General features: G+C 48.3%; 1 protein-coding gene across 2 annotated transcripts; it reads left to right on the top strand.

Annotated features, from left to right (window-relative positions):
• Window positions 1-29,983: 29,983 nt before the first annotated feature.
• On the top strand, window positions 29,984-60,849 carry ST8SIA2 (ST8 alpha-N-acetyl-neuraminide alpha-2,8-sialyltransferase 2). Of its 2 annotated transcripts, XM_086471638.1 has the most exons (6): window positions 29,984-30,081; window positions 45,126-45,188; window positions 47,173-47,301; window positions 47,839-48,096; window positions 50,400-50,693; window positions 60,564-60,849. In XM_086471638.1, the coding sequence occupies exons 1-6, from the start codon at window positions 29,984-29,986 to the stop codon at window positions 60,847-60,849; spliced, it is 1,128 nt and encodes a 375-aa protein (XP_086327764.1). The 2 variants fall into 2 exon arrangements, with proteins under 2 accessions (XP_086327764.1, XP_086327765.1); XM_086471639.1 differs by lacking the exon at window positions 45,126-45,188.
• Window positions 60,850-70,938: the final 10,089 nt, after the last annotated feature.

Genomic DNA, 70,938 nt, shown 5'->3' with positions numbered 1-70,938 from the left:
TCTCCATTGCTGAACCGAGGTAGAAAGAAAGGAGAGAGGGGTTTTCTCTTCCCATTCAGCAGCAGATGATGGAAGAGGCAAAAGCGAACATCAGTCCCTTGTCCACAGCAATAAGAAGTGATGGACGGTGGACCCTTGGTATCCCGGTGGAGAGCTGGAGTTTCACAGAGGTTTATCCCCACCTGAAATCCTGAGTTTTGCTGTGCAAAAGGGGGTTTGCGAGAGCTCTGCCGCTGTTGCTGCAGGGGCTGTGACAATGCAGGAGTGTTGGTTTTCATTGTACACTAGTAAATGAATGAATAGATCGATAGCAAAATAGGGCAGATATTTTATTGATTGACATCCCAAGGCAAACACTACATTTATTGCCAGAAGTAAAACATACTCCACCATATACCCCAATAACCACAAAGCTATAATTTGATACCATTAATATATGACATGGTAAATCATGGCAGTGCCTCCTCCCATAATCCAGCTCCATGCACGGCAACACAGACTCTCTGAGATGACATTTGTCTATCTGAACACAGCAGCTGGAAGCGCTGTATGAAGCTCCTCAGGGACTTTCCCAGAGGCCAAAACATTTCATTAGGTGATTGATTAGGGTTTTTCAGTACAAGATTTTGCAGAGGAACTTGCTCTTCCCTTTCACCCTTGCAAATAGTTCCCTCTTCCCCGCCTGCTGGCAGTCACCCTTTCTTTCGCTATTGTGGTACAGGATTTTGTTCCCGTTCCCTTCATCTTCCCTTTCCACTGGTTTCACAGTTCCTGGTTTTCAGTCATCAGTTTGTTTGGACAATTCTCATCTCTGTTTCTCCATTCCTCCTTTATTCCCCTCAAAAGCAAACACTCAGAGCTGTTGCTTCTTTGCTATAGCCTCTAGTGTGTCCCTCTGACACCTCACATTCAGTGCATGCTGTCTTTTCTCCTTCTGCCCGCTATCTTTCTTCACTGTCTGTTCTGCTTAGCAGAAGATATCCGCTTGGCAAGAAAACAGAGTGTTAACTTGGGTTTGTTAACTGGAATTAGCCAACCTTGGGTTCAGTTCAGGTAAGCAAGCAGTTTTCAACTCCAGGTTTCTCTGCAGGTATCTCTACCACTCTTTCATAGTTTTTTTTCTTCATTTTTTATTAAAGCAAATCCTGGCTTTTTTTGCTTCTTACTGCAACTTCCCTTCTATTTAGCGAAACCCCCTTTTTCTGCCTGTCAATATCCTTCACTTCCCACAGATACCATTCCTCAATCTGTTTTTCCACTGTCCTGCATCTTCCTTGTATTCCTTGTCCTGATTTCTGTCTTTCTCCATGGGTGGAAGCTTTGTAGCAGGACACTCCTTGGAGGTTTGCACCATCCTACGTCTGAGCAAGCTGCTCTAGAAGCGGTCAGTGTATAGCTGGAGCAAACACCAGCTCTTCTTGGCAGAGACAAGGTGAAGGCTTTTGGACGCCGCAGTCCGCGGGGTTATCTTTGCTAGGATCGTTCGCAATACTTGTCAGGGAATTAATTTGTTTTAACTCAGGTTTCAGCAGGGCTGTGGTGGGAGCACAGGACGTGTGCCAGCTGCTCGGCATGGATCGGCAGAGGAAGGCTCTTCTTGCCAAGCCCAGGAACCTCCTGCCCGGGTCAGATACCAACTAATTGCTCTGTGACCGACAGAAGAAATGCAAGAGCATCAGCATTTTGCAGCGCTGTATCTCCCAGGGTGAGCCAGGGCTTTGCACTGCTGCTTTAACTCTTCGGCTACTCCTCCCAAGCCAGGGAGTGGAGGACACAAAGCAACAGAAATAAAGAGAAGGAGTTGGGAACCTGATCAGAAAAGGAGCAACAAAAGGTGGTCTCTGAGAGAGAACTCCATCACCTCATTGTAAAAACACACCCTCCACCTTCCCTGCAAAAGGGCTCATCCGAGAGCCACAGTGCCTTTACCATGTTGAAGCAGTAGGTTGGGGTTATTTTTAATTAATTTTTAGGGGACACAGTTTGTTTCTAATTTACTTCTATAGCCTGGTGACTCAAAGATTTTTTAGTAATGTCTTTCATTGAAGCCCCATAGCCATGTGCTTGAGATGGGCCTTATTGGATGTATATGAGGTCATTTGCGGTCCCACAGCAACTCACAGACGTATTGCAAAGACTCTTATTTAAGTAAGGTGCCAGCAAAGAACAGATGTAACATGCACACCAGTGAAACTCAGTGCTCCCTGTCCATCTCTCTCCTATATGGGTATCCCAAGCTCATCTGCTCCTCGCTATATTTTGGTCTACAGTCCCAGCTCAGGTCAGGGGTCCTCCTTACCTTCCCATTTCAGCAACAGAAATCTAGAATAAACATCTGCAGCATCTAATCCTGTGTAATTCGCTTAGCTAGTTCTTGCTCAGAGCCACGGTGAGAAAAAGAAGGAAAAAAAAGTGCATTTCATAAGCTTAATGCCAGGTTTGATGTGCTCCAGCAGCAAGCAAACCCCCACCTTGAAAGTTAATTCCAGCCTCCGTCCAAGGTATCCTTTCATGTCTTGGTTGAACAACTCCAGCTGTGAATTTGACTCCACTTCTCCAACTCAGACTGACTTTTGAGCGCTTTAAGTTATTTTAGATCAAAATATCAAGTTACTCATCCTACCCTTATGTCTAAACATTGATCAGGTTGTAAACAGATATTCTGGGAGTGTTCAAAAACCCTGGAATAGAAACAGGCCACTGCAGTAGAAAACCAGTCATACACGAACTACCAGCACAATGCCGTAGCTAAGAGCACAAATGTGAGCCACAAATGTACAAGGAAAGAGATTATAAGTAGCGCAGATATGTTATCTCTAATGCAAAGACAGTAAGATCAGTTTTGGTATTTTCTTTGGTTTGGGCATCTAAAACTCAAAGAAAGATGCTGGGGAAAATGGAGACAATCCCAGGAATGATTTAAGATCTAAAAAATCTGCTTATTCTGAGAGGCTTAAACCCTAATCTATTCAGCTTTTCCACCAGAATGCAAAGAGCTCACTCAGTCACCGTCTGCAGCTTCTCACTTGGGTTAGAGATTGCTCACATTTACGGCTCTTTAATCTTCTTGCAGTGAAAACTGATCCTGGATACAGTCAGACTAGCAATATGGTATACTTTAGCCATGCAGGTAAATAAGCCTTTCAACAGCTGACCTACAGATGTGATGAAGTCTCTGTCACTTGAGATCTTTAAATCAAGACTTAACATCTCTTTAGAGGGTGTGCTGTAGCACAGACAGAACTTACAGGCATGCCTGCAGTGTAGATGCTGCTGGAAAAGGTTCTGCGCTCTGGTTAACAAATGCTGTATAAATAAATTAGCACAGTCATTGCTTCGGGCCTTAAATGTCTATTAATACTTTCAATACCTCATTTTTAAATAATCATGCCTTCCTCTTACAAACCACACACCTGAAACTGCGGTCAGATTATGAGTTAATTATGCTTGCGAGCAGCTCTGGATTGTGCAACTGAGAAATCTGAGACAACAGAAACTTAATTGGCTTTTCCAAGGACATCCAGCAAATCACTGGCAGGGCCAGGCACTGAACCCAGGGGAGATGGTGCTTTCTCACTGCACCTCACACTTCCAGCTGCTAATAAAAACGATAGGATTGGGTAAGAAGTGAGGGCCTTTGAAATCTTCTGAAGGGCACGGTTTTGACTCAGCGTTATCTGATTCTGTGCCAAGGGGAATATCTCCCCAGTGACAGTCCATCAATGGTAATTGATGAGCCTGGCTCCTGACACAGGCGTGCCATATCTGATCACCCCCACCCCTGAACTCATGTTCTGATGGACAGCCTTTGATTTGGATGGAGGAGAGAGGGTCATGTTCCGGCCCCTTGCACCTCAATTTTAGCAGCTGAATGGACCTGCCATCTCATTCTGCTTCTTTTTGGCCATATAATTTGTTGTGTTCAAGATATTGTTCGATTTATTTCCCAGATCCTCTCTGTCATCAAAGGTTAAACATCTGTTTGTTTATCTAGCAAAGAAGGCAGCAATTAGTTCCCCCATGCTGACTCTAAGTGAGAGTTGGGAGGGGACGAGGTAACCTTGGCCCCAAAACCGCTGTGAGGGGATGGCACAAACACCCCAATGCCTTTGTACAGCTCCACAATGATCGCCCACCTTGGAGGAAGGGTCTTCTTTTTGCCATGCAAGCAGTTGAGTGAACGTCCCCAAGCAGCCCAGCTAAACATCTGCTCTGAATAAAAGCTGGGGGAAAAGCTGCAAGGTTGGCAAGCATCGCTGCAGCCCAGGCAGGTGCCCGGGGGTTCCTTTGTGGAAGGGCAGTGCTGGGAGCTCGACTGGTGAATGTCGCCTCTGCCTGGCAAACCCAGCGGAGGAGAAAATGTCATAGAATTGGCCTGTCAAAATGACGAAGCTGAAAAAGGTTCCACGAAGCCAGAGCGGTGCAGAAATTCAAGCTGTTGACAAAATGCTTGAAGGAGCCTGCTGGGACCAGAGCCCACAAGTGCACTGAGACCTGGGGAGGGAAAACACCAGTCTCATCACACAGCAATTCTCCCAGTCTGGCCAGGAAAGTTTCTTCCATACATTTGTTTTTGTGTTTGTTGGTTTGTTTCCAGACTGGTCATTAAAGTGAAAGTCACACGTTAGCTCCTCTGACCCCTACAGACACCATTCCTCAGCTTACCACAGCCTCCCTGCTGAGAAGGTGATTTTGCCAGCAGGCCCACACTTTTCCCGGGCACACTGCCATGCACCCAACTGAAATGCTCGATCTTTGCCCTTGATATTTTATACTTTTTTTGAGAGACTTCCCATTAGTACCTTCTTGCTTAGTCATCATTTAGCCAACACAGGTAGCTCTGCCTCCTCTGTCACCATAAATCACCCTTTCCAGACCCGAATATTTTTCACTCCCCTTCTGTGACCTTTCCTTAGTTTATCAATATCTTCTGAGACTGAACTTTTAACCCGGTTCTAGTCACCACTGCAGCCTCTGGGGATTACTTCAAACTGGTTTGGAAAAACACAAACAAACTAAATTTGTGGCTGTTACAAACAGCCCCTACATTGACTGAGTCCCTTAGGATTGTGAAAATCTTTGAAACTAAACCCTCAAAGAGCTCTTCTTGATGGTAGGAAAGGGGAGCTCAGTGTGGCATTTCTGACCCAGAAGCCCTGGTCTGATTCATTAGGATTTCAGAGGGTTTTCAGGTCCTCAAAAATTTGAGGTGCTTAAAGCCCACTGAATCCTAAAGTAAAAGGAAGAGCCTAGTTGCTTTTGAAGATGCATGGCCATGCAGCTTGGAGGTAAAACAAGATATGCATCACTCTGAGATTAAACAGAGTTTTCCAGGAGGTTACCCAAAAGCAACAAACACTCCAAGGAGTCTCCATCACTTGGCGGCAGGATGTGGTACCATGGGGAAGTAGCACATCAGCCACAAAGAACTGAGGTGAGTGACGAAATGTCCCGATCTGTGTTAGGCTGGATGATGCAAAGTTCCATTCTGGCTTTAAGCACTACGCTGCGAATCTGTAAAATGGAGCTAGCAACCAGCCCTTCCCCACAGGGCGATTTGAAGAAGAAAGACTGACAGGCAATGGAAGGTAAAGTAATCAGGGCTTCTCTAGATATGTGAGATAGTTAGATTGACTGTGCCCCCGCGAAAGCAGCAGAATCATTTTGTGCAAGACTGGTGATAAATTGGATGAGAAGGCTCATGCAGCCCAGCTATTAACAGCTGGCCTCTGCAAAGGCTCCAGCAAACAAATGCTGCGAATGAAGTAGTGAGATGATCTCTTTTCACAGAAAAAGAACTTCTTTCTTTCCCTTTTCTCTCTCTTTTAGACTGAGGTTTATCAAAAAGCAAATATACCAGCAGCTTTTTTTTAAGGGGTTGTTTTTCAGAAATGCTAGCTCACTCACCTGTTGGCTCTTCAGCTTGTTGGAAATAGGGTTAAATCTAGGAGGTGAAAAACAGAAAAACAACCTGAAAGTGCTCTGAATGTGTACCAGGATGAATGAGGAGCATCAGATGGCAAAACAGATGACATCCGATGTCGGCTCTCCCCTCCATCCTCTTTCTGAGCCAACCAATTCCCTCCAAATGACAAAAATGCATGCTATTTTTGCCTTCCTGATTAGTTTGTTTCAGTAAATCCCACTTCACAGATAGACCCAGCTCACTTTAATTAGCTTTGGCACATTGACAATGAGAGGGAAGAAAACACCACAGAACAGTGCTGTCCAGACACACATCGCCAAGCAGTGACAAAAAAATAAACCATTTTGCTACATAACAGCTAAGTGCTTCCTGACTGCCTGCTTTTATCCCTGTAAGCCTTCTACCTAGCTGGTGAAATTAGTCTGACCAATCCAACACTTTGCTGAACAAAATCCGCTTTTCATCCCTTACTAGTAAAATGTTCTAAGCCCAGCAAAGTCAGTGGCCATTTGGAGTTGGTTTTTCTTTGATTTTTTTTCTTCCCCTTCACTGTCTCTCCCTGGTTCCCACATCCCGTAGTGTATTTTACCTCCTGCCTGTTCAGGGCAATCTGGTCATTGCTAGGCAACATGTCATTATAAATATTTCATCATCAGAGGATCATTCAGAGCTGTGACCGAAACCCTTTACCTGGAGTCACCTCCCTGGTCCCTTTTGCTCCCGTACCCTCAGGGGTGCACGTGTGCAGCAGCATGCACCAGCGCTGGACACCACGTGGCGAAGGGATGACCAGGACTAAGGCAAGCCAGGAGCATCGCTGGGAAGAGCTGTGGGCTTCTCACCCAGCATCGTGCCCAGCTCAGCACACAGGAGTTGTCACAGGCTGGAGAAAGCTGGTGCACCCGGCCCTGTGCAACATCCAGGGGTTTGGACTAGATATTGGCCCTCAGAAGCAGGTTTTGGCAATTTGACGCCAATTTTGTGCGTGCATAGAGGGAGAGCTGGGGTGGGAAGACAGAGCATGGGTGCTTGTAGATGAACACTAGGTTCCTGACCTCACTGAGAGAGCGCTCAGCATCTTGCAACAAAGCAAAACGCAAACCCAAACCAGACTGTGCAGCGGCATGGACAGGTTAATCTTTGCTTCCAGGGCTTCCAGAGCTCCTTATCCCAAAACAGCCACATCTCTCGTAACTTTCACTCCCTCTCCCCTTCTCCTTGGAGAAGACTCCCACCTGGAAGGTGTCATCTGAGAAACACCAGCAGCTGAAGTTCTGGAGCTGACTGAGCAGCTCTTGCTGGGAAGTTGCATCACTTTGTCAGCAGAGCCTTAACTGTGGAGGGAGTTCTCCCTCATGCAGCTGCCTGTCACACTGTCACTTTTTTCATGGTTACCTTATCTAAAATGAACCTGGCCTGCCCGTCTTTCCGTGGCTCTGTGGCTGATTATTGCTGCTGTAAGAACTACCGGATCAGCGTTAGGAGCCTGGCACTGAAGTGGGACTGCTTTAACTGGTGGGCTGCACGTTTCTCAACCATGCACACAGAATGGGAGGTCCAGAATCCTTGGTGACCCCCAAAAGGGTTTGTGTTGGCTGGTTTCTGTTCAGAGGCTGTCTGGGACGATGGCAACGGATTGTATCACAAGAAAGCAGCCACGTGGTGACCTTTTTATGGCAGAGGTTACCTACATGTGCCAAAGAAGATGCACTAAGGTGGTGCCTTTGGGTGGCGAAGAGCCACCTGGGGCGGTGAGTATTACAACATCTTGGAAGACACATCAACAAGATGCAGCTGTTTCCAGTTACTGCTGGTTTTTGCAAGGAGCAAAGGCATCCAGCTTGGGTCCCAGCAGGGTTCAAACTCAGGATGAGGTAGGACCCAGTGCTTTACATGGAAATATCCTTTGTACTGTATGTAAAGAAAAGTCTTGCTGCCCTAAGAAGCAACCTATCTGTTCATTCACGCTGGCCTTAGCAGCTTATCCACTGCTCCTTTAACTCATGATTTGGAAAAAGGTTTTGTGGTCATGGCACCCTGAAAGGTCTCAGCCCTGCTCCAGAGGAAGATGAGCACCTTTCTGCCCTGCCTCCAGCAGAGACCTGGCATGGTCCATGGCGTTTCCTCCAGGCTGCTCTGCAGTAAAGCCCCTACCTCAGCCTCCCTGCAGGACCGAGCCATGCCTTTGAGGCACCAGCTTGTCCAAGATTTTCTTGATGCATGGAAGAGCAATGGAAACTTGTCAGATTAACGGAGCACTCTTCTGTCTAGACTCTCTGTCGAGCCAAATAAAATCTCAAATGACCTACTGCAACAGTCTAATGCTCATGCCTGGATATTAACAGAAGACAAGGGGAGGGAGATATTTTGAGTTTATCTATTTGCTTTCTTCTTGCCCTGTGAAGTGAACTTGCAGCTGTTTATGTAGATCTGATGGTGCAGAATTTTGCCTGCTAGAAGAGCAAGCTCAGCACTTCATACGTGCTGCCTCCCGTGGGGGTGGGAAAACCATTACTCAGGCAACAGTGTTGTACCTCTGATTGGGATGCTTTCATCACATCTGCCTGCGATCATCAATCAAGATTTTTATCTCTTTGCAAGACAAGAAATAGGTGAGGTTGGAAGAACTCTGGAGTTACTGTTAGCTGAAAAGTAGCAAACAAGAAGGGTATGAATATATTTTTAAGCATGTAGGAATCATAAGGATTTCTGATCAAAACCTCAGCATTTTGTAGCTCTGTGATTTTTTTATTTTAAATGCTTTAAGGGAATTTTATTGCCAGATGGAAGTGCCCAATACTTAGGCATATGGAAGGGGTCTGATACAAAGCCATGTTTTCATTAAGTGAAAGATACAGGGACAGGGAATTCACCCCTTCCTAGTCTTTCTCCTAAGCTCTCAAGGACAGTGATATCTGCTGGATGTCCCTAGCTAAATGGCACCAGCTGATCTCAGTCTAGCTAAGAGCCAGCTCGTAAGTGAGAGTATTTCCCCCTTGCTCACAAGATGTCAAGCTCTTGAAATGGCAATGAACATAAGGAGAGACCTGAGGATGTCCCAAGAAAAGACTGTACTTATACTGCAGACAAAGCATCTCCAAGTGTGGGCTTCTGATGTGACCAGAAAGGGCCCACTGCACGACCTGGGACCTGCATAGCACCAGGTGGGCTGGCAGGACTCTTGTAGTGCCTGCAGAAGCCATGAGGTACGTGCTGCTTGCCTTGCTAAGCTTCACCCCTGAATTTGATGGTGCTCTGCTAACAACTGAAGCTGTAAGTCTGTACTTCTGGTGCGTTGTTAATCCTGCCAGTCTTCCTCCTCGCCTCCCCAAGGCTGGCAGGGAGCGCAGCAAGACGTGTCAAGGCGGAGCAGCCTGACATGGTTGTTCTTTGCAGCCTTTTGTCTTTACTGTTTCAGCAATGAGCAAAGGGGATGTCAGACCTCATCACCATGTGCTTAAAATTAAGCCAACGTGTAAAGGTGCAAGAGACACCAAAGTAGCCCTGTGGGTGAGAAATAATATGCGTTAACTTCCAGGGAGCTCCATGTGCATGCAGCTCAGATGCCAATAGTGCAGATGCTGCCTGACTCAGAGCTGGCTGATACAGCTCTGCAGAGCACTGAATTATGCTGTATAGACACTGCCACGGTGACAGCAGTAAAATGTTGGAGACCTGGGCAACAGCAAAGCTGAGACAGGCTCCTCTCAGTCTGCTGGCTCACGCTGAGGGACAGAGGAACCGAGACCCTGAGCGCAAGGAAAGGAGACGCATGCTGCACCATCCTGACTGCGTAAGCACAGGGATGGTATTGCTAACGTGGGGTTCATCTATACTAGGAGTGCTCTGGTGGTAGGAAATTACTTTTAGGAGTCATGGTAATCCGTTAGGCTATGGAGGGACTCTTGGGATTAATTGCAACCAGCCAGCTAGATGGTGCTTGTCCAGCATCAAAGGCATGTTTGACTATCTGATTAATTTCCAAAATTTATCAAAATGATATCTGGAGATCCTGAACTTCTCTGGAAAAGACAAGCCCATGAACAGAATGGGTTTTGTATATGGCTGTAAGAATGGTTGTACTCAGCTGAACCAAGCATCCACTTCGCTCTGGCATCTGTCTGTGACAGTGATCAGCAGGAAGAGAGGAAACATCTCTCTGTGTCTTTTCACCTTTAGGCGGTAGTAGTGCATGCACTTCTTTAGGCAATATTTAAGACTTTCTTTTTAATGGCTCCTGACAGTTTTTTCTGGCCATGAATATTTTTGGCCTCCATGTAATCCTGTGGCAGTATATTCCGGTTTAACTATGTGTGCAAAATGCTTATTTGCTTAACTCTGCAATTTGAGAATTTCATTTGATGAAATTGAATTCTTCTGCTGCAAGAACAGTGAATAATTTTTTCCTACTCACCTTCCCTCTGGCACACTTTGCTACCACTCCAGTTCTGCCCTGATTTTTCTGTGTAGCTGTACTGTCATATGGGCAGGTTGATCCAGGCACACTCAATCTACCTAGTGCAGGTACCAGCCAGCAGGAACAGAGGAGGGATGTGGATTTTGCCATGGGTCAGTAGACCGTGAGTTTATATAGCTTACAGAACTGTCTATTCCATCGGACCTCCACTATCATTGTTGTCCATGCTGGATACATCAAACCTGGCATAGATATGCCTCCCAAGATTACAGTTTATTTCCATTAGATAGGAATGGACTCCAGTTCAAAGAGTCACTCTTTTAGTGGTGGTGGCTGAGATGTGAATGTCTATTAGTGTGACAGAAAGGTATGCTGGATATTTGGGGATTCAGACTGGATATTGACTGCTAACAGCATCTCAACATGGGAATTGTATGCTTTGAAAACCCCTAATTTTCAGAAGTCCCTGACGACTCTGTGCTAACCTTTTGCTGACTTTAAAAATTAATCCAGCCTGGAAGTACTCTGCAAGCACACAGCCTATTATTGCCACCACTTTTTTCCCCTGTACAATACCAAGAAGAATTAGAGACATTGGTAGTTTTTTGCCCTAAGCAATCATATATAATATATAGTGCAGGGCTGAATCCCTGCTTGTCTACTTTTGTATTGTCAGAAACTCAGCTGAAGTTAACTTTGCAGAGCAGAGTCAGCCTCAAAATACCCACAGCAATCTGTATGTTGTCACCACTGGCGTTAAATGCCTTCAGATAGAGAGGGCAATTCAGGGCTGAACCCATCCTGTGTCTCAGCTGGAGAAGCCAGTCATGAATCACCACGGCTTAATGAACGCTGTGCTGAGGATTATGCATGGATGCAGGAGGTAGCATCCAAATTCTCCGCCAGAAATGAACTGATTGCTTTGATTATTGTTTTTTTTGAAAGATGCAAATGCAGGGAGTTATCCCTGGCCCTGGAGTTCAGAGGAATATTTTTGTGTCAGGATTTCAGTTATGTTACAGCATTTGATTTGGGAGGGCAGTCTCACCTACTGCTAACTTTTGTAACGGAGAAATACAGACTTACAATGAGGTCACTATCCACTAATTTTCGGTTTAAATTGTCACCTCTAATTATATCATTTCATGTATTTGGAGGACTAGCCAGTTCCAGTACAGTCTCTTTGAAGGGATTTTTTTCCAAATATTAGACCATTAGACAAACAGTTTCATTTTATGCCAGCTGAGCTCATCTCTCGGAAGAAACACAAGAGAGCTTTTTGTTTCCCCTAATTATGGGGCACAGGAAGGCACTGGGAATGACGTGGTACTGCTGAGCAAGGCATGGCATGTGATGCAGGCACCTCGGGAGATGGTGTTGGAGAAGGACATGGTCTCTAGTCATCCAGCACATTTTCCCTTTGAATAGGGGAGAGCAGAGAAACTCTGGATGAAAAGTGCCCATTGGTTCTGTAGTCCATCTTTATTCTGTCTGGTCTGGAGTCATCCTGATACAATCTCCAGCAGTTTTGTCCCTTCCAGTTGCAGGGTTATGTCCGTTTCCATAGGTTATAAGAATATTCCTTCATTGACTTCTCCCATTTAGCTCAGATTCATTTGATTTCATCTCCCCCCAGCAGTGATTCTCTTCCTTTCTCTAAAGAAAAATCCAGGAAGGTAAGTTTAGGAGCCTATATTGACAGAGAAGAGATGGGATAAGGGTGGCATTAAAGCACTGGAGTAACTGAGGAGAGAGCTCAAAGCTAATATCAGGGGAGTAGAGAGCTTATTCCTGTGACCTTCTCTCAGGCCATGTTTGTCTTCAGTATTTCCAAGCTCCTCTCAGCTGTGGTGGCAGAGTCCCTCATCACTGCCTCAGCAGACCAGCCACGCTTACCAGGGACCAGTGGCTCAGATGGCTGACAAAAGGCAGAAGGTCTTGGATGCAAACCAACTGCTGTCTCTTGCTGCAGCATCGTGGAGGAGGGGTGGCATCCTTGCTGCTAAGGTGAAGCCGAACAACGCTTGGAAAGCAAACTGACTTCCACCAGGAGAAAAACATCCTTATTTGTTACAAGAAAGGAAAAACCTCTTTAGCCACATCAGTGAAGGATGTCCAAGTGTTCTCTTTAATCCTCCTTAATCATAGTGTTGCTGATTAGCATCTGAATAGAGCTTCTAATTAGAAAGAAGAGACACACACAACCTCACCCTGCTGAGGAGGTGAATTCTCAGCTCCTACCACTCATTCCTGCATATGCTGCCCTGATTAGGGCTTGAATGGGACAATGATTAAAGAGACCACTACCACTTTGCAACCTCTCAATAGCATAGCTACATTCAAGGATTTATTTTCAACCAAGACTTGAATAAATGTTTTGCAAATGTGAGCCACTCCTGCGGAAAAGGAAAAGCTTTTAAACACTTCTGAAGCACTATTCTATCTTGTTCCTTGCTTTATCACACTGATCTCTGCCTGTGTAGAACATGCCCTGTTTGACCATAATGTATTTCAATTAGGATTGTGGTTTAACCATATGTATTTCACTTGTTCTTCTATTTTATTATTCAAAAAGCAGCTGAAGCCTGGTGAAAAGCTGAAAAGTGTGCTATTGAAAAATCACTTCTACCTTCTTGGTCAGAAGTGTTTTGTTTAAGTTCTTCCATCCATTATATAATTTATTACACTTATTAATTTGCAGCAGGCCTAACCAAAGTCAGGGCTCTGTTGTGCTAGGAACTATCCACATTCAAAGACCATACTCCTAATCTTCTAGGAGTTTTTGATCTCTGCTTGAGTCAATTATATCAAACCACTTTGAAAGACAGCTTTTCTATGCCTATCCCCTTTACAGAGCTGGGGAACAAAATGAGCATGAGTGACCTAAGCCTTGTTGGAAATGGGTGTATACAGCCACATGCTCACTAGGACCTCCTGGTTACCGAGCACTGGCAGATTAATTCCTGCTCCAACAGCTTAAGAAATTACAGCATCCAGTCGTTTTGCTGCCTGTCTGCCAAAGCTTCTCTCCCCTCAGCTTAGCTCCTCAGCCCCTTCTGTTGTATCTTGCAACACATGGTGATGATGGCTTTGAAGAAGGATGCCAGAACCCACTTGGGTGCAACTGGGGTCCAGGTTCCCCTCTGAGGAGGAGGCAACACCTTAAACCACTCAGCACCATTCACATAAACCATCTTTCAGGTACCTTTCTCTCCCAAAGATGCTGACTTAGGACACTGTGAGACCTCCTTCAGTGCAATGCATTGTGGGTCTATTTTTTCCTGTAGACATTAAGTTAAGAGAGACAGAAAGCGTTTTGTGGCCTGCAGCATGTGGAACAGATGCTTTGTAGACCCTTCTGCACTAAATTCCCTTCATTGTCCTCATTTTCCTAAATAGAACTGCAAAATAATCCTTCTCGCAGAACTAAAGACTTTTTCATAAATGGGACCTTTCCATCCAGGTACCCAAAAGTAGGCTTTGTGATACAAGTGGACTCATTACGAGCAGGCGCTGAGCTCTTGTAGCTTGATATCATTACCAGACTATGTGGAGCAGCGGCAGAAGCAAGTGAAAAGGGAGAGGCAAAGCTTGCAGTGTAAGATCAATGGTTCTGATTCTACAATGGGGGAGAAGTGGAGAGATTTTACATAGAGCTATGGAAAGAAATAATCTCTAGCGATACTTCACTTCAGAAGTGTCTTTGCTGTACTCCTGGGCCATAGACATCTAAATAGGCAAAAAGGCAACTATCCAGCTTTTTGTTTGTTGGTTTTCAGCCCACCACAAGAGGAACTTTGTAATAAGTGTTTGGTGCGTGAATTGCGACTGGTAGCACTTGGGAATGAATATTCAGCTTTTGCTGTGCTGGAACTACCAGCTGTGCCCACTCCGTGTGAAAGCACAGCAAAACCACAGTCAGCTCCACATCCCACCTTCTCCCCGTTCGCAGGCAGATGCCAGCAGTAGATACACCTCTGAGGTATGTCTTGGGGTGCACTAACCCCTGAGCCTGCTATGAAAAACTCATCTGCAGCTGCACATCCAGTGCTTTTCTCTCGGTTCTGCAATGAGGTTTGGTCTTGAAGGACCCACCAGACAGCAAAGACCTCGACAGTAAATAATGGTGGTTTATCTCTTTGCCATTTATTTTGTCTGGCACCTAGAGTGGTTTACTGAGTATCACTCTATTTCTGAAAGCAGGAAAGTGAATGTTGTCAGGGTCTGAGAGTCTGTATCACCCAGACCAAGCTAAATTCACAGCCACAGCCTTCAGCTACAAATCCCTCCGAGGAAATGTCCTCAGCTGACTAGGAGGTGACCTCTATAGCAGAGAGATTCCTCTGCTGCAGCGCTCATCAGGACCTGCCAGCTGCACCGCTGAGGGTCATTAGAGAGGGAGACGGCGCTCCCGTGGTCTGGTCCATCACTTGGTGCCACAAGAGCTCCAGGTGGCCTTAAATGTCTGCAACTGTCAGAACAAAATGGGAAATTGTTCAATTGACTTGACATTTAACTTCCTACAGCAGCAACACGGGAGGAGGGAGAAGAAAGAAGGAGAGAAAAGAAAGGCAGGGGAGGAAGGGCACAATTTGTTGAAAGGCACTTTTTTGAAGGAAGAAACAAAAAGCAAAATGGGGTGGCACCCACCCACATATAGAGCTTATCTGCAGAAGCCTGAGTTCACACACTCCAGTAATGATTGTCGTATAAATGCAAAAACATCTCTGCCATTTAGCAGCTGTTTCCAGGATTTCAAGATAGCTTGTTCTTATGGGCTAGACAGTGACAAGCTCCTGCACAAGTGCAGCAGAAACACATGCAAAAAAGGCCTCTCCTCAGCCTCTATTTTTCCCCTGAGATCTTCCCAGCCCTTCCGGGACTGCTTATGCTCAACGGCCAAGTCAAAAAAGGAGTCTGGAGAGACCACAAGGCACTAGAAACACATTAACCTCTTCCAGTTCTGCTCTTGGGAAGCTACCACCCATCAGCACCCCAGAGAGGTCCTGATGACCTGCTACAGGCAGGTGAATCCCCACTGTGATGTCTTGTGCGAAGGCAAGAGCCTGCTGAGTCCTGTGCTCGGTACATCTCCTCTCTCCATATGTGTGGCTCTGTGGGTTCTGGTGTCCCTGACTGACATTCAAAATTCCCAGTGACTTCTTTCCCCTTCCATCGACTTCCTAATGTCCCAGCTATTCTGGGATTATGCCCTGTCAGGACCAAGGGCTATTCTTAGACCCCTCTGCTTACCACACCCAGCAGTAGTAGCCTTCACTGGCAGCTCCTGCTGTGGCAAAGCAAGGAGGGGCAGCCAGGAATAACTTCCCAAGCCAAGGCAGTGTGAGGAGAGCTGCGGTTCCCTCTATTCAGATGATCTAGCTCCAGAGAGCAGCAGCTGAGATACAGAAGCAAAGTAGGGAAAGAGAGTTTGGAGTTTAATGTCTCTGAAGGCAAAATCACCAGCAGGTGAAAAATTGATGGAGCAGTGAAAAGTTGCTTGCTTCCAACTAGAAATAAGGAGAGTTTCAGGTGTGTAATGAGGTGGAAGGTCTCTGTCTTAACCATTCTGTGCCCACCATGCACGCAAGGATGCTTTTAGTGACAAACTTGCTTTCTTTAAGAAGGAACGTGTTTCCAGCCCAGGCTAACAGGGGACCAAATTACTGCCCACTGGCACCAGGAAGAGGTATGAAATAAATTGGTCAGGGCAACCCTTACTTTTAAAAGTCAAAAATAACGTGGCATATAATGTAAAGGTCAAAGTTGGACATTGAAGGCTAGTGACTCATACGCAATATAAATTCAAGTGTCATAACAGAGCAATAGTGGAACAAATTGCTGCAAAATGCAGGACCTGGTAGGTAGCAGCAGGATATTGAAAACAAAGCTCACATAGTGATTTTAACAGGTTTTGAAATCTGCTGCCATAGCTTGTTTTTGATTGCTGCAATTTTATTTGGGCTCGTTACGAGTGTCAGATGCTTGGGCTCTCGGTGGAGGTGAGGGGTGTATTCACCTTATGCTCATTGTACAACCAAATCAACAATAACCTAATAAATAATAACTAATAAAACCAAGGTTTAATTATGTGAAACCCTAGGCATGCTATGAGCAGAGCAATCCTCCAAGGAGCAGAGGCAGCCAAAGGAAGGATGAAAGAGGAGGATGTGCAACAAACTAGTGTTCAAATAGCTGCTTTGCTGCCATTTCATTCAGCTCCTTAGGTACGTGTGCGCCACGGTCAACTTGGCAAATCGCTCAGTACAAGACATTAAAAACCCAACAAAATGCCTTAAAACGTGTGGAACAGGATTACAGGTGCCCTGTAAACGAGCGCACGTCAACACTAGGGAGCATTTTTGGTTAAATCCGAGTGCAGCTGGTCAGAAATCCCTGCGTAAAGGTTTTTCTCTTGTCTCCTAGCCCTAAGCAGGCCTGGATGCATAGGGGAAGGATATGTTTATCTTGCTGGAGGCATGCTCCAGGATGGAGAAGGGCATGAGAGATCATGCCTCCAAGTCCTGGCCTCGGAAAATGCAATTCCCAGGCTTTGGCATTTTGATATAGCCTGTTACGAAGAGAAAAGTGATTAGAGAAAGCACAGTGGGTCCTCCCTGTCATTAAAGCTGGATCTAATGGCAGGAGAAGACGGAGCCAAAGTTATTTGGGTGATCCTGTTGCACATGGGATCAGGTTTTTCTCTCCCACCCCACTCATGCCATCTTGCATGAGCAAGAAGTTGCAGCTCTAGCTCTTGTGTCATCGCAGCCAGGACAGCTGAGTGGTCCAGGCTCTGCCCAGCCCCACTGCTCGGCTTCGATGCAGGAAGGTAACGTTTTTATTCCACACCACTTTACCAGGCACGCTTTCAAACCTAATTAAGCTTAGCGTTATCATTGTTTTTATCACATTAAGATCCCACTTGGCTCTCGGCAGCACAGACCACAAAGTCAACACTGCATCTTTAAACAGAAACAACAGATTTTGGTTCAATTAAAAATTCATTAAAATGTAAATTAGTTTGTAGTGGTTTTTTCTTCTAATGCCTATTCAGTGTGGCACACTAATGGCACAAAGCATTAAGGGGAGGTTAACTCAAAGCACAGAGACAAATTGCTCTCCATATACTCACCTGCTTAAGTGATCTTGGAAAAGAATTTAACCCTTTATCCCTCATTCACCGGGGTTTCCACCTTATTCCAATTGTTTGTTATGATCTTTCTTTGTCATGCTTTCTTAAGTCTAAATTGAATAATTCATAGAATCACAGAATACCAGGTTGGAAGGGACTTCAAGGATCATCTAGCCCAACCTTCAAGGTAAAAATATAGTTTAAATGACATGGCCCTGTCAAGCTGAGTCTTAAAACTGTCCAGTGTAGAGGAATCCACCACTTCCCTTGGGAGATTATTCCAATGTCTAACTGTCCTCATGGTGAAAAAGTTTCTTCTGGAGTCCAATCGGAATCTCCCCAGGAGCGGCTTGTATCCATTACCCCTCGTCTTTTCCATGTGACTCCTCATAAAAAGGGAGACTCCATCTTCTCGGTAGCCACCCTGTATGTACTGGTACATGGTAATAAGGTCTCCCCTAAGCCTTCTCTTCTCAAGGCTGAACAAACCCAGTTTTCTCAGCCTTTCTTCATATGGCAGGTCTTCCAGTCCTCTGATCATCTTCGTGGCCCTTCTCTGGACCCTTTCCAGCTTGTCCACATCTTTTTTGTATAGCGGGGACCAAAACTGAACGCAGTACTCAAGGTGTGGTCTGACCAGCGCTGAGTAGAGCAGGATAATGACTTCTTTATCTCTGCTGGTGATGCCCTTGTTAATACAACCCAGCATCTGTTGGTTTTCTTTGCTGCCGCAGCACACTGTTCACTCATGCAGCTTTGTTTTCCCTTCTCCTTTGCAATTCTCCTACAGCTCTCAGGGAGCTCTTTTTCCCAACAAGACCTATCCTGAAAGCCAATTGTTTCCTCCCAGACCCTGTTAGATGTGCCAGAATAAATTTCCTGGACATTTCCCTTCCAGTGGCTGCACAAGATATGGTGATTTAACCACATACTTATTAAATCATTTGTTGCTTCTAATGCACTATGAAATCATGTGTGAGCATTATTATTATTTTCCTTATCATTGTAAACTCAGTCGCTATTGCGAGTTCATTAGGTGTTGTTAATTGCTAACAACATATTCAGAACGTATAGTAAACACAATTTAATTGAGAACTAATTAACTTGTTATAGTTATCTCATTACATGCCAATTAAACTTTTTAACATTCCTTTTCAGTAGATAAAGGAACAGTTAAAATCCCAGGGACCAAATTCAGAGCTGGTGTAAGGGGGGGCAGCTTTGCTGCCTTCATCTGTAATGTGTTTGCTGACACGGGGTTTGCTTTGCATCTTGCATTTTTGTAAGATTAAGGGAAGCCAAGGGAGTTCAGGTTAATTTAGTGTGTCTCTGAAGAGGCTGAGAACTTGGAAAAAAAAATGCTTCTGATGGTGGTTTTATGTTTCACGAGAGGAACTGAAGGACCAGGGCCAGGAATTTCTGCTTTGCAGCTGAATCAATCTACAGGTTTTGGTAAACGAACCTCCAGCTTTTCCCACATCTGCAAATTCTACAGAGAAATATTTACATGCTACACCCAATCCAGAGCCCGTGCAAAGGCATCCCTTGATCATGGGCTTTGGATCGGCATCTTTGTGCTACATAATTTCAGGGGACTCTCTCCAAACAAACTCCAGCTGATCGCACACAAGAGAGTTCAAGGCAGCGTGATTGACTATACCTGCCCCCTACCAGCTCTGTGATCAAATCACATTTGCCTAGTTTATGTTTCTTCCCTTTCTCTGCATGAAAGTGTCAGGCAAACAAAGGAGAGAGAGACGTAATGGAGAAAAAAAGCAAAGCCATGTGAGTATAAAGTGCTTCCCAAAGACACAAAAGCAGCTGGAAAAAAATTGGAACAATATTGCCTTTAATCTCTAAGATAACCAAGTTCAGTCATCTTAGATGGTACTAGTAACATCTATGGCTTTAAAAAAATACAAAAATCAGCCTGTGGCTGAGCCATTAAGTTCACAGTGTCACTGTAATGTTGGCTTCAAACCCAACCCAAAATCTCTGAAAGTGAGAAGAATTCGAGAGGCTCTTATTAAAGTGAGCAGTAACCGTCCTGGCACTATTGAAGTGAAAGATAAAGTTGCTGAAGGGATTGATGATTAATTTCTTTTTTATTCGCTCACTGAAGTAACTGTGTAAGAAATTTGGGAAACATGTGAAGGGACAAGCAGGCAGGTTCAATGGCCAGCTACACAAGGCTGTGACCTAAGCACCTTTCCCCAGATAAAGGACTCGCTGCTACATGCGGTGGGAAAAGAAGTCCGAGAGTGCTACTACTCCGAAACAATGCAACACAGTGAGCGTCATCTGACATGAATCAAAACAGTTTGGGAGCAAAGCAGAGTTAGCATGGACCAATGTCTTTTGTCAGGGTGCAGAATCATCCCCAGTCCAGGTACTGTTGCAGCTTCAGGGTGTTGCTTCATCTACAATGAGAGCAAACCATGCTCTGCTAGAGCAAGGACCTATGAAAAAATGTCAGGGAAATGAAGCTAGAGCAAGGAGGTAGAGCGAGCTGTTTGTGTCCTTCAAAGTAAAGCAAAGGAGTGCCTGTGAAGATGAACCTTAATTTAAACCACAGGGAAGAAAAGCGTTAATGCAACACCCATCTCATGAGGCTTTTCCAATAAGGGCTATAATATAACAAAAGCAGCTGAAGAGGCTTTTCTCACAGAATTTTCTATCCAACTGTATAAAGCCAAGAAGGCAGAACTCTTCTGGAGACCTTTCATGTTCTTAGTTTGCTGAATCCAAACATTTATGTGCATCTTCCATAGCCATTGTCATTTAAATAGACAGCACTTCTCAAGTGGAAAGGGTGGCTGTGATGTAGTGTTATGGTGGTTACTAGTACACAACAGCAGCCTCAAGAACTCTCCAGCATTTCTATCCAGGATGCTATCTAAGACAGCAACACTTGCATGGTAAATGTGTTTTTACTGTGTGTTTTTATTATATTTTCATTATGTGCTTTTATTATGTGGTTATAAGCTGTTAGAATGGGAACAGGAGCAATAAAGCTTGATTGATTATTATATTCCCATATATAAATGGAGATTATTTTGTTCCACTAGGAATCTATGAATGACAGATAAGTTTGATTGAGATGCAAGTCCAAGCAGGAAGTCCACTCCTGGAGTAATTAAATCCAGCTCCTCAAGCCATGTCAATGCTGATGCTTCTGAGCCTTCTTCAAGTCATCAGAGCCTCAGTTTTGCACGGCTGGAGAGGCAGCTGGGAGACTCGGTGCCTCATGTCCCTACAGACCTCTAGGAGACTAAGGCCATAGAGCCCCCCCCCTTATGAAATCCCCAAAGCTGAAGCAGAAGCTAAATTCAGAAATGAAATGGCGTGGCCCAGGCGTGTTCAACGTCTTGTTTCTGATGAGGTCTAATTTAGACAACAGAGTCAAGAGCTCTGAAGTGAGCCTGTGTCCTAAATTAAGACTTAATGTTCTGTGATGTGAAAGATCTGACGAGTGCTACCAAATACCCTGTGTTCTCCCTTGCTCTCCCCTCAGCACAGTGCAGCCTCCTGCTATGCTGCAGGTCCCGCTGCTGACTGCACCATCCTGGTGAAATCCAGGGTTTCCTCCAGTCCGAAGCCAGGTTCAAGGCCAGGTTGGATGGGGCTTTGAGCAGCCTGGTCTAGTGGGAGGTGTCCCTGCCCACGGCAGGGGTGTTGGAACTAGGTGATCTTTGAGGTCCCTTCCAACCCCAACCATTCTGTGGTTCTAGAAGGTGAACCACTTTAGTAACATCTGTTTGTGGTGGCCAAGGTAATGGGCTCTTTATCAGCACCTGCAGGGACTCGGCACCTAGCAGAATCAGGCTTTTCGGTGGGTTCAGAACTAATCTTTGTGCAGTTCCCTTACGCAATGTTGTACTTCATAAACATTCCCACCTGCCAATGCAAGTATTCATTGGGCCGAGGAACATCGTGGCTGGTTTCACCTGACACCAGATTCTGCCTTTTTTTGTGCTATGCTGAAGGCCTATTCTCTGCCACGTTCTCTTCATTGTTCACCTACCCTGGAGACAGCAACTCGCTGTGAAATGTGCCTCCCAGGCATCTCGGTGTGAACGGAGCCTTTTCTCTTACAGACCTGAGATGGCTATCAGTATCCAAAATTCCCTCTAGAGGCCCTTGAGCGAGCTGGTTGGACCAGGAGGAAAGCATGATGAGGTGTGCACTGGGAAAGGAAACACCCTGGTTTTCAAGGTAGCAAAACCAAGAATCTTCCTGTAATTTATTTATAGAAAGAAGCAAGGGAAATCTTTCTTGTTCCTTCAAATAAAATTCTCTCATTCCTTGACTCTAATCATTCAATAACCTCACACAGCCTGGAAGCATTTCCCCATCCTCTGTAGATTTTGTGCCTTGCATTGTCGCTTGCTAAATATATGCAGGCATACCACTTACTGCAGCATGCAGGCTCGTGATCTTTGCATGGCTTCTTCCCCTCTAGGAATGCCATAAATAAATCACTAGGCCGGGAAGGCTGCTACATGCCTGTGGTCTCTCCCCTCCACATTGTCTCTTTTTCTCTGTCCTTACTCCTACATTTCTACAGAGCATTTAAACCTGCCAGGAGTGTTACGGGCATTCTCCCCCTTCTGCTGGTATCTCGCTGTGTTAAGTGCAATCTGGTAGCAGATCAATCATTCATATTTCTCACCACAGAGGCAACTAATGACCTAATATCAGAGCAAAAAATCACATTTAGGCACAAGCTGCACTAAAGTTTTCATTCCTGAGGATGTGGTCGCTGGACTGACAAATCAGGTTTCCGAAGAGGTGGGCTTTCAAGTGCGGGAGCTGCACAACTGGGGTCAGGTATTCAACAATTTTAATTTAGGATCCAGAAGGGGAGTATGATACTGAAAATATCCTGCCCCAGCTGCTCCTGCTGTCATGGGGGCGTTTGCAATGCACTAAGAGCTTTTTAGATCAAACATAGGTGATTTTTTTCCTTGGTGTTGACCTCCAAGAGGCAAGGTCTTAGGTAAGCTATAGGCGAGGGAGTTCTGTTCTTGCTCCCATGGGAGGAGCTAACCTGGGGACCCTGCTTTTCCTGCAGCATCTGGCTATAGCTCTTCGGGGGAAATCCCTCTGCCCTACTTTGCTCTTTCAAAATTCCCTTTGTTCTAAAGCCTAGGCAATTCACTCAGCAGCTCTTCCCACCACAAAGGACACAAAGGATGAGAAATATTAGTATAAAAGAGGAGAAAAAAGCATTTATTATTAACAGGGGGCAAAATGACAGTCACTGTAGACAGAAATTTAGAGCTGAAATGAGGTTTTGTATTAAAGACCTTTTGCACAGCAGTTTTTTAGCTGTTAGCAAGAGGTGGAGAGAAGAAAAAGTTACATTCTTTACATTGCCCCTTAAGATTTTGTAATTTTTGCTAAATGGAACGTATTGTTGAGCTGACGTTTTCCTCGCAGAAAGGTTCTTATTTGCAAAAGTGTTTTTTGGTTGTATTAATTGTCATCGTAATCTGCATATTTTGCAAAGATTTAGGTCAAAATTTCCCCAAGGACCATAAGAAGATAAGGAAAAAGCAAGACAGCCTTCTTGTAGGTTTTCTCAGGTGTGCTCATCATAAGGCGATTGATTTTTCCAGTGGTTAGCAGCACTGTCTTGGATGGTCCCAAAGGAGGGTTATAAAGACTTCCTCTTCTTTATCTATTCTTGTGTCACCTTCTCCAGCCCTCTTTTTCACTCTGACTTCTCACAGGCACGAACAATCTGAAATCTCAAGTCAATCTTGCAAGAAACCCCCTCCCATACTTCGTGGTGCCCATATACAGCTTATTTCTTCATCTCACATGTAGGATTGTTTATTCAAACTATAGATTTACCTCCTATGGAGAGTAATTTAGTTTCTGTTCCACAGGACAAGATTAATCAAACCTGCCAACTTGAAACAGGCCAAAACCAGAGTCAAATATGACCTGTTCTCTAAGGGCCATGGAAATCAGAAGTACCGTGATGAAGGTGCACTGCAGAAACAAACCTAAAAGAAATGCCACATCTTAGCAGCTTTGAACTGAAATAACAGGCAAAATTCAAAACCTGATGAGGTCTCAATTTGGCATCTGAAACCTATACCTGTTTTTATCAGACTCTTCAAATCTACCATCGTAAGTAGAAATACTTATCAGTTTGGAATTATCTTGGGGGGATGCGTTGTTAAATTCAAATCATTGCTGGTCGTACGCAAGAAATGTGCGTTCTTCACAGGCACCAAGCACATCTGCATATTCTGAGTCACTGAAAATACAGCCTTGCTGGGTTAATTATTTTGCTATGGGGTGGAAGAACAAGGGTGAAGCGTGTGGGTTAGGGCAGAGGCAGAGAACGGGGTGGGTATCTTGTGCCGTTTCTGTTTCAGGACTGTCGGCACGACCGTGCAAGACAAGTGCTGCAAGCGCAGGTTTGCAGACAAGGCTGGGACAGCTCGGATCAGCCTGGTTGCCAACGCTGGCATGGACCTTCGGGCACTCACTCCTGGCTGCGGAGTTTCACACAGGTTGATGGAAAGGCAGCGATCCACTACGCTCTTCAAAGTTGAAGCATCTTTCAGCCCTTTCTTCTCCTGCCTTCTGCCTTGGGCACTGCGGTGGCAAGGATGAGGAAAGGATGAGCCAAAGGATGATCAAAACATACCCAGGTTTGAGACACCCCCTAAAACAGGGTTCCCCCCATCATATGTGTGTATATATACACATGTGCACACACAGCACTGCCACCCAGTGGCTTGCTAACCACCAAGGCGGGGGGGGGGGGGGGGGTGTGCGTGGGCAAACTTGGTTTAGGGTTTTTTTTTCTGCAAATGCCATTAATATGGTATAAAAACTTCATACAGGCACGTACCCAGCTCTGCTTTCCCAACCTGGAGGCGCCTGGCTTGGCACACACGCACGGCCAGGCTGTAAAAGCGTGCCAGCTGGGCAGCCGCAACTGGAAATATCAATACCTTAGCACCGGGTTCAGATAACAGGCAATTTGCAATTGTCACATATACCCTCCCTTCTCCCTTTTTTCTACCTTTTCCCTTTTTTGTGTGTGCGTGGTTAATCGTGAGGGGGAGGACAGCAGACCTTATCTCTTGCAACTAGTGGCGGCAAAACTGAAAAATTGTTTCCATTACCAGGTGGAAGGCTTTTCAGATGCAAATTATCAATATCATTGTGAATGTGGCATTTTTATTAATCCAAACCGGCTTACCTGACCAAACAGACAGGAGGATCATTCTTGTTTTATATCAAACATTTTGCTCTGACAACGCTGAGTCGTATCTGATGAAATGTTGCATGGATCACACCATTTTTGCAATTTACTGCAGGAGAAAGAGAAATAGAAAGGACTAATGAATGGGCTTGGGTTTGGGGATTTTGGGGTGAGTTTGGGGGATTTTTTTTTTCTTTTTGCTTTCCCTCTTTTATTGTTTACGACACTTCTCCTAAATGCCAGTCAAATGATGCCAGTTTACGTAAGCGTTTTAACTTCTCTTCTTCAACATCAAAGGAACTGATCTGGTTTTATAGATGTGAGTATTTTTGTCTCTCTATTGTGCGCACTTCCCCTTCAGACACTGGGAAAATAAGGTCACGTTCTCTACTGAGTCCATCCTTTTCTATTGATTTTACTTTCTTAAAATCCTAACAGAGCTTGAAATTAATACAGTTTAATTTTCTTCTCCCTTTCTTGTGAACCACCAAATCTTTCTTGTTGCTGCTACACCACTCTGGGTATAAAGAAGATGATAGACTTGGAGTCCTCCTTCCAATAGCAAAAATCCCTTTAAAGAGAAAATCAGGAAGGTTTTGGCTCTTTCTCCAAGGAAGTAAAGGCTCTCCCTTCCAGCCTGAGAGATGAGAAGCAGGGATGCTTCTTCCCTCGGTTCAACAGGGGATGGCCCACAGAAAGTTACAGACCCCTCTGATGTGGCTAAACTCAGATTCCCCGACATGAGGACACGTCTATATGCCTCTGCTAGGGCTGCATCTCAGCGCTGTCTCCTTCTCAACAAAGAACCATGTTCACATCCCCCTGCCTATGGCAAACAATTTGTCCAGCATCATTTGGGAGCCCTTTAGTGGGACTCGCAGCTCCTCCAGGAGGCAGGCGAATGCACTTTAGTAACAGACCCAGCTGCTTCGGGATCCAGCCGGAAAACATTTACCCAAGGATAAATAGAGCCAGGTGAGGAGCCTGACACCTCTGGAAGCTGCTTGGTTATTACCAGCGTTTCTCCGTCCATGAGCAAAGGCGCTGGGGTGGTATTCTCTGACACGGAGACCAGCAAGAGCATTCAGGAGAAGATGGAGGGCATCAAACCCACTGAATCAGCATCCTTCCTTCCTGCTGATGAACTTACTGGGGAGGAAAAGGCAGTTCATGCCCCTTGGGAGTCGCTTGACTTTCACGAGAGGACTGAGGGTTTTGCTGGAGAAAGCACCTAGAGGCAGATTCGTTGCCAATAATGAGGCAATGAAACATCGCGACCCTGGTTAATACAGGCTCCCATTTGTCATGCCCGTTCATCACCTCAGAGTACTGTTTAGCTGTATAAAATGGGCTGTAAACTTTGTTCATTTTGGCTGACAGATATGATAAAGGTTATGTGTGTTTTACAGCATTACGAATTTGATGAAGAAAGGTTCCCTGAGACCTCTCTCTCACTGCACCAGGTCTTATCATTCGTCATAGCATGGCAAAGACCTCATGGGTCATCTTCTCTGTCCCTCCTTTGCTTATTCAGGAGCCACTACCTTTCTCAATGATGCTTCTCACATAGATTAAAAGCATTTTAAATATGTATTATTTTTCCACTCTCTGTATCTGTGCCTTTCATACCCACATCTTAAATTCATTGCCTCTCTGCCAGTTGTTTGTAAATGTCCCTAGGTGTTTAACTCTTATTCTCTGAATCCTCTGAGCTGTTGTTGGTGAATATGGCTATTACATATTCCTGATATTTCTCAAAGGTCAAAAGAAAATGTAAAAACGCCATTTCTTTTCTCTTCTCCCTTCAAAGCAGCAACATGCAATATTGTTCTGGCGCACTTACTTTTGCTGTTATGCTAAGATTTTTTTTTTTTTTAAGTACACCTTATTGTATTTACTGCAAATGTTCTGGATACAGAATTATTTCCTCAAATTATTAGGAACTAGAAGATATAATAGCCTTTTATTCTGTTTCAGAACATATTACTCTACCACAACAGTCTATTTGTGACAGTTTGCTCTCATCTTCCTGCAACCCATCTTACAAATGAGACATAAAATTGAGGCTCTGGACGCTTATGGACCCAATCCTGCAACATTTATGCACCTGTTTAAGCTGAATCATGTGCGGATTCATAGCGAACTGAATGTGCAGAATGCCTAACACATGAGGCACTATGGCAATTCCTCCAAAGCAGTTTGCAGTTCTTCAGGATAATGAGTAATGCATGAAACTCAGGTGCATTATCTCCTCCTCCCCCAAACCTGGCCAGGATGCTGTAAAGGATGGACTTGGAGCGAATGCAGAATAAAATGTCCTCTCCTGCAGTCAGTACCTATTATATTCATTCCTTTCTATCACTACAGTACGACTCCTGATCGTGCAGAATTTAGTGCTCAGCAGTGCAACAAGATCTCTAGGTTTTCATCACAGAGTCACACTTGGCGATGTTATACAGCCTCGTTAATTGATTACAAAATAATTCAGCAAGCTGCGCTGTTCCTGCGTCTTCTGCACAGCCTACTGCCTCCTCATTCGAAACCAGCTGTACTTCAAGGTCTTGGTCCTCGTGTTTGAAGCCTGATCGGCTGAAGAATGACCTTTCTCTCCGACCTACATCTTTCAGAGGAATAAAGCAACAGATGACGCCAAGCACAGGATTCACAGAGCTCTTTGTGCAAGCTCCTAGCAGTGGAGCCCTCCAGTGAAGGGCATCAAGCTTAGCTCTCAGCTCACCCTGCGAGGAGGGATTTTCTCATTTCAGTTAACAGAAGCATTTCCATTGACTCACGCAGGAGCAGAGTCAAATCCCAGCATGTCTTTTAAGACAAGCTTCTCCTCAGCAGAAGCAGCGTCTCAGCTGGTAGGACGTCCCTGCCCCTGCGAGAGTCCTCATCCAGGCAAACCAACTCCCACCACGCACTGAACAATCCCCCCACTTTATCGCTCAGCCTCCATCGAGATTTCCGTTCTTGCACAACGCCACCGTGATTGGCAACTGAAACAGAAAGATCAGACAAAAGAAGCTGAAACACCACCTGGGATGGAGCTGAAAAAGATGCAGGAGCCGCTATCTCCATCTGTATTCTCGAGGATGCGTAAGACGGGAAGCCAGCTGCGGCATGGTGCTCCCGAATCACAGGGGACTGGTGCTCTGCCCTGCTGCATCTCGGGAAACCCCGATGTCAGTCCCTGCACCGGCAAAGTCACCTCAAAGCCTGTTTCCTCAGGCCGGTCACACTGCTGTGAAACTCCAGAATAGGGTGAGCCACAGGAGCCCAAGAAGAGTAAAACAGAAGAAAAATGAGGCTTTTCTCAGATTTACGCAGAAGGTAAATTGTGGGGCTACTTACACCACCTAAAATCGCTTTCTCCCCAGGGACCTGAATATGCTCTATTGTAAAAGCTGTACACTGGGCTGCAAATTTGCCGTATCTACTGCAGTGTAATTGTACCAGACTCACCTATGTCGTACTATTTACCTATAAATGTAACAGCCATTTCTTTATCTCCTCTTTCTACAAGACTTTCAGAATCCCCAGGAAAGCGCATCAGACTAACGAGCTCCTTCCACCATTTAATCCAGATAAATAGAAAAGTCTTCTGCTGAGTATGCCTTCCTGTACACACCTGCTACGTACCCCTGTAGGTATGGACGTGCTTACACCGGTGTGAAGCACCTCAGCATCCTCAGTAGGAATCACACAACGTTGACAGCATATCACGCCCTGAGCAACATACTTTTGTATTGATGCAAAAAGCCATGCACAGAAGGGAAAATGGCAGCTTTCCAAGTGGCCCCAGTTAATAGCTCTGTTTTGCTTAATGGTGCCTCCCATTCAGACTAAAGATGCTGTTTTAAATATGTAAGCAATTAGTATCTCTCTCTCTCAAACACATCTGTGCTTCTTCTATCTGCTGCATTATAAATCCACTGCGTCCCTCTCCAGCTCAGCAGTGCATATATCACCCCATATTCTGAGTTTCAGCAACTTTCTGGTCCGAAAATATTATGCTTGGATTTGGAGACACTTGGCCAGGCTGGCCTTGCCTAACCCCCGGCACAGCCGGCCTCTCCTCCCCAGGGCTGGCGCTGCACGAACGGATGACTGCTCCAGCTAAAGATGTCCCCACGCACCGCAGGGGGGTTGGACTAGGTGACCTTTAGAGGTCCCCTCCAACCCAAACCATTCTATGATTCCGTGATAACAGGGATATAAGGAAAGGACCTCTTGGTCTTTTTTCGGACGTTCGTTGGTCCGGCCAGTCCCTTTTTCCTTCTTCCGAACTTTCATACACTTTCATCTCCCTTTCTGGATCGAAACTGCAGCCTTTCCTCTCCGCAACCAAACCGAAGGGTGAGCCTGCAGGAGGTTGCTCGCAGGGGCTGCGAGTGTGGCAGAGACGCATCCAAGCGCCTCAGAAGTGCAGCCCCTTGTGCAGTTTCCGCTTAAATAAATTTTGCAGTATTCTGCTTAAATAAATTCTGCCTCTGCAAACTCTGCTTAAATAAATTTTGCCTGTTTAAGTCTCCAGCGAGATTTTTAAAGAGTCGTGGCAAGACCGGTGTGGTTACGATGGTCTATATTTACAGCAATGCAAAGAATTATTGTTACTAAAGTAGGAATTAACAGCGATAGAGATAGGTGTGATAAGTTATTCATCATCTTTTCTTTAGAAGCGTTTTCCACCCCAAAAGCTCGGCTTTACTGCACGCACCTGGCAAGGGAGGAAAAAGGTACGGTCACCGCCACCGCCAACAGGAGTTCGCTTTGTCCGTTTTCATCGCAGTTTTTGTCCTTTCGGGGACAAACCCCCCCCCCAGCCGGGACTGGCCCCGCCACACCGCGCCGGTGCGCGCAGGGGAGGGGCCGCGCCACGGCGGCGCAGGGCCGGGACGGGGAGCGGCAGAGCCCGCTCGCAGGGGGCACCTCGGGGGCGGCGGGTAGGTGGGTGTGCGTGTGCCCGTGCCCGTGCCCGTGCCCGTGCCCCCGGCCGAGGGGCAGCCGCTGCCGGGACGCGGCGGGGCCGCACCGCAAACTTTAGCGGCGGGGGGGCGGCGGGGGGCAGAGCCCGCCCCGTGCGCCCCCTCCCCGCGCCGGGCGGGGCGGGACGGGCGCTCCGCGGGCGCCGAGGGGCGGAGCGGCCCCGCCGGGCGGCGGCGGCGGCGGCGGCGGCGGAGGAGGGGAGCCGGGACGCGGAGCCGCGCTCCGCACCCCGCGGAGCGGCCCAGCCCGGCCCGGCCCGGCCCGGCCCAGCCCAGGCCGGGAGCCATGCCGCTGCCGTGCCGGGGCTGGACGCTGGCGTTGCTCACGCTGCTTGTCGGTTTTCTCATCTTCGCCGATATCTCCGAGATCGAGGAGGAGAGCGGGTAAATAACCCCTTCCCCGGGGCGGAGGGGCGCGGAGGGTAGGGGTGCTGGAGGCGGCGGAGGAGGAGAAGGCGGCGGAGGGCGGGGGGAGGTGGTGCCGGGGGTGTGTGGGGGGGGTGCCCGGACAGTTTCTTTGTCTCCGGCTTTCCCGGTTTCTTGCCGTGCCGAAGTGGGGAGGGAACTCGCTCCGCTCCCGCGCAGCGCCGCGGAACCGGCGGCGGCAGCTCCGGGTGGGACCGCCCCGCCGCCGGGCAGGACGGGGCGCGCCGGGGCAGGGGGCCGGGGGGGGGGCAGCCCCGCCGGCCCGGACAGGGGTGCGGGGGCGGGTACCGCTCCCGTTAGAGACAATGGGGTACCGGTCCGGGGGGGGAGGGATGGCGGAGCGGGTACCGCTCCCGTTAGAGACAATGAGGAACCGGTCGGGGTGGGGATGCTGCAGCAGGTACCAGTCCCGTTAGAGACAATGAGGTACCGGTCCGGGTAGGGATGCTCCATCAGGTACAGGTCTGAGTAGGGATGCTGGAGCGGGTACCAGTCTGATTAGAGATGTTGGAGCAGATACTGGTCTGGAGAGAGGGGTTTGGGCGCGGGCAGTGCTCCGGTGTTTGATGGGCTGATGGAGCAGGTCCCTGAGTGGGATATTGGTGCAGGCAGTCTGCTGGCCGGGGATGGTGGGGCAAGTTGCAGCTCAGGGGGACTTGGGCGCCGATGCTGATCCGGGTGGGTGTGGTGGAGAGAGCACCAGCCCGCAGAGGTGATGGAGAAGGGACCATTCTGCAGGGTGCTGGAGCAAGGACCAGCCTGCAAGGTGGGAGAGATTGAGCAGGGACCAGTTAGCTGGGGGTGATGGAGCAGCGTGGGAGAGCTCAACTCGCTCGTCTGTCCCCGTGGGCTGTATCCCGCCCTTTCCCAATCACTTCCAGGGTGGTTGTTTACCTGCAGGTGCCCTGTATAGCAGGGGCTAAAGCAGCCCCTGAAGAGAGGAATAACATCCTACCCACCCCATAAACCCCATCTCTGAGGGCATCATGGAATCTTGGGGGGTGAGAGGAACAAATGTGGAGAGAAGAGTTTGCATGAACTTGAGGAACTCACTACAGCAATGTGGGAAAACAAATAATTCTAGTGATGTGGGGTGCGCTCGTAGGGCCCCAGTGGCACAAGGTCTTGCTGTTGGGACCAGGTGGCGTTGTCCAAACGGCATTACATCAAAACAAACACCTGGCTGAAATTATAAATCAAATGCGGTGATGTTTGTCATTGTTTCATTGTTATATTATATTGGATGCCATGGACAGTAAGTGCTTAAAGGTCAGTAGCCTTGTCCAGAAACATCCAGCACCAGACTGTGCGTTACCAGGCTGGATGAATTGTTGCTCTGCAACGAGCTGGCACTATCTATATAATAATAAAGGAAATGAAAACCTTCTGAAGCATCCTCCCCATCGGACAGACTGCTCTGATCCTCTTGCTTTCCTCCCATCTTCTTTTCCGGCTTCTGTTCTTTCTTCTCTCTCCTCAGCTATCTGTCAGATCTGTCCGCTAGAACTTGCTGTGCCCTTATTGAAAACCTATTCCGTTTTGTTACTTACTTTGTCCTGTTTTTCACCCTGGTTCATTAGGGATTCCCAGTGTTGTGGCTTTTTTTCTCCTCTCTTTTCTGTACATTGTATGGAAATTGGATGCTTGCTGGCTGCTTATCTCCAAGCCCTGGCATCTGAGTTTGTTGCTGTAGTTCCTCCAAGGAAGTACTGCCAAGCAGTGCAGCGGCAGAGACAGCAACAGGGTCAGATGAGTTCTGTAGAAACAGCGAGCAGCTTGTTTCATACAGCATTTCAGAAATTGTGGTGCACCAGGTAACTAGCAAAGGAGAGGAGCACCTTAGGGAGCAAAGGAGGTGTCCTGCAGTCCCATACTCTCTGATATGCGTTAGTCCCAGACTGTTCATAGATAACGTCCCACATCAGCTGTGCTTCTGATAGGGGGATGCACAGAGCAAAGGTGGGACCCTACTATATTAAGAAGTAATCGTGAAGCAGGGCAAACCCTTTCTCTTGCTTTGCCCTTTTCCACTCACTTCTTTTCCGCATTGCATCTCCGAAGTAGTTCGGGTTTCATGAGCTCCTTCATCCCAAACACAGCAAGGGGCCGAACACTGTTCACCTGACGCTGTAAGCTCTTAGAACAGGAGCCTGGCACAGAGAGCACCTCATCCCTGTGTGCTGCTGTGGTACCAGGAATGGTCAAGGCAATGCTCTGACCTGGCTGAAGTGTATTGCTGGGGAGATGTGGAAAAGCTGAGTGGCTGATCTGCAACAGGTCAGGGGATGATAAAGGGTTTTCAACTTTGACGGCCACATGATCGCAGCAAACAGGTCCTGTAGGTAAAGGGGACTGCATGACAGCAAAAGTGCTCAATGGTGTAGAGAAAGAGACCCTTCCAAAGTTTTCCAGGAGCTCTCTGTGTGTCCAGGAGGGAACAGCTCCTCTCTGTGAGAGGTTTGGGAGGTACTGGATATCTGTGCAGCTCTCCCCCAGGTCAGGAGTATTTGGCTGATGGATTGTGTGGCTCAGCATCCTCCTCCCCACCCCTGTAGACCACCTTTGCTTTGGTCAGCGAAGCATTAAGGAAAGCAAAGAGCTGGCCAGGTGTCCCCTGGCAGGCTCACGGCACTGAGGGGGGTGGGAAATGCAGGCAGGTGCGACTCTTTTCTTCTTTTTCCTTGGCATCGAAACACTCTCTAATTATTGTGAGGAGCGAACAGCTTGCCCACTTTTACACATACCCTGCCCCCTGCCTGTGATTTGGATTGTCTTTGGAAGAATATGCTTCATAAGGGTGGGAGCAGGGAAGAACATATTTCTCTCACCTACAAATACTGAGAAACTGCAGGAAGAAAGGACAAAATGTTCATTAGGTACAAAGTAAGAATATAATATTACTGGCAAAAGGACAAAGGAAAAAAAAAATCATGCTGTTTCCCTGGACAATAAGTTCTCAGCATCGCAGGTGAGGGGAGGTAGGAGCCAAGGGTGGCTGGAGCAGCTCTGCCTGCCAGAGGCTTCTGAGAAAGATGTTTGCTCCTTAAGCAGTCCCATCTTTCTCCTCCAGATACTCCTATACCACCTCCTGCAGCCGGGAGATACTGAAACAAAGAAGTGTCAGGGCAAGGATGAAAATTCAGCAGTTTCTTGCTCCCGACGCTGCGTCGCTCCCGTTAGCCTGTTCCTCCCGCCCCTGCGTGCGGGTTTTCACCCTGCTACATCCCTGTCGTTATCTATACGTGTCACCTATAGATGCCTCGCTTGAATTGCGGTGCTGCGGGGTGCCAGCGGGCAGGCGGGCGCTCTCGTCCCGCTCGCCTTGGCTCGCTCCTCGCGCTCGCCGGCGTGCGCTGCCGCCGTGAAGGATTGCCGTTGCGAACGGTCTTGGCACTTTGTTTCCGAACAACCACCTGGTTCCGGGCTGCTGAACTTTTCCTGCAGCCCGATGGCGCCGATGTTTCCCTCCATCGCTCCGGCTCTTTGTTTCCCTGGAAGGGAACAAAAGACATGTTCACGGCTGTCTTGGGGAACGCTAATGTAATCGCTGGCGTTTCTTCATCCACCCCGGGACAGCGGAGCGGGCCGGACCTCTCGCCGCAGAGGAGGACAAAGGAGTCGGCATCGAGTGGAGTAATTATTGCCCGTGACAAGGAGGAAAATTCTGCTCCTTGGTGGCAGTTTAAAGGGACTCTTTGTTATTATGCGTCTGCTGTAGCTGTTCTGCAGGGGTTCCAGCTGTGTCCTGATTGTCTGTAGAGGGAGCTGGTGACCCGCTGCCACCAGGTGACTCCTCAAATTAGTGTGTGAGCCATCTTAGGGAGCACTTGACTCTTGGTAATGGGTTGGTCTTAATATGAGTCAACCTTTTCTCTGCTAGTCCAGACCGCATGCCTTTCCATCGTGATTACAGGAGGAATTATATTCTGCTCTTTTAAAGTGATGACTTAGAGTATCTAATGTTGCTGGCCTGCCTGGAAGCTTGTCAGTAAATTGCCACTTTTTCCTCATGTGCCCTTTTCTAACGCCTGCCTTTCAAAGGCTCAGGAATGCCACAAAGAGATTTTGTGTCCTTTATGGCTGATGTGCTTGCTCTGAATGGTCTGTAGTGTGCTGTAGTCGTAACAGTTTTTACTGAGGTTGGTCCATGGAGTATAAATGCCCTGCTTAGGTCTTTCAGGCTGTGATTTACTGCGCCTGACCCAGAGTTAGGCTAACACTTGCTCTCCACCAGAAAGTTTTGTTGAAAAAAGTGCTGTATTCTACCAACGTACACTTTTGTGCATTCACACAGCAGGTGCACGTGAGCCAACAATTATCCGGGTTGGTCTGGAGGACTAATGCCTCTCTGCAGGACAGAAGCCCACAGACACCCTGTAACTATTCATGTAAGTGGAGCCAACGGAGAGACCTTTGTACGCGCTGGGTGTGGCAGGGCCCTAACAAAAGCCCCATGGCGCATCGGGCCGGAAAATAAAAGCAGTGTTGGAGCACCGATGTGAGGAAAAAAATACTCGGTGTAGGCTTTGATTGCAACTGTTCTGATGGTAACTTGAGCTCAAGCAGCCAATTTCAGGTTGGCTGCAGAGCTCCCCTTCCTCCCTGTGAAGCATTCCTTCATCTCCTGCCGCCCTGCAGGGGCAGGGGTGACTGCTGCAAAGACGTATCCAAAAGCCCCGTGCTCCTGCCTAGAGCAGGCTCAAGGAGATGAATCTCCAGAGCTTGTTTCGTTACGCTGGGCTCCGAGGGAATGGCAGGAGCAGTAGTACCTGCAGGGAATCAGTGTCCAGCAGGAGGGCTGGGAGCAGCAGGGTGGAAAGCACTAGCAGACTTCCGAGCGATCCAGTGGAACAAAAAGAAAACGTAACCAGTGCCTTTAAGGGCTTTCCAGTATAATTGGTGAAAAGTTACTCTTTGGTCCAGTCCTGATCATCAGCAGGTTGCAAGACCCACAAGGAGGGAATTTCTGAGGTGTGAGGAGGGCAGTAGATGTGGTAGGAGGATGCGTGTCGACAGCCAGCGCTTCTTGGGTGCAGAGTTGCTGACGCCATGGCCAGTCCCACCCCCAGCAACCAGAGCAACGAAGAGAGCGAAGCAGTTCCCACAAGGGCTTCAAGTTTCCCTTTTGCCCAGGTGGGCTTTTTGTTTCCCATCTCTAACCTCACTAATGCACAATTCCAGTCTGGAAAGCAAATGGGACCTTTTCCTCCCTGCAGAGAACAAGGAGTTGCAAGTGTTGGTTCATTTAGTGAAGGCTTGTTGAGCAGCTAACGGTGAGGTTAAGTGATTCAGCCGTCGGCAGTACGGTGCCCGCTCCTGTGTGCTACTGCCGTAGCCAGCAGTGACACAGCAGATCCCGCTGCTGCCAGGAGCCCTCCTGGCCTCTCCCTGCCATGGATGAAGGGGTCAGTTTTCTCTTGCTTTCTCTGCAGAAACCATGGTTATTCTGCTTGGACATCTGTTCATCAGTGTCTACTTGCATGCCAGATGTGCTTGCCCTCCAGGAGAGTGTTTAACAGGAGCTCCTTTATCTTTCCTTGGGCTTTCAGGCTACAGGTATTTTGTTTTTTCATCCCTGAGACCAGCACTACTTAAATACATCTACAGGCACAGTTGCTATAAAAAACAGTTGTTCCAAAGACAGACTTCTTCTAATTGCCTCATCGTTTGTTCTCCCTGGGCCTGGGTCATCCTCAGCAGCAAAAAATAAGCCCAAACTACAGCATTAGACAATAATTATTTTGCTGTCTCTCTGGTTTCCATCCCCAATTGCCTCTGGAAACAAGTGAGTTCCCTGGCACAGTAAATTCACTGTAGGAGCAGAGTTTCAGGTGTACTTCAGCAAACACCACGGCAGAACAGGCTGGTGTCAGCAGCTCTGCCCCTTGTAATGCAATAGAGAAAAGAAGAAAAAAGGAGAAAAAAAAAAAAGAGCATCATTATAGCTCCTTTTTCTTTGTGTTCCCACTGTAAATCTAACCAACTGCTTGTTTTGCTGGAGCAGCAGCCTTGGTGGTGTTGGTGGCCTTGGGAGATGCATCACCATCAACAGCAGCAGCACTGGGTCCAATTGGGAAGCGAAGGGGCCGATCCAGGGAGATGGGCATGACATGGCCAAAACCTGCCAGGTGAGAGGGCAGGCTGGGAGCAGGAAGGAAGGTGAGCTGGGAAGGCAGCACATGGTGAAGGTGCTCGGTGGGTGGGTGGTGGGACCAAAGTGGTCCTCCTGAAGCAAGGAGTGATGCCACAGCACAAATGCTGTGTCCTGCCATCAGCTAACCCTGTTAGGAGTCCTTGCACCAGCCCAGGGCTGATCGTTGCACTGGGGGATAACACCACAAGGCAGAAACGCCGTCAGCTTGAGGGACGCTCCCCCTTGCCAGGCAGCCAGCAGCTTCATCGCCCTGGTCCCACTAACTGCTGGCCCCACCATTGACCCCTCCGAGGTTCCTTGTTTGCACAGCATTTGATTCATCGAGCTGGCTGCTCGTGCACCAGGTCAGGTCTTTCCAAATTTAAGTGCTGGACTCTTTCTTATTGCTACTGCAAATAAAGTCCTTGTTATTGCATACGGAAATCCTCTGGGAATATCACAAACAAACACAAAGAAACCCCAGGCTGGGCATCTGCTTGCTGAGCACGCTGTCCCTCCCTGTCCAGTGCTCTCCATGGGCAGAGCTGCTTTTAAAAGCACATATTGTCACAGTCATGACACAGGTTCGAAGTGCTCTCTCAAGGCCTCCCACAGTCAAACAGCATCACAGTGGGCTCCAGGTATTGCCCGTTCGTCTGGCAGGTCCGAATTGAAGGATGGTTCTTCCACCGTGACCCGTCACCTCCCAGCCCAGGCTTTACTGGCATCTTCAGGAATATAATTCAGCTCTCAGCCAGCAGCTACAACAGGGGACATGTTTCCCCTGCGAAGGTTAAGCATTGTAATAAGGCATCTCTGGTGCCTTTTCAGACGCCCAGAAGCACGCTCAACTGTCAACCAGCAGCTGCTCAGTTGGTGATTAAACTTCTCCTCCTTACTGGCACCTGGATTTCTGCGGTATAGCTTTATGAGCCAGGGGAGGAGAGAGGAGGCTGAGCTCTGAAACCATTATTGGCTTTTCAATATTTGGCCTCTGGATGTTGTCATCTGGGGACTAAGTCCTTGTGAAGGTCCTGAGGAAGCTCCATTGCTGGTGGGTGCCTGCCATGGTGGGCAAATAGCTCAGGCGGTTGCTGGTTGTGAGGTGTAGCTCTCATGCAGGCGTTCCCAGCCCTCTTAGTGTAGGCACCAGATGTTATTATAAAGATGTTATTTTGAGGATGTTATATCAAAATAAAAGATGTTATTTTGAGGATGCTCATATAGAAGAACCACTCCAGGAGAGGTCCTCAATATCCACGTCAATAGTGAAAAAAGAACCCACATGAGATCTTGAGTATTCCAAGGGGCTGCACAGAGCAGTGGGAAAAGTAGGCAAGAGGTGGGTGTGGGAGGATGAGCCGGAGGACCCACAGCCCTTCAGAGATGATATCTTTTTGTATTGCACCATTCCTATTTCCCAAGGTACATGGCATCCAAGATGATGCAGGAGCCGCTGGGATTTCTGTCTTTTGGGACGCGAACGCTCAGGGTGACAGGATCTGCTGCAAGACTGATGCTCTGCTGTTTGTGCTCCCTGATAGCTCTGCTCTGTTGGCTGAAAAAATTATCTCAGGAAAAATGTATAGTGTTGACATGTTTTTTAAGCAGTGAATCTTTTGTCTCAGCTCCTTTCTAGGTCTCAGCTGCGCTCTTGCGGGTTTTTCCTTCTCCCTTCCAGAAGAGGAAAGCTAAATACACAGACACACATACACCCCAGTCCCAAGCCCCTCACTGGATCCTTTTTACCTGCTTCAATGTCTTTTTCTTTGCTGACTGTTTCATTAACACAGCCAAAGACACTGTGCCAATGCCAGGAATAAATGTCTAATGGAAGACCTGAGATGAAGGAGGGAAGAAGGTCCTGCCAGGATGGGGAACAGTGAAGTGTATGACATTTGAGCCCTGCAAGGCATGAGTATTTCATCTTTAAAGCAGTGATGCTACAAGAGCATCATGGGGTGATCAAGTCAGGCCATGCTGATGTTCTGGTGAATGCATGTGGATGTGAGACCTGACACTCTACAGGTGCGAGAGAGACTTTTCTGGCTCAGGGAAGGCCCATGCTGGCTTGGGGACAGAGCCTGAAAGTGCTGGACCACGGCTCCCTTGTGTGCAGCAGTAACCATCAGGCTGCCCCAAGCATCCTCCTGCCTCTCGCAGGTCCCTCAGGGCAGGTAGTTCGAGGCAGGGACAGAGGTTTTGGTGTGGTGCTCCAGTTACCCCAGTGCAGAGTGATTCCCCAAGCAGCGTCCTGGTGGTAGGCTGCCGTGGGCATCCCTCCCATTCCCTCCTGTCCTTTAGTCGTCAGAGCTGCGCCGTTACTGCTGATTCTTCACTGGTTTTGTCACATAAGTGTTTCAGCTTAATTGGCTTATTCCCTATTAAGCAATAGGTGTCTCTGTTTTGCAAACTCACGTGTCTCGATTCCTGTGTCCTCAGCGTACACTTGCAATGATTACACGCGGTGATTTGCAGCCAGGCAGCAATCTTGGGGCCAAACCTTCCTCTCATTTACATGGGAGCTGATGTGGAGGCACAGTTACCACCTGACAGGTAGGGATGCTACGTGCCTCCGACCTTCCCATCTTGTTGTGGTCCCTGAGAAGGAGCCTGCAGCATTGGGTGACGTGATGGGCGTGGGACTGGGGCATGGGAGGTGGTGACCAAATTAGCAAGGCTGGTTTGCTTGAGACTGACAGAGATGTGTTTCCCACAGCGGGTAATAGCAAGTGCTGTGAGCAACAGCGAGGCCATCGGCTGGTGCTTTTACACCGAGTCTCCTTGGCTTGCTGGAAGATGTTACACTGCCAGCCTGGCTGCACGAGCACTGCCCCTGTGGCTCATGTACCGGAGCTGCACTGGGACCCCAGCGGGGCAAGGTGGTTTTCCTGAAAGCTGTGATATGGGCACAGTCTCCTAAATGCGGTTGTATGACTTGATAGAAAGGATGCATCTTGGAGCAGTAAAAATAGCACCTGATATTTAGGAAGTTTTTGACACTCAGGCTGCCAAGCTGTGACAATATGAACAAGTGAGATTTTAAACACATGGAAGTGCGATTTCAAATGTCTCATCAAGATGTATTGCAGGATCCTTCATTCTGGCAGACAAACACTTTAGAAATGTCTTCCAAATTAATCCCTACAGAGGGAACCTGGCTCACCAGGAGAGTGCAGGTACGCAGGGCTACCTAATGGCCACCGCTTTTCTTAATCACCATCTCCTCCACACCCCAGGATGACAGCCTCAAAAGTGACTGGTGCAATGTCACAGGGAATGATCTGCAAGTGTTAGATGTCCTGGCTCCTCCCGGTGTGTTAGGAAATGTGGTACAGGGAGGCAAGATGCGAAATGAGCCTGTGAGAGCTGCGTTTCTGGATGGGGAAGACCGGTGTTGGGGAGAGTGCACGATGTTGTGTTGGAGTACCTGATCTCAAGGTTCAAAAATGCATCTCCGATCCCATCGCTTCTTGCCTGACTTTGGCTTTTGTTTCTAATTTGCAAGTTGGTTTATGTGTGGGACTAACCAGCAGTGAAGCCTTCCCGCTCCAAATTTGTCTCTTCTGTGATAGCAGAGGATTTTATGGCTATGAGTGGGCTTTGACCTAAACCCCACAGAAACCGCTTGAGTGTCTAGTGAGAAGCCCACAAGGGGACTTGACGATGAATGTGGCCTTTTTTCGTCTTTTCTGCGAGACCTTGATGTGCAGATGGAAAGCCAGGACACGGTCCCCAAGGAATCCTGGTTTCCAGCCTCTGGGCTTGGTTTCTGCTCAGTTTGGGCTCCTGGGACACCTTTGCTTCTCCGCCCTGCGGGACAGGCTGGACAGGTTGGCACTTGGAAGCCAATTATTTCCCTGTCGTAGACAACTTGGAAATGTGGCAATTTTCCCCCAAAGCTCTGGCGTTGCGTTTGCTGCTCTGCCAGTCTCAACACAAACCCTGAATTTCAGGGAAGAGGAGGGAGGGTTGAGACCTGTATCCCGATCCACATTTCACAGCACTGCCCCGAGCAAATCCTGCCTCATCTTTGAGGACTGGGGGAGCACACGGCCTAGCTTAATGACTGCACTGCTCTTAGTCAGCAAAATGAATTTACTCACTTAATAGGGCAGTCAGTGCATCCAAGCCCATCTCTAATGAGGTGACGTGCAGGTGCCAGCTAGTCCCTGACATTGCAAGGTCTGCCTATGCCCATGAATGCACACAGGATTATCTATCACACTGAGCGTCAGCAGGAGCAAAATCTGGGTAAGTTTGGGAGAAGGAGGGTGATCTATGTGTTAGTATTTTATTTTTAGTGGCTGGGCAGCATCTCTCTTTTCCCCGAAACTCTTAGTTACAGTGACTGGGTCCATCTGGCCACAAAGCAGCATCCTGCAGAGGGTCTGTAAGCATCCCGCTCCACGTCCCCTCCTCACCCAGCTGCTTCGGGGAGAGCCCGTGGGCTGGGAGGGCAGTGATTTTGAGAGAGTGGTCCCTGACTAGGCCTTGGCATCACGCTTCTGTGCTCTTCAGGTAGAAAATAGGAATTCTGGTCTTGAGGACAACATCAGAGAAGTCCTTAAAAGGCAAAGTAAATATAGGTGGTGATTTATTTATTTTTTAATAGATACAGACTGCCTTATGGGTACAGCCTGCAGCCATTTCAGGAGACCAATGGCTGCGTGTGCTTTTTGGGCCAGTGAGACCTTGTCAGATCGATTCCCGTGGTCCTCTGGGTGACATGTCCTACCCTCCCACCCAGGAAGAGCCGTACTCGCTCTCAGCGAGTAAAGAGCAGCATTTTCAAGAGGACAGATCTGCTGTAAGCGCATGGTGCCTGTTCCTGTCCTGGCTTGTGGGACTGTCATTTTTGGGTGTTAGGGGCCAAGCCACTTCACCCCCAGTGTCCCAGCTGTACATCAAGGATCATAAAATACTCCTAAAACAAAAGCAGGTTGTGAAAATGTGATTAGTAGGTGTTTGAACCGCTTAGATAAAAACTGTGGCACTCTGAACTCTGTTTCTGAGGAATTCAGATGGGTAAATTCTACTTAATAATCCCCTAAAGGATTATTACCTCTCTTTTCTGTGGAGGAGGGAGGAGGACTTGGGTTGCCCAAGGTCAGGAAGAGGCAGAGGTTTTGTTCCAGCAGGAATGGGCTCCACAAGTGTGGCTAAATGGGTGGTTGGGTACAGCTGAAATTCCTAGCTAGTTCATGCTTCTTGTGCCCGCTTCCCATGTGTATTGTCTGCCACAGACGCTGGGGGAAAGCGGGACTTGGAGGTGGGCATCGTAAAATATCCATGGAAAACACATTTTTTAATTTGTAAGCCTGACAATATGGATGCATAAAGCCTGCTCTTAGAGATCTGCACGCCCAAAGAGGCTGCGTGACCTACTTGTTCAGTCAAAGCAGCTTTGATTTCATGTATCGAAATTGCTCGAAGCAAGACCGAACCATACCTAGCAACAATTAAGAGAATCATTTAAGAAGTGGGATATGATGAAAAAGGAAGCAAAAACCCTAAACAGCCCATTCATAGCGGGTGAATAGAAAAGCCTTCACATATCTGATTTGTCAGAAATTATTCATCCAAGAAAATTTGGACCTGAACCATAAGACAATTTTTCTTTTTTATCCTCTGATATATGAATCAGTGTCACTTTACATCTGAGCGCAGAATGTTTTGACCTATATAAGATCTTAGATACTGGAAATTCAGCTTGAAAATCTCAAAGCAAAAATGAGAAAGGATGGCATAAGCCAGTAGTATGGCATTAGCACATATAGATGCGACTTATCGCTGGAAAACATCCCAACAGAAGTCGAAAGAAGAGCGTTTTGTAAATAATAGGATTAGGAAGCAGGTTGGTACTTTGTGGAGCTGGCTATACAATCAAACTGATAACAACTAGATTAATAAGGCAATTCAATCTAAACACAGTGTAGCACTAGAAAGCTTTTCAAATCAATGCCTATCTGTGCAATTTTAATCGAGGTTGGTCTTTGCCTTTTGAAGCCAAGAGATTTGAAACTCCGGGTCAGCAAGGCATAATAAAATGGGCTGACTTTTATTTTTAACGTGTGCCTTGTAATTAGTGCCCTCTATTTCTTAATGTTTGCCTCTACCCAGGTGGGAGAAGTGAAGCAGTACAGCTTGTCTGTGTTGGTAATGAAGTACGGCAGACCTTGGAAAACACCACGCTTGGCTAAACTACAGGTGTTTTGAGCAGCTGGTTTGCCTGGCTGGCACCCACCAGTTGGCTGAGCTGAGCCAAATGGCTGGACAATACAGCCCATGGTACTGTATTCATAGCACGTTGTCTTCAGCTGTACGAAGGGAGCTTGTAGGGAAGATACCCAGAAGTTGCAGTGTAGGACACCAAGGGCCAGAAGGGTGATGGTTTTGAAGCCACGGGAGCGTTTTAGGATTCATTAAACCAGCTGAGACCTTCATCCAAGTATCATGTCCCAGCTTCAGGCAATCTCCGTAGCTCGGAGAGGGAAACCGAGCCTGGCACAGGGAGCAGTGTCTTTGCCAGCATCTCAGGTGTCCACCGAGAGCATCCTGGTTGCTGCTGGCCAGCAAAGCAGTGAGCCCGGTGCTATGGAGCAAGTCATGGGAAGATGTCTACCAGAGCCCTGCTCTCTCCTCCGCTGATGAGCCGCCCCCTCCATGTTCCTATATGACAGCAGAACACTTTGTGCTCTGTTTGCATTACAATATTTTGAAAACTTTCACATTTCACAGCGTGTGAGGGGGAAGAGTAACCTCGGAAACTGCCTTTGAGGGGTTGCTGAGCAGGGGATCCAGGCAGCCTTCCTTCCCACCGCCTCTGCACACAGTGAGTTGGGAGATGTGCTCTTGACTTGTCTTCCTCACGTCCAGCATCTCCAGCCTTGATGCCTGCCTTAATCTCAGGAGGAGACATGCACAGACCTGTCGCTGGGGGCATGTAAAGCTAGATCGGATAAATGCATTTGAATGACATGTTGTGATGCTTTGGATCAGTCCTGCTGTAGCCACAAAACACGGATGAGGTGGAAGCTAACAGGTCTTCTCCACTTCCTAATTTCTTTCACAGAGATTGTGAACCAGCACTTACTCAGGGAGCAGCATTTATTTTTCTAAGCCTTTAATCCAGCCCCTATCTGTCTTACAGCAAGTGTGAAGGAGTGTGAATCCCATTTGGAAGGCTCCTTCAGAGGAGACGTCTCTGAAAGGATGCGTGGTTTGCACACTAATCCAGTCTGCTCCCACACCCCACAGTGAACCCCATTAAAGCAGAGGCTTGTTAAATGCCAGTAGGCTCTAGGAATAAGCTAGTCCTGCTGTTCCCTTGATGCACCAAAAAATGAAACCTCTCACTGACTCTCGGGTTTGTCAAAGGCGAGAGGAGAGTGTCGGAGCAGGAATTGCTCTGACTTGGCCATAGATGGTCTCCAGCAGGAGGGAGGAAAAGGACAACCATCACGTCATTTCCAAGGATTTGATGTTATGCGGTGCTGAGGGCTGTGCTCAGCCTAACAAAGGGATTTACATTGCATCCCGCAAGTCTGAAAATCTCTTTTGATAGCACCGAACGTTCACGTACTCCTTCTTTTTCATTTATGTCTAATGCATTTGGGATTTTTTCAGGACTGGTAGAAATACATGCTCCTGAGATACATTTTCATTAAGGTATATATTTCCAGGTAACAATATTTCTGCTGAAAGAGAATTTGGTTCTCTTTATGAGCGTGTTCATTTGGATATCTGTGCCATGGAAACAATACAGCAGAGCGATGAGCACATGGCAGTTAAAATGTGTCTGACTAGGAGCCTGTCTCCCACTGAGCATCACAAAGTGGGCGACTGGTTCTTTGTGACCCCTTTGAAAATAGCAAGCTAAAGCAAGAAGGAGCTCTGCAGCCAACTAGATGCAGAGCAATACTGGTATGTGTGTATTTTTAAGTGAGGATTTGCAAGCCGTATGAGTGGCATTGGTTTCTGAAGGGGCTTGGTCCCACCTGTTCTTCGTTATAGCAGCATATAGGTGCTGGAAACTTTGGCTGTCCGTTCCCACAGGTCTTGCTCCGGCAGGTCTGGCACCCGTCCTTGTGCAGTGGTGTCAGGCCATGGGAGTGACAAGGCTGTCACTTCAGGTCTCAGCTCCAGCATGCGAAGGATTGTGGTGAGTTGGCCTCGTAGCTTCAGCCAAGTTACACCAAAGGTGGGGACAAGGTGCTTCAGGGCACTTGTGGGACCAGAGAGGGGGCTGGAACAGGGCCCTGGGTCTGGCCTGGGTCCATGGGAGCTGGGAAAAGGCACGCTGTGAGGATGCGGTCTGCACAAGTCACCCAGGAGGCTGGTGGCTCAGTCTGGATAAAGTGGAGATGTTGGGTGGTCTCAGCTGAAAGCCCAAGATGAAGACAGTGATGGGAATCCCGTCCAGATCGTTCAGCTCAGTCCCCACCTGAAAAGGGCAGGGAAAGTGCCTTGGCAGCCTGAAGTCGGAGGGGACCTTCTCTATGCACGGCTAACACCTGACTCGTAAAAAAAAAAAAGTAGAGATGTATTTAATGCAACCTGTAGGCTGCATGCTGCTTTGACGACAGAGACCAGATGTCTTTGACGGCTGGTTAGATCGCGCAGGTATTATTAATTGGGTTGGTCAGGAGCCTTTTTGCCGGAATGATTTCACGGTCACAGTAGGGCAGCAATGACGATGGATGTGAGAAGCCCTTCACAGGACCTCTCCCTTCTGGATGGGGTGGGATGCGAGCGGTGCAGCAGTGTCTCCGTTAGGAGCCCTTCAGAGCAGGATCTCTTGACTGTTGAACAATGCTTGGCAAAGAGGAGCTGGGTTTATAAATAATGCATTTCCTTTGTCTTGCAGGAGTTCTGGAGGCAGAGGTACAATCAGATCAGCTGTGAACAGCTTACATAGCAAATCTAATAGGTTTGTAAATTAGATTTTGTGTTCATTTGTTTTTGCTGTAAGGCAGCTATTAATCTGCTTCTCCTCTTTGCTGGATAGTGCTGTTCTTATTTAGCAAATGTATCTGTTTCTTTTCACTTCTGTTTTGCATTTTCCTAATCGTTTCTCCTCCTCCTTCCCCCAGCTCAGTGCAATAATCATTTGCAAATAACCAAGGATCTGCAAGTTCCAGTGATAGAGGGAATGAGAAAGAGAGTTACTTATTGTGAAAATCAGTCAGTGATAGAGTTGCCATTTTCATAGCTTTACGGCGTGCTATTAGAACAGAGATCGCTGTCTTTGACATCAGAACTTCATTCGGTTTTATCGTAATGCACTTCAGTAACGTCGTTCCGTTGCAGAGTCATTTCATGGCATCGCAGCTTCATTCAGTGTCTCTCTGTGTTATTTTTACAATGATTTCATGTCAGCCCAGCCTTACCAAGTGGCACAGTTGCAAAGCTTAGTGACACTGTGCGAAAGAGAGAGAGTGATATCATTCTGTGATGATGTCACCGCCCATGATCAAAACACAGAAAATGGACAAAACCAAAAAAATCATGCTTATTCCCAAGATTTCTTTACGCTGTTTCCTTCATGATTTCTGACTCCTTATAAGTAAGTTTTGCAAGACATGAGGTGATACGGCAAAATGCAAGATGCAAACAAATCCAGCAGCCTCTGGAGAGGTACTGTACAAACACACACGAGGACACTGGCAGACGGCATTTATAAACACGTTCCCTTGTCTTTCTGAAACATTAGGTAGTGTGAGCCACAGTGTAGTGTGTCCTCCGGAGCTCCTTCCCTGGGCTGGAGATGTGCTTCTGGGACCTGGATGTTGCCCATGGGCCTGGGCCACCAGCTCTGCTCCATCTCTCACTCTTCTCCCTCCTTGGGGTTTACATGCTTTCTATCAATGTATTTATTTACAAACCATTTCCCAGCTGGAAAAAGCCCTTTGCACCAGAGAGGGAGATTCCCTTCAGCTGATAGCGAGTGCTTTGGCTGTGTATTTTTCAGAGCGCTCTGAAGTGTGAAGGTTTTTCTGGGGCTGCAGATACACGCACAGCTTCTTGATGAGATGCTTGGGTATTCTCTTTGGAGGGCGGCTGGCTGGAATCAAATATTCAGAGGCTCCCCTAATTCATGCCATTTGATGTGAATGGTACTGAAGTGCTGGGGCTGATTTGGTTCTTAGAGCAGGGATTAAAAGCTGGGGTCTCCCAGTGATCATCTCCAAACTGCAGTATCTGGCTGTTGCCCGTCCCCCTGCTCATTTCTGGGTCTGGAGCAGGCAAAACAGATGCTGAAATCCTCATGCTCTCTTCTAAGGGGGGAAAAAGTTACCAGCAAGCCAGCCTCCCCCTGTGCGGTACGGGATGCTTGTAGCCCAATCTCACAAGCAGCACCCAGCGGCTCAGCTAAATTAACTTCTCCTTTGGGTGAAGTGAAGGTTGCACTTCCCTGACAAGGATTTTAACCCTCTCCAGGAGCTGAGCTGGCTCCGCTTTGGGGTGCTCCTGTGCAACCACGAGGCAACAGGGCAGCAACCTCGGCTGCCCACGTAGGAAATGTCTTGGTGAATTCTGGGGGCTCGCTGGGGCTCTGGGGTGTCTTGTCTGCAAGCGTCCACCTGCCAGCTTGTCTTTGCAGAGCCTGCTTGTGTTTTTGTGTGCATGCCTTTCCATAGCTAGCTGTGTAAGATTGTGTTTTCTGTAGAGCTGTGCCTGGCTGTAAGTCTGTGTTCGTGTAAGCGAGCAGGTATTTACGGATTTGTGTCTGTCTGCTTGAGTGTAGCAGACTACAAACAGGCTTTCAGTTCTGGTTTAACTAATAACTACAATTTTGCTTTTCTGATGAAGTTTGAATTCCAGCAGTCAGAGCCGAAGACAGTGATTAGAAATGCCATTGGGATGCTAACGGATTCTGTCTCTCTTCCTCTCCCTGTCTTTCTTTTCTCTAGAGCTGAAGTAGTAATAAATGACTCTTCGTCTCCAGCTGTTGTTGACAGAAGTAATGAAAGCATTAAGCACAACATTAAACCAGCCTCATCCAAATGGAGACACAACCAGACACTCTCTTTGAAGATCAGGTACTGGTAATTACGTATAGGACAAGAGACAGATTTGGTCCTCTCCAGTGCAAGCTGGCAAATTGCCTCTGTATATCATCTAAAGAAGTCGAGGAAGAAATAAAAAGGCTTATCTCCTGCTGAGCTAGACTTCATATCTGTAAGCGATCGCTTGGAAATGAATTCCCAGCTGAACCAGCTGGCCTTGCAACGACGAAACAAGGAGCGCTTGAGCCCCCGTTTTCCAGGCCAAGTGGAATTAGTGTGCACTGATGGTGGGTCACGGAGGGGAGAAGGAGACCCTCTTCCCAGGGCAAATGCAGGGATCCCCCACTAATGGTGGGCTGATCATGCTAGCCTGCCCCGGGAAAGGATGGATGGAGAAGGAACAGGCATTAAGATGGAGATACCTGTTTGTAGGCTGTTCCTGGAGAGCATTGGTCAGATGGACCAATGGCTACAGAACAAGGGCAACCAGGAGGCAAAAGTTTGTCTTATGTATGACCCAAATTATCTCTGTACCTGTCCTGATGGGGCTGTTTTCTTCCCTGTCCTCAGGAAACAGATCCTGAAGTTCCTGGATGCAGAGAAGGACATTTCGGTGCTGAAGGGGACGCTGAAGCCGGGGGACATCATCCACTACGTCTTTGACAGGGACAGCACCATGAACGTCTCGCAGAACCTGTACGAGCTGCTGCCCCGCACCTCGCCCCTCAAGGGCAAGCAGTTCCCCACCTGCGCCATCGTGGGCAACTCGGGGGTCCTGCTCAGCAGCGGCTGCGGCCCCGAGATCGACGCGCACAGCTTCGTGATAAGGTAGGGGCCCGCACCCTGCTTCACGATGGGGCTGGGGCGGTTTGGAGGTGGTTTGGAGGGGTGGAAAGGGGCTGGAGTCCAAATCCACGTGGGGCAGCGCAGCCTTGCAGCCCCGTGTGCACGTGTCGTGTTGACCGACGCAAACACCCTGCTGCAAACTCTTGCACCCACCACCAAACGTTCCCCCAGAGTTCTTGCAGATGCACCCCGTGCCTTCTCATGGTGCAGCGTTAACCACCCCAGCGCACCGTTAGCCCCCAGCTTCCCCCAGCGCCAAACACTCCCTCCTCTTTTCGCACATGCTTGCCCTCTTGCAAAAAAACCCTGTCCTGGGCTCTCCCATGGACACAAGTCTCGATTCTGCCCCAAGTCACTTCTGCCCTCGAGCACCGGGTGCACCACACGATGCCCTCTGCATGCCCAGGTCTGATGCTCCTCTGTGACCGCTCAGTGCCCCAACACCAATGTCCCCGCAGATGCACTGCCCCGTGGACCTGCAGCAACAGATCCTGACCCCCACTGGGACACACACTGAATTCACAACAGAAGATGCTTGAAGTGGAGAGGAGGAGCGCGCTTGCCCTCCCATCCCCGACACCCGTGTACATCTGTTAGCTGAGGGGCTGTAGGTGTCCACTGGTGATTTATGTACGTGCAGACACTTGCTCTCTGGCGAGTCTATTATGAAGACAGCCCAATCCATCAGCGGCTCACAGAGGCGGTCCCCAGCGTGACGTGGGAACGAGGATAATGTCACCTCTGCCCCCTGCTCAAGCCCGGCTGCTCCAGCCTGCCTGGCTGCTAGCAGCTCCATCCTGTCTGCAAGGCACGGGGGTAATCGTTCGCATCCTGAAGTGTAACCAGGGTGAGCAAAGGGAAAAATTGCTTATTGCAGTTCTGGCAAAGTTTAGGGAGGGGCTTCCGTGTCAGGTAGCGTGGCTGCAGGCGAAAACCACTTCTGGGTGTAAGGACTGGGGTTTTGAGCGCCTTCTCTCCAGCCGGGTCTGCTAGTGCAGGTCTGGCATGGACGCGCTCTTCCCACCGCTGGTGATCTGAGCCATCACTTGAATCTGCGTTTTCCTGATGAGGACTTGCTCCATCCAGGCAGCCTTTTCAGCAGGGCTGCCAGGGACCAGCGATGAGCTCTGTGTCCAAGATACAGCTTCGCTCTTCAGGTCCAATGTTTATTTTCAGTGATTTTACTCCTGTGACGAGTGGATCAGAAGGGCCCCGTGTGCCAGTAGCTGGATTTTCTTCACACTGTTCCCTTAGCTTCCCCATCTGTAAAGTCGAGAAAGCAGTAGTAATGGCTGATGATCGAGGCAGATGGTTAGGATGCAATTCCTGCTTGTTAAATACTGTAACTTCACTGTAAAACGCCACAGGAGAGCACGCAGCGCACTAACATGTGGGTACCCTCTGGTTTTCACCACGCTGGGGGAGTATCTCTCTGCATCCCCCCATCAGCTGGTCACCGCTGCCATTTACCCAGCGCCACATGCGTGACACAGCTACGGCTTAATGGCTGCGGATCCTGCCTCAAGGAGCTGTAGGAAACCACCGTGTAACTAGGGTGATTTGTTGGCAGTTTATCCCTCAGCCCTCGTCCCTGGCATGACGCAGGAGCTCCCAGGGGAGCGTGTGTGCCCCTATCTGCGTGCACAGCCTGAAAGGAGTCACCAATTAATGCTACAGAAAGAGATATTTTTTGAAGGTCACAGCCTCCAGACAGCCAAACCCTGGGGAGACCAAGTCCTGGCATCCACCACCCGCTGGTGTCATTATCGCTGCTGGTGCCACCAGGTCTGCTGTTAGCAGAGGCTCATCAGGAAGGGAGAAGGGGCTTGGGATAATATTACCCCAGCAGGGCTGGAATTAAGAGGCGAACACTTTCCTTGCATGGGAAAGGCCGTTTCGTTTCAAATCTGCTGTGGCAGCAAAGGCAGCTGGTTTGTTGCTCTGTGTTATTTTTGAACTACACCAGAAGAGACACCGATCCGTACGAACCCACCCGCCAGACGCCGAAGTTATGTCTGTTATTAGCATTGCCTCGGAGGAATATGTGCAGGCGTGCCAGCATGTTGAGGAATGATGTCCTTATATTAGGATGGCTCATCATTACCAGGCCAGAGCCTCTCTAATTTATGGCAGACACTCATTCTTCCTCCTCCTTCTCCTAAAAACAAGGGTGAATGGGCACATCTTGTCACTGACCCCAGCTTTTGGCATCAAACACCCCTCGCGTTTGTCACTGCCCTCTCTCATGTCCATTGTAAAGGGCTGTTTGGTGTTTCCCCTCGCAGGTGCAATCTGGCCCCTGTCCAGGAGTACTCGCAGGACGTGGGCATGAAGACAGACCTGGTGACTATGAACCCCTCAGTCATCCAACGGGCCTTCGAGGACCTGGTGAACGAGACGTGGAGGGAGAAGCTGCTGCAACGCCTCCACAGCCTCAACGGCAGCATCCTCTGGATCCCGGCGTTCATGGCCAAGGGGGGCAAGGAGCGAGTGGAGTGGGTGAACGAGCTCATCCTGAAGCATCACATCAACGTCAGGACTGCCTACCCCTCGCTGCGCCTGCTGCACGCTGTCCGAGGGTGAGAGCGTTTCTGGTGTGCTCGGAGCCAGGATTTCGTGAGCTTCTTGAGCTGCAGAGCGATCGATGGGGTTGTGCTGGAGGCAAACGGCGCCAGCTCTTTCTTTCTGCAGAGCATGAGGGGGACTGCACCAGGGCAGTGGTTGGTCCCTAGATGAGAACTGGAGACCACCTCGCCAGCAGGGGTTCGCCACTCTGCTCTTTGAGCGTGAGGGCTTGTAGCCGTGCAATATAGCGAGCCTAAGTCTTCCAGTGCTTTCCTGGCTCTATGCCTGGGTGTCCACAGCTCCCCAACCTATGGTTAGGGCTTTTGTCGGAGAAATGTGTGTGTGCTGAGCTAGTGATGAGTGACTTGAGTGACACATGCAAGTCTTGCACGGCTCCTCAGGGGTCAGGGTGCTCATGGCCACCTGGGGATGGGCTCGGCGGTGGCAGAGGCCCGAAGGCTGTTCACGCTGTACGCTCCTGTAATGGTGCTCATTGCACTGCTCATCTGAAATGACCAGGCAAGGCAGGGAGGGGACTGACATGGTCTGGTCCTGCTGATCAGATAAATAGGACCAGGCGGTGGTGAATGGACTTGCTGGGAGGGAAGGAAGGGGTCTTTCTGCTCTCTCCTTGCAACTTCAGGTGTGTGGGAGACACAGGTGTGGTGGGGATGGGGAGGTTATAAAAGTAAAAAAGCCCCAAGGGGGAGACTTCCATGTCAGTGGCTTGGGGATGGGGTAGGCTCTTGCTTTCTTGCTTTATTTCTCTAGGGAGAGTCATGATTCATTAGGCATTTAGGGAGCCTAGGCAGGTGGTGGCTTATGCTGGAGATGGCTTAGTGGCAGTAGTTGTCCTCTCTGATCCTGACTAGACCCTGTTGATCTCCTGGGATGGGAATTCACTCGTGCAGCTGGTGCTTCCGCCTCTTAAGCCTCAGCATTAATCTTTCTTGATTGCTTGGAGCACTTCTTCCCCTGCCCACCTCTGAGCCTGAGCTCTTCTGGTCAGTTGGTCCATGCTGGGCGTTGGTCTGTGCCAGCTCAGGTTGCCCTACAGTGCAGGGGGTGGGCACAGGATGGATTTTGGGGTCATTTCCTACAGGATCAAACCCAAGGGGGTGCTCTGGAGAGGGGTGTGAAGGGCAGCTCCTCAGGCAGCCTGGGTGGCCTGGGAGGAGTGGAGGCTCTGGTGCCCCGGTGCATCACAGGCAGCAATAATGGGCGAGAAGAACCATGTCTGCCCGAAGTGCCCATGTTTAAGGGTTCCCTGGGCCAGAGAGGCATCTTGCAGAGAATGCTGGCTTTGAGGTAAAGAAAGGGAAGGAAATGATACCACAACTAACAGAAAGGGAGGAGAGGAAGAAAAAAAAAAAAAACCCCACAACCCAAATTCTGAGCTATTTCTAGCTGTAATTGACTTACTTTCATCTGTCAAAATAGAATTAAGCTGCTGTAATAAGCCCTTTAAATCAACAGGCTGCTAATCCTGTGCTGGCAACCATTCCCAGTGCCAGAAACTTCCTGTAGGAAGCTTTGCAGAGGGATTGGCAAGGGCTGGGCATCGCATTCCCGCAGGAGAGGAGGAGGATGCCTCGATAAGCTCTGCTGCTGAGCTTATCTTCCAACTCGCGGCACCTTCCTGGCCCTCCTGTGCTGCAGCCCTGCGGTCCAGCTGGGCTGGCTGGCGCTCTGGTTGTGCCCGTGTATCTCCCACAGAGCAGCGTTGGAGCCACCACCCGTGGCTGGCAGGTCCTGCCTGGCTGGAGGGGATGCAGGGATTTTGGGACAAGCCCAGAGGTTCAGTGCTGTCTCTTGGTGCGTGGAGCGATGCGCCCCTCTCCCCTGTGACTTGGAGTAGTGTCTTCCTTTTGCAGGTGGTGGTGTTCCCGTGGGTTTTAATGGGGTCCCATGCAAGGACCAGGAGTTTGAGCTGCTGAAAACCTGCTGGGACTCAGAGGGGTGCAACTAGTCAGACCAGCAAGTGAAGTGACCACTATTGGTGGGTGTCTGGGGCGGGTACGGTACCAGCACGTGTTTGGACACTGGCTGATCCTGATGACAGGCTCTAAGTACCCAGTCTGAGCTACAGCAGGGACCTCGATCCTGTCCTTTGGGCTGGTCACTGTGTGTGGGTCAATGGAGAGAGGTGGGTCATGGCTGCACGGCGGCAGCGCTAATTCAATTATAACCGCAGAAGCCGGTGCTAATCCTCTTCAGGGGAGCTGCTGCCTGACCTGCCCTCCTGCTCTCACACTTATCAGCAGGACAACAAGGATGCCTACTAATTAACAGTTAATATAATTAAAACTGCAGCCCCCTCGGAAAGCTAGAACTGATGGGAGCTCTTCAACGCCTACCCCAGTGTGTTGTGGCTTGGCCAAGGAGCCACGCAGAGGGACCACCCAGGGCTGGGGGGCAAAGGGCTGTACTGTTCTGAAGGAAGGCTAGAGTCAGTGTTAACCCTTTCCTCGGTGCAGCCTCCTCAGGTTTAGACTTGGATGGATTTAAGAGTGATTCAGGCAGTATTGAATGAAGTGGCCACAGCTGAGGGGAGGGGGTGTGTGCTGATGCTCTTGGTGCTATATAGGAGATCTCTCAGGTACCTGTAGAGCTGTCGTGACCATCTGCTCAGGGTCACTGATGTGGTGTAGATTGGGATGAAGAACGAGTCTTTCCTCGGGTCAAACTAACCAGAATCACTAGGATTTTACTTATTCATCTTCTGTGATACTGTCTAGTTCTTACAGTCATCCTATATTTTTGCTTGTGAGCTCCTTGCTGTTGCAGGGATATGCTCTCCAACGACTTCCTCTGTCTCTCCAGCTCTCTCTGTGGAACATCCTGGTTTGTAGCATTACACTTTCCTTTGACAGATCTGAGATTTGTGAAATGAATACATTTTGTGGCATGCAGCATGCAGCAGAGAATCATTAATCCACAAAGCCCACAGAACATCCCTCTGTGCTGCAGTGGGCTGTAGTTGCAGAGATGTCCCCCCTTCTCCTTTGCTGGATAAAGCTACCCTTTATAATCTATTCTAAGTTGATTTGGAAGTCACAAAGAAATGGGGGAAATCTTTCAGCCAAGACACTCTTTTATTTTTATTTTTTTTTCCAAGGAATAGCACTTTCTACAACGGCTAACGTCTCAGCCAACTTCAATTCGGCTACAAAAGCTTTGCCTTTTCTCTTCTTCCTTCACTACCAGCGAAATACATTTGTGAGTTCTTGAATCCTCCTTGAACCGCAGTATTTATTGTCTTGCTCTGCTTTCCCCCAGACCAGAATGCATTTCAGTGGCAATTGAGTGTTTTTTCCTATAATTTTCAGTGCATTTGGGGCATTTGTAGAGCGTGTGTTGCTGAGATAAGTAAAAAGCATTTGGTTTTGTTGCCCTTAACAGCATCATTTGAGACATCACCTTCCTAGCTGTGAGGGTGCCTCAAATGTTTGCTGATAGCTTTTTGTGTTGATGATTCCGGGTAATCTGTGCAATAGGACAGGAGGCTCTTCTTACATGGTTAAACTCACCATCTTCACACCAGGAGGGGAGAGAGGCATCGGCATTTCGATGGAGGAGCTCAGGAGGAAGCCAAGCCACCACCTAAGGCTGAAGAGGAAAGCTGTGCCGTGGCAGGGAGACAGCTCGCGGGGACGATGCCGTGCGTTTCGGGGGTGTGTGACTCACTTCAGAGCAATTCTATAAAATGTCTCCTGAGCAATTCGTCTGGCGAGCACAGTGCTCGTCTCCTGGCTGGGAAGCAAGCAAGCCCCTTTTTAAGTCATCTGTTAGTGTCTCCAAAAAGCCTGTAATGCCTATTGCCAAGCAGCTTTTGTTAGAGAAATAACATGAAATGCAGGAAACAGGGGAAAATAATTGTGTTGGAGGTTTGACTATCTCTCCTTGCGGAGAATTCATGGACACGTTTCAGTTTGCCTTGTCTAATCTATAGTCTCGTATTTCTCACTGTGCCCATCATGAGGGTCTCTTGGCAGTAACTAGTTCTAATCCCATAAGGTTTTGTTAAGAGCTTCTTGAAAGAAAAAAAAACAAATCAATATATCTTCCAGCTCCTTGGCTAGGTCTCCTGTTAGCTTTGACATCCAAATAGCTGTGACAGTTCACGTGCGCTCTTCATGGCAATGATCACCTTGCTCAGGGCTTGTAGCTTGTGTAGTGCCACTCTGCCACGTGTCCTCGGAAGGGCAGCCTGGTGGGGCATAAGGTGGATTCATTTTTGCCTCAGGTGTCTGTCTGGGTCCTCCCACCCAAACAACCTTTGCTGATGTTTCGGGGCTGCTCAGCCGCTGTCTTTCCTGTCTGCCAGCCGTGGTGGAAACCCTCCCTTGGTCCCTCCTCGCCTTTGTGTCCTAATTATGCCACCTCCTTTCCAACAGCCTTTATCTCGCTTATAGCCATACACGACACACGTATGCAGATTGTTCTCCTAACCTTTTGCTTTGATCACACCACCCCGCTCTTCTGCATCCCTCCATAGGCTCCCCTTTTCTCGTAGCACACCAGCTTGTAGCTGTAACACAGCCTAAGCTGCTGCTTTTCCTTTTCACAGCCGTCCCAGCTCATCTTCTCTCACTCTCTGTCTTGAGATCAGTTCTGCTGTTGATTAGCCAGCGTCACCCACTTGTGGGTTTTCTAAACCAGCTACTTGATTCTTCCTCCTTTATGGTACTTCATGCTTACAGGGGCTCCTCTGAAATACCTGCCCTGGGGACTCATGCCTTAAAGCCCTTCCTCTCTGGTCCCACAGACAGTTTAAGGACAGTGGTACTGTGCTCAGATGAAGGAAGAAGGTGACCAAATGGTCAGAAATGAACAAGATGACCAAATGGGAGAAAATAGCCATTCGTAAGTGTGCAGCTGCAGTAGGACGTGAGGGACTACGAATGTCCCGTAAAGCCACATGTGGGTTAGATCAGTCGATATCCAACAAATAAATCCTTGTGTGAGCAATTATTCTTGCCCCTTTTGCACTTGAGGCACATTGTACCCAGCTGTGGTGTGTTTCTACTGGGACCTCAAGACAGTTAATTTGTTCCGGTTAACTGGGAAGAACATTTAGTCTTTTCCTTGTCAAAAGAAGGGGAGGGGCACAGGAAGGAAAGGGGAAAGAAATAGGGTAATCCTCTTCCCAGTTACTTCTCTCTTCTGTCTGTTTGGAAATGCTTTAACTTGTGGGTGTTGAGTGCCATGTGTGTTCGAAAGGGCATTGCAGAGCTCAAGACCTGGAGGAGAAAAGAATTATTTATCCATGATTCAGCGTTGATTTGTTTGCACCAGCTCACCAAAACCAGGCCCAAGCCCCATGGTACAAATCCAGTCTGGATACAGAGGATTGATGTGGTGATTGGACTTTGCCCAGCCTGGGGGTAAAGCCCAACTCTGACTCCAGATCCAGCTTTCGGAGTCAGCTTTAGCATGAATCTGGATGGGGACCTGCCCACTCCTACCTGTCCAGCACAGATCTCATCACTGTACATGGCTGTCGGCTATTTTGGGAGCAGTGACAGAGGAAACTGGATACGTGGACAGAAAAGGGCTGGGAGAAGCCAGATGGGGGATAGCACTTGCTCCCTGGGCTCCAGCACTTCATCTCCATCCACCCAGCAGCCAGGATACATGCTGTGCCCTGCCGGCACCAGCGGGTCCTGTCCCTGCCTGCACCGACGTGAGCACGGAGCACCGTCGGGGCACTCGCTCTGGTTATCTCTAGCTGGTCTTTCATGAGTATTAACGGGAGCAGGATGTGTGTGGCAGACTGATAACACGCTTCTGACAGTCAAGGACTAGCACCTCCACAACAGCTTGTGTTTGTATCACAGTTTTATGAATAAGCTGTTTTAAAAGGGTCTGAAATTGCATTATTTCGTCTATTCTAATTTGTATCACTAAATAATGCAGCTGATACTGCTGAAACTTGATTTCTTCATTGAGAAAGTGAATGATGTTTTTCATCATTCTGATGACCTGAGTTTTTTATTCATTTCATCAGGGCGATGGATTTTCTGTTTGTTTTATCCTGCAGGTTAGTTAACCCTTACCTGGAGGGTGGAAGTTACGTTAGGGTTTTCTCAGACACACCAGGAGGTGATGGGTAAGCACAGAGCAGGACCCTGCCCTGGCTAGCGATCCTCACCCACTGCCTGCAGGGAGGAGTTTTGCATCTGGCGTTTCAGCCAAGGCTCTGCTCCCTGAATTTGGGGATGCCAGGGGAGGATAAGCCCTGTTAGTGTGTGTGCTGCCTTCCTGGCTCGGGTAGGAGCTGCAGCTTCTTACGGGTAGTTTCAGAGTGTTTTGTCTCCTGAAGGATTCCCGCTGGGCTTTAAGGTCCAAACACAGCGGTTGCTTCCCCTGTGGCTGCAGTGCAGCCCCCTCGCAGGAGGCACACACCGATGGTCACTGCTGTGCAGTTCTGCTCAGGAGGCTGCTAAAATTTCTTGGAAACCTTTTGGAAAATTGATGTTGTTGAGGAGCAACCAGAACCACCTGCCAGCTAGGATGAGACTCGCTGAGCTGCTCTTCTTGAAGCCTTTGTCCTTGGCTAGTTCAAATAGGTGCTAGGGCTTGTGTCTAGGCTGCCTCCTTGTGAAAGATGGCCTCGAAGATCTGGTGGCATTTTCCATCTGTCACTATCATGATCTGAAACAAGAGCTGTCTTGGACAATTTTTGCCTGACAACATCACGGTTCCTGTTCATAGCTGCGTCCCACTCAGGCACCAGCCTGAGCTACTTCCACCCCTGAGGGTTTATTTATAGAAATGACACAGCACCAGCTTTTAAAGGAGGTCCGTGCTGTGAGAACGGCTCTGAGGAAGGAGGTATTGGGTTTCAGGACTGCTCTTTGCTCTTCTCTTTTAATTGCTGTCTCTTTCCATAAAATGTTACAGTTAATAGTTATGGTGATTGGTGTAGCCAATTTGAAAAATAATTACTGCCTGCTTCAAGATTATCTTTCCTCCTAATTAAAATCCCGGACCTCACATATTAAAGGTGTGCTGTTGACACAGCATCCCATGTGCACCCAGACAACCTCATTTGGATTTACAGAATTAATTAGGTTTTATTTCCATCCCCAGCTGTTCTCTCCTGCACCAGGAATGTGGCCACTGTCTCAGTTGGCCAGTGGTGGGAGAGATAAGAGGGAGCTCTTCCCGCATAGCTCCCACACTCCCATCATAAGCCAGTCATTAAAAAGTATTCTTCAGACCTCACCAGAGGATTTCCCACCTTCACTGTCCAGGAAACAAATTGCAAGTGCTGTGGCATAACATAACCTGTGTTATGGTTTGGGCATTATATATTATGTATGTCATCTGTATGGGTGGGTTGGGACAGCCTGGAGTCCATCACCCCCTCCCAAAGCTGCAGCCAGCAGCTGGAATTTATGATGCTGTAGGAGCGAGGTTTGTCATCCTCCTCGTTTTCACAATGCCATGGCTGCAATAGAGGGAAATACAGATAAAAGAGCCAGATTTTTAATTTTTATTGTAAGAAACTGAATTGTCCTTGTTCCCTGCCCCAGTATTACTGAGGGAGTGCTCACTAGCTGCGTGTGCTGAGGTGGATATGCTGGGTTGGTTTTGGTAGGGCTGCTTCTGGGTACTGGCTGCGCACTCTTGTTGGTCTTGGGCAGGCTGTTTGTGCATGCTGGGTTGCAGAGGACAGCGTGCTTCTGTAGGGCACTCCTGTGTTTGGCCCAGGTCATTTTTGTCATCGTTAATACGCTTGAAATGTTGGTCACAGGTGGCACCCGTGTGCAAGGGTCACCTCGTCGTGCTGTCAAGGCCTTTGTACGTTCACAGAGTTTTTACAGCCTTTCAGCAAAACCTGAAAGTTAATATTTTGGGCAGGCATAAGGTCACCAGTATGTTTCTGTGCTCCAGCTGGTAAATTGATAAAAGGAGAGTTTTAAGGCTAAAGCAGCTGCAGGACAAACCCAGACAGTTGCCTTCCCCCAAAGCCAGCCAGTTAATGTGGCTTGACAGTTCTTTCCAGGTAGTTTCCCCGCTGCATAAGGATACCCTAATTCACAGTGTTAAACGGTTGTGATAATCTCCCAGTTCTCTCCGCGTGCCAGGGGTCTAATGTGCTTACCCATAAACTCATCAAGGAGGCTGTTTTATGGCTACCTGTGGGAGAAGATTGCCGTGGCACCGCAGCGAGCCTTGCTGTGTCCCCATAGCGCAACCCATACGGCCGGGCAAGCCCAGAAAATGCTGATGCTGTGCCTTGGAGATGCTGATTTTCACCAGTTTCCCCCCAATTTCTTGCTCCTTTTTCATGCTGGATGCTGAGGAGATGAGTCAGGAAAGGAGAACCTCCCCAAAACTTCATACTTGCCTTTTGGCAAAGCTACAGGCCCTTGGACACCCCTGGGGTGTGGGACCCCCGTAAACCCTGCCATGCCCTTCCTGCACACGCCGAGGTGGTCGTTCTGCTTCCAGAATTTCATTCACCAGAAAAGTCAATTTTTCTCTTATCTGGCTGAGAACAAGCAAGTATGTTTTGTGCCTTGGTTGCTAAATTTGAATGGCTTTCGTGAAAAGGTAATTTGCAGGATTAAGGCTCAGCTCTCCCAAGGGTTCCCGCTGTCTGACTGCCAGACCCTCAGGAGCCGAGCAGAAAGTGCAAATGAGGAGCGAGAAACTTCCCATGGCTCTGCGTGTGGCAGCGGGACCCGGCTCAGGATCCCAAACCTGTGGGTGGGAGCACAGAAATGCCACGTGCTTTGCTCCGCTTCCTCATGCTTTTTATCCAAAGCGTTGCCAGTCACTCGCCTGAACTCAGGCCCTTTGAAAGTTCTACCAAAAGTCATCTGAGGTCTTGAACGGACTGTGACACGGTGGGATGCGCTGCCAGCACCATCCCCGCCTGCTGTGGGGCAGCACTGGCATCAGACGTGCAGGGGGAGGAGGGAGTGCACCCGAGAGGGGCATTTTCTACCTCCCCCAAACCTTTTGCTTTCTGATTTTGCTCCTCTGACGGTGTTTTTCTGCTGAGCAAACCAGGTAAGGTGCCTGAGCAGTTAACACTGGGCGCTGGAAACATCTTCTTACAGGATGTTGACGCTGCACTAACTTTTAATCGTCAGCCCAAAATACAACTGCTGATACCGTTTCTGCTCGTGCATCACTGCAGGGTGCCTCCTTCCCCTGTTCTTTTTGCCATCCCTCATAAAAACTAACGCACTTTTCAGCAGTGAGCACAGCTGACCCCCATGTCGCCTATTATATGTTGCAATACACCATATTGTGTGTCTCACAGACTGATTTTGCAGAGTGTGGTAACGTTTTTTGGTCCAGGATCACAGTAGCAACCGCTGAGTGTAATGGGAGTGTGTTTTAGCTTTTTCAACCTGGTGGCCCTTTATTCAAAGGCAAACACTTTTACAGCTCTGTTGTGTTTACTGTCAGAGTAAAAATCTTCATTCATCAATGAAAATCATCAGCTTGTGTGTGTGAGTGTGGCTGCTTTGAGGGGTTGCTGGAGTCTACTTGACATGTGGATGGCTTGGTCTGTGGTATTGATCTCCTGGGCTGATTGGAAGATAATTGTAGGCTGAAGTACTGAAGGCCGCCGTTGCAAGCAATTTGTTTTTCATAAAGGATTGCCGAGACATGAGATGCTTCAATGCCATAGCAACAAGTGTGATGTAACTGCCAGACAGAGAGCAGGAGGATGCTTATTCATGAAGCAATCCCTGGAGAGGCTTTTTCTTGGCATGGAGAACTCTTCTGCAAGTCAGAAACCTCTCACTTTGAATTACCAATATATCTCAGTGAGAGGCTGGAGAGAGAAAATGTGCAAGACACGAGCTTCGTGTGGGGGGAGGAATAACACGCTTTCCTCTACTCTCCCTTTGCAGGTACTGGCTAACGAACAAGGTGCACATCAAGCGACCCACCACCGGCCTCCTCATGTACACCTTAGCCACTCGATTCTGCAACCAGATCTATCTCTATGGCTTCTGGCCCTTTCCCCTGGACCAGAACCAGAATCCAGTCAAGTACCACTACTACGACAGCCTGAAGTATGGCTACACCTCGCAGGCCAGCCCGCACACCATGCCCTTGGAGTTCAAAGCCTTAAAGACGCTGCACCAGCAGGGAGCCTTGAAGCTGACAGTGGGGGAGTGCGATGGGGCCACGTAGGGTGGTCCCCGGCCGCATTCCTGCACAGCCACGGGAAGGAGGGGAGGGGGCGGAAAGGACGAGTGGTGCCTGGTGGGGTTGGTTGTCTTTGTTAATGCGCAGAACAGCGACACAAATATATATACGTGGTACCTATATATATTGACCTGAGTATTATAACTGTTTGGTGTTCACCAAGGAAGGGGCAGGAGAGATGCGGGAGCATCTGGCGTGACTGGCCTGGGCAAGACCCCTCTGCCGTGGGCTTGCTGGGCTCGGAAGGGCGTTCGACCTACGTCCAAAAGGTGTGAAGGTGGCCTTGGTTTTTGAGGGTATGTTAGGTGATGGGTAAACGTTAAACCGTTTGTCGTGACTGGTCCGAGGTTGGTAGTTAGTTTGTTTGGCCAAGGACGCCGGCGCTGGCGCTCTGCAGCGAGGCACGTTCTTGGCCCCGTGCTCGTGGCGGGGAGGGGAAGGGGCAGGGAGCGGGGTGGGCAGGGAAGGTTTGTTGGCGGCTCTCACGGCCGAGGGACTGCCCACGGCACCCAGCAGGGACCAGTGCCCGGCAGAGTCGCACACGGATCCATCCGAAACATGGACCACCGGGTTGAGCGCAGCCTTCGGAGGGGCGAGGGAGAAGCCTCCTGGGCTGCGGCTGGATCTCCCGGAGGCGGTGGGGAGCTTTGCTAAGCTGATCCTGGTGACATTTGCTCAGAGAGGAGATGTGAGGGCCTCCAGAGAACGAACACGTCAGCGTTGAGCTGGGCGGATGGTGAGGAGGATGCTGAGCATGTATTTTCTCTTCCTTTCCTGAGGAGCAATTTAGAAAGGGTCAGAGATGCTGGAATGTGGCAGGAAGGAGGTTTGCTGCCGCAAACCGGCACCGTTAGTATTAAGTGTCTTACTGTGCTGCAGTCGAAGACGCTCAACATCTGTCAGGGCTCATGAAAACCATAGGTACATCTAGCTCTTAATTCCCAAATGCTACCTGCTAAGCAGCCTGCCTTATCTCCCCCTCCAAAAGTAACTGCTGAAATACTGGTGATAGGCCTGGGGCCCAGCCGAGCGGAAAGACCACAAGACTTCAAGGGACTTTGTCGAGGCTAAATAATTTATTTTCACTTTCTCCGCAAAGAACCAGCATACAGCGCTGTATTCCTGAAGTCCTGCTCTGTCCTTTCTTTCAAGCTCCAATTAGCTCTTACTCTGGACAGTTAAATAGGATGTCAAATGGATCTTGATGGGATGCTTGCCTAGTGGTGAACGTCAAAGGAGTTATCTTATCCCCTTTTTTTTTTTTTTTTTCAGAGAGAACGCAAAATATAAAGAAGTTTTTATGATCGTGTTTGCTTTTCTTTAAGTGTTTTGAGGGAAGCAGCTAGATCGGTCTGATTAGCCTGTTTTAATTTTCTGCTTCTGTAGCCTACTCTATTTGTCTCCTAATTAGCACTGGGTGCCAGAATGCAGGGGAGTCTGGGGTTCAGTGAGTGCAGCTCAGGTTTAGTTTGTGGGAGAGTAAATATCACCACAGCCAAGCCTCAGACACACGCTGCAATGCGTTTGTGGCTGGGTGTCATCACCTTTGTGCCTCCTCCTGCTGCTGTGTTTTTTAAGTTAAAAGGTGTACCGTTTGGGGCTGAAATACTTGACCCTGACACTGTCTCTTTAAAAACCGAGTGCTTCAAGTGGTAAAGGGAAGAGCTCGCTTTCATGTTTTGGGACGTAGAAGATACTGTACCCTTAGGAGCCTCCAGTCTGCTAATTAGTGTCAGATGAAGATGCCTAAGATTAAGGTATAAGCAACATTATAGTGGATAAATGTGGGCTAATCTGCCACCGAGGGGATGTTTCTTTCCAACTCCAGAAAATGATTTCTTTTATGTATTTTTTTAAAAAAAACTAGCGCTTTTTTTTTTTCTTTTTAATTCTTTTTACTTGAGTTGAGTTGCACGATAAAGCTAAACCTGGCTGTGAACCTCAGCTTAAGCTGTTGGGCTTTCCTGAGATAGGAGGAGACAGTAAAACCGCAAGATGGAAGTAGTCTGCAATGCCGAGGAGCTTCCTGTGATTCCGGAGTGGTTGTTAAAGCTGGATAATTCCCTGGTTTGTGCCCGGTGCGGAGGTGGGACAGAGTAGGGATGAAGCCGCAGGGACTGCTAAAGCCAACTGTTGTATAGAGGGGCCTGGGCCACGGTACTGATTGCTGTTAGCAAACCTTCTTTTTAAATAAAAATACAAGAAATGAAATAAATGTGCAGGGTTTTTATTCTGTATTTATTTTCATCGACTAGAAGGGTAAGAAGGAGGGCAAGACTGTAAAATGCCATGCCAGTGAAACGGGGAGACGCTGTAACCTTTGCCAGTGAAGGGGAGGGGAAGGCTGGGCTGCTTTGCCTGTCTGGGGTGGGTGTCGGTGCTCTGCCAAGGGGACATCCAAAGCCACCAGGATGTCCTCACTGCGCCTACAGAGATTATTGAGCAGAATCGAACGGCAGCGCAACAGGGGTGTGCTGGGGGGTGAAAAGGGGATGGGAAAAGGGACTTCTGGTGCCCTTGAAGTAGCTGCTGGATCAAAGCACCACCAAGTTATAGGCAAATTACTCAGGGGGATGAAATTGCTGGTGATGTTTCTGTTCCCAGAATGGCTCCTGCTCACCCTTGTTTTAAAAATACATTAGGTGAAGAGCAAGACCCCGCAGCTATTGAAATCAATGGCTGAGCTCCCATTTCACCTCACTGCCACGCAGGTTGGTCCCTGCTGTGTTTATATGCACAAAAACATCTAGAAATTTCCCCCTTGCTTTAGTGGGCTGTGTCAAGTCCTCTGGTCTGCTTCTCTGAGCAGCTGCTCAGGTTGGAAACTTACTTTATCATCTATTTCCAGCAAAATAGCTGGGACCTGGCTCCACCGAGCCCCAGCCCCTGCCACTCAGCAAGCTGTAAAGCCCATGTGCTGTTCGGTAGCGCTGGGAGCGGAGTTTCAGGTTCAGCTTCTGCTCTGCACAGGGGGGGAGGTGGCGCTTGCAGTAGGTGGATGATATTTGGGTTGTTTTGGGGCAGCCGCCAGCCGTCAAGCAGCCGCGGGGCTGCAGCACGGCAGCTGCCAGATGCTATGGGGACCCAACGGCCGCACCAGGCTGCTGCTTGATGAATTTCTTCATGCCCAATTAAGGCTCTCCTGTCGTCAAGAGTGAAACAAAAGCGAGTATTGATGCTATTCAGGCAGGGATGCAGGTGCATGTGTTGCAGCGTGAATGTACTTAACTGCCCTAAATGACAGCAGCAGCTCCCTTTGGTCTTCGTTCCTCCATCCCACTGCTCCCTCCAGCAGTGAGGCCAGCCCAAACTGGCAGTGCTGGTAGCTCTGGGACGGGGAGCTCCCTCTCATGGGTTAGGCACATTTGTGCTAAAAAGCCTTCAGATGGTAAGAAGCGACCTGAACTTGTAAAATAGAGGTAAACTTGAGTCTCCACCCAGCTAAGCCCGGAGTTTGGGGCTGTGTTTCCCAGCGTGGCTTTTTGGGACAATAGCCTAATGGATGCTTCTGGACAAAACCAACGTCCTTTTCCTCGCCGCGTGCCTCCAGCGCATTTTCCCCTTACAACAGCTTGGGGATAAGGGTCTGGTCTTGCCTGCTCAGCTGCGCCACGGCCAGAAGCACAGCTGCCCGAATTGCTTTTCTTTTTAACCGTGGTTCGCTTGGTTACAGCCCAGCCTTCAGATCTGCCACATGCTTCTTTGTGTCTCTGGGCTAACAGCCAGCCCAGCCGCGAAACCTCACCGCTCCCTCCGACGCCACCGAGCATCGCAGCACGCACACGGACCCTCCTGGTGTCCTCTCCCCTTGATTACTCCAGTGATTTTGGTCCCCGCTGAGCAAAGCTCAAGGAGCGAACCCATCATTACAGACCTGTCCAGGCTAAACGAGGACCCTTCAGACACGAAGATTAATTCAGCTCTCGCCACGCTCGTTGCTGTATGCGTGTGCTGCAGAGCTGTGCAGAGGAGGAATGCACTAGCACAGCACTTTTTTTTCTCCCTATAAAAGTATGTATACATATAGAATGACGTGGCTTTTGTTTCCTGGGGGAGATCTTGCCCATATCTTGCACTGACACGGAGTTCACCTCCTCTGGACCAGCTGCAGAGTCCACAGGCTCCCTGCTGCCAAGGTCCTTTATAATTAATGCCTGCACTGCCTTATTTAAAGCTGACCTGGGTGAGTCGCAGCAGCTCCTCTGAACTGCGGTGCACGACCCCGGCTGCCTCCTGCAGCCCGCAGCCCCTCGCCCGGGCAGGGCTGGCAGAGGCACCTCTCCCCCTCCCAGCCGCCGAACGAGAGGGATGGAAGAGGGACGACCGCCTTCCCCTGAATGCTTCATCAGCCAGGGCTTGGTGCAGGGTCAATAACCAATCCTCTGCTTCAGCCACAGCCCAGATAATCAGGGAACAAAGTGCAAATAGTCACTGTGAACGAAATTACAATTAAATTTTTTTTTTTAATATTTTTTCAAGCTGCCTGAAGGGGTTTCCTTAGTGCTAAGAAACAACTGAACCATCTTTTTTTAAAAAAAAACCACCAGTCTTTCAAAACAGTAAGGCACATTATTTTGTTTTGAAGGTGTAATTAAAATTGTTTGCATTTTTACGTTGCATTTTCTGCTTGGGAATAACACTGAGCACTGTGGACTTCAGTCAGGCTCACTTAAATGATATAAATGGTTTTGGTTGATCCCCATACAAATTCATTTTTAATTTTGTGCAAAATAATAGTCTCAAAATGGTTGCACCATCTACAGATCTTGATATATAGATGTTATTTTTTGACCACCACTCCTTTTAAAAATTTAAACGATCCTATTTCATGCTAGAGAGGCTTGAAACCATGGAAATTAAAGCTTAAAGCTTTGAGAGATCCCCAGGGGATGGCAGGGAAGTAGTTTCCTCCAGAGTGCCCCTCAACGTCAGGAGGTAAAACCAGGCGCGTGACCATGGTCTCCAGTGTAATGCTTTGTTAAACCACAAATTTTCCAGCTCTTGCAGTGTTTTGGTTGCTTTTCTTTTTTAGGTTTCTCACATTTACAAACGGTTTATTTAACCCTGTTTTCCTCTCTGAATGATGCTCTATTGCCCTTGGCACCAGACAGCAGAATTTCCCTTTGGGGGTCCCCCTTTTGACTGCACCAAATGCTTTCTAGCTTTCCTTTTCTTCACCTCTACTTAATATTATTTTTTCCCTATGACAACAGCTGAACACCCACGAGCTGGCAAGTCTCCTCTATGACTCTGGGGTGGCTCATGTCCAAGTTCCATGTTGGGCCATCTCCTCACTGTGGATATTACAGCACTCCCAGCTTAAGCTCCAGGTTGGGGAGGCCACCACCAGCAGACAATGGACTACAGGTCTTATTTCTCCCCACCACCACCCTCACCACCCCCACCCCGAGAGTTGCACGTCACTCACGTATGCAAAGAAACGCCTGAGAAAGACCTTGGATAGAGACCTGAATGATAACCAAAACAAAAATCACCATCCTCCCAAGAGCATCGACTTCTCTCCCAGTATTAGCAACTTCAAGGCATTCGGCAATAATCTCCTTTTCCAGCTGGGAATAACTCCTGTTCAGCTCCACCAAACCTAGCCCGACGCACGAGCAAAGCCATCACATGCCAATTACACTTGCAATCCAGCTGAAGGCAGACTCACTTAGCTGCTTAACATCATCTCCGAGCGAATCTACAAGCGCTTCTACAAGAATCACAAGCAGCACCCACCAAGCCTTCCCTCCGTGATGCTCTCACGACCTTGTGCATGAGCTGAGAATAAACATGAAGTAACAGCATGGATGGAAATATCTCCCTCTTGGTCGGCGTAGGAATCCTCAGCACCCAGCCAACAGCAGCTATCTCCAACCCCCTAAAAAAGGCACAGGGCCGGAGGAGGGCATTCGCCCCAACCTCCTTTAAGACTGCACAGGCGCTGAATTTACTGCTCATGTGCTCAAAACAGAACAGAGCTGTATCTGTTGCGTTGTATTGATGAGAAAAACAAAGAGCTTGAGCAAGTATTAGGCAGCAGGAAAAACATGGTCCTTGAACACTGGAAAGCAGCTGGGGATGTCGTGTCCCCCCCTCAAAGTGCCTGGCCAGAACAAACATGCCGGCGCTGCCGGAAGAGCGCAGCCAGCAATAAAAGTTAAGTCTCTCTATGCTGAAATGGTGGCAGGCCATCTGATACTAATCCTGTGCCTCCAGCAAACAAAACCTCCCAGGCGTTGTGAAATATCCACAGCTATTTGCTGGTTTGGTTGCCTGGAGAAATTCCTCCAGCGAGGGCCGATGAAGCACTCCATGTTCTTGCACAACCCAGGCAGCAAAGGTTAAAGCACATTATAGGAATGTAATGGGTTTTTTAACTAGCACTCTGGAAAGCCTGACACGCTGCTTTCTAGAAAATGTTGCAATTTAGGCTTCAGCAAGAGCCACAGAGAAAGAAAAATATTATGCTTGAACCATCAGCCTTGTAGTGTCTTGCTGCACAGGTTCCGGATGAACTTGCTTAACTCGGCTTGTGTCTGACAATGACTTTGGATTTGAGATTGCTAGAAAAGAGGAGAGGAGGCATGCTCTATTCCTGGACTGCGTATTAGTGTTCCATATGGGTGCAGAGCCAAAGCATATGGACCTCCATCTGCTAGGCAGGCCTGGCCCGGCCCCATGGATGGTTTATAATGCGCGTAGATTCATCCAGATTTGGGATTTCTCCAAAGCAAGAGGCGAGCCAATGACTCAAATATTGTGTAAAGCCATTGAAACTAATGGCACTAAACAACAGTCATTTTTCTCCTGTTTGATTTTACTTGCTGTAAAATAATGAACTAGTTACGGGGGTGGGTGAATGTTGTGTTATGGATGGAAGCTTTGAAGGAAACATGGTTAAAAGAAAACAAAACAAAAATCATCCTAGTTATTCTGTATCAGCTTACTGCAATGTATTATTACCCAGTAAGTAAGTAAGCTGTGTCCTTCAGCTTCAATAGTGTGGCATTTATGCTCCATCTGTGATCAGATTTAAAAAGGTTTGCAAGCATAATTCAGGAAGCCTTCAATGACAAACTTAAGGAAGCTGGAGAAAGGACTCCTGAAGTTCTTCCATAACTAAGACAACTCTAGGAAAACCAAACTTTTCTCCTACAAGCTCTATATTAACCACAAGCCCTGGACTCGGATGTTTTCTTTTCTTTAAAACAAATCATGAGCCCCAAAAGACTCTGGGTCTTAGCATGCAATACTGTTCCTTGCATGGAGAAGCCAGTGTGTGGTGGGACAAGTCCTGCCCCTGCTGAAGTCGAGAGGCAGCATCCACCAAGCCCGGCAGCACCACAATTTCATCCACCGCTTCAGAAGGTCACATCTCTGTTTCGAAGGATAGACCACAGCAGCTCAATTTCAGGCACCATGCTGGAAAAACTTCTGCTGAATTTTTCTGCAGAATTGTGTGGGACACGTGATTAAAGCCATGGGATGGCCGCCAAGGAGACAGGCTATTGTGTCAGACCCTGGGAGAGTTCATAGCAGGAAAAAAACCCTTTCTCCACTAAAAGAATTAATTACCATGCATGTTAACTCTGAGGTTTTGGGAAATTACTGTGGCCTGATTTCCTTCAGTGCTTTTATTCCTGGCTGGAGACCAGGGGAGTTGTTGAGGTTGCTGTCTTAAGACACCATAACAAATGCCTAGAAATGACTGGGCAGACGTTATGATTTGTAACCTGTGTGTCTCACCTGCCTCGAGTATGGGCTTCATGGCATCTTTTCTTGGGATTTTATGAAAGGAGCAGCTTTGCAAACACGCCAGCCTGCTCCTGGGCTTTCCAGAAGAGACCAGGAGGGCACAAATTTCTTGGCTGAAAACCGTCTGAGGAGCCAGGCAGCTCTGAACATCCTGTGGTTTATTCTTGGAAGAAGTCATTTTGGTAATTGCATGTGTTAAATGAAACGCAATTAGGGATGAAGAGAAGGTGGTACATGTGTGTTGGAACAGGAGTCAGCTCCTAGCCAAAGGATCTGTTAAAAATGTGGACCCCTGAGGGTGCTGCAGGGCAAAGGGGACAGAGAGGAGATGCTGCAGGGGTATGTGGTTATTTATGAGTGTTTAATGTGAAACGGGGTATGGAAACACTTGCATCTGTGATGTGTCTTCCACGGTCTTCCCAAGGTTTTAATTAAAACCACAATTAAATCATGACTATAGGAAACCAGGATGTTTTAAAAATCATCTGCTACAAATTGTTTTGGTGGGCGGAGAAAAATCAAAGAACAATAGTTTTTATAAAAGTGTTCAAGTCACTGAGTTCACATGGAGAAATAAACCCTTTGGGAAAGGTTTTCCTGTGAGGAAGCACGTGCCGCACAAGACAATAAAGGGCAAGGGGGCTTCTGTGCCGCCACGGGGATCTGCCAAGCGGCTGTTTCCCCATTGGATACACCTGGGCTCCAGAAAACACAGTGCACGCCAGCGGATGGGGAGCGGGACCACGTGCCAGGAGGTGGGATACGAGGGACATTGCGATTTGGGCTGGGATGATCTTTGGATGGCTTAGAGGGGTTTCAGCTGTAATTTCCGAGATGACACGGCACGACGCATTTTGTGCTTGGTGACAGGCGCACCGGAATCATTTTGTGCAGCACCTGTTGCCTCTGACAGAGGCCACAGCAGGGGAACAATGGCGCGTGATGGCAGGGAGCTAATGAGGCCCGGAGAGGCTGCTGCAGGGTCTGCGGTCGTTGTCTCCGGCTGTTTTAAAGGGGTCGTATGAATCTGGAGTAGCTCACGGCCTCGGAAGGGATGCAGGGTTTGCTGCCTACTGCTGTGGGTGCCCACTCTGTCTGGAGATAAACGCAGTGGGCATCTTGGGCTGGACCCCTTCCTCAGGCCTGTGCGTATTCACGTTTCTCAGCAGAGAAGGGAACCCTGGGCCAACCACCCCAGCACTCCCTGGCTCTTTCTCCATCACTCCCATGACCTTGGTGCCTTTAGACCATAGTTTTCACTGTGCGTGCTCCATCATCGCTTTTTGCAAGGAAAGAACGGCCTGTGCCCCAAAATGGTCCCTGTTGCTCCCACAGAAGGATCCTGGATGGGTTTTCTCTCTGCCTTCCAGGTGAATTCAATGAAAGCTCACAACAGCCATGGCTCCAAGCAGCCCCCAAGGACCAAGGTTCCCTGAGCTTGTCGTTTAAATGGAGATTAGCTTCTAAAATTTAACGAGGATCTCTGTGAAAACAGAGTCCCAAGGATAAAACAACAACCGAAAAAAAGCAGCCCATTGAATACCCATCCAATTAGGGCTTCCAACGGATCCTCATTAAACATCCGCTCCTGACATTTGACAGCGCAGTTTAGATTAGAGCGGTGAAAAATCCCCTTGAAAAGACAGATTGACATTTTGCAGAGGAGTGTTTTCATAGTAATACTAATGGCTTTAAACTCCCAGCTTTTACCCTAACATGTAAAAAAAAAAAAAAAAAAAAAACCTTGGGTTTGGCAAAAGGGATAAGGAACAGCCATGGTGGCTGGCAGGGAAGCTCCCCGTGACCAAACGCCTCGCTGCAGTGAATGCAGGCAATCCCTGGCCCTGGCTCTGCACACATAGGGTCCTCAAAACAGAGCATTTAATAAGATACAGAAGCTGGATATTTTTTTGGCTGAGCTGAATATGAAATCGCCATGGCAACCTTTCTTCTGAGGTGATCCGAGTCAGGTAGCAACAGCAGAGATGAGTTAAAGGTCATACCTGCAGAGGAAGATGGGCACTGATGAAGAACTTTAACAAGTCCCAGGGGAGGTGGCATTTAAAAGCCACCCGAAGGGCTCAGCCAGATCCTTGAAGGGAGAGAAATCCAAGGGCAGCAGTGGTTTGGGGTGCTCCTGGCTGAGAAGCCAGCAGCGCCTACCAGTTGGTCAGCAGTGCCCAGAGGTCTCTCCCATGAAGGCACAAGGAGCCATGAGATGTGGGTCCAGGACCTGGAGATGGACTTGCTTGGCAAGCTAGGTAGGAGCCCAGGAAAACCTTTGCAAGCAGCTGCTCCTGCTCCAGAGTGAAAGCA

The sequence above is a fragment of the Leptosomus discolor genome, chromosome 11, assembly GCF_034619465.1.
Source record: "Leptosomus discolor isolate bLepDis1 chromosome 11, bLepDis1.hap2, whole genome shotgun sequence".
Taxonomy (NCBI): Eukaryota; Metazoa; Chordata; class Aves; order Leptosomiformes; family Leptosomidae; genus Leptosomus; species Leptosomus discolor.
This window is presented reverse-complemented; position numbering and strand designations above follow the sequence as displayed.

Coding starts and splice junctions, on each gene's coding strand:
- ST8SIA2 (XM_086471638.1), top strand. CDS start 29,984: ATGCCGCTGCCGTGCCGGGGCTGGACGCTGGCGTTGCTCACGCTGCTT. Junction 30,082..45,125: donor GAGATCGAGGAGGAGAGCGG/GTAAATAACCCC, acceptor TTTGTCTTGCAG/GAGTTCTGGAGGCAGAGGTA. Junction 45,189..47,172: donor TTACATAGCAAATCTAATAG/GTTTGTAAATTA, acceptor TCTTTTCTCTAG/AGCTGAAGTAGTAATAAATG.